The sequence below is a fragment of the Populus trichocarpa genome, chromosome 15 (assembly GCF_000002775.5).
Source record: "Populus trichocarpa isolate Nisqually-1 chromosome 15, P.trichocarpa_v4.1, whole genome shotgun sequence".
Lineage (NCBI taxonomy): Eukaryota > Viridiplantae > Streptophyta > Magnoliopsida > Malpighiales > Salicaceae > Populus > Populus trichocarpa.
The window spans coordinates 7,542,329-7,609,553 of record NC_037299.2 but is presented as its reverse complement, the minus strand read 5'-3'; the positions used below and the strand labels follow the sequence as shown (position 1 = coordinate 7,609,553).

At 35.0% G+C, this 67,225-nt stretch overlaps 2 protein-coding genes and 1 long non-coding RNA gene across 8 annotated transcripts; 2 read left to right on the top strand and 1 right to left on the bottom strand.

Moving 5' to 3' along the window:
• Positions 1 to 7,915: 7,915 nt before the first annotated feature.
• Positions 7,916 to 14,221, bottom strand: LOC18105715 (ASC1-like protein). 5 transcript variants are annotated; one of them, XM_024586025.2, is made up of 7 exons: positions 13,877 to 14,212; positions 13,272 to 13,501; positions 12,942 to 13,097; positions 12,464 to 12,649; positions 10,941 to 11,125; positions 8,266 to 8,328; positions 7,916 to 8,180 (listed from the first exon to the last, which is right to left on the bottom strand). In XM_024586025.2, the coding sequence occupies exons 1-6, from the start codon at positions 14,012 to 14,014 to the stop codon at positions 8,297 to 8,299; spliced, it is 927 nt and encodes a 308-aa protein (XP_024441793.1). In that variant the 5' UTR covers positions 14,015 to 14,212; the 3' UTR covers positions 7,916 to 8,180; positions 8,266 to 8,296. The 5 variants fall into 5 exon arrangements, with proteins under 5 accessions (XP_024441793.1, XP_024441791.1, XP_024441794.1 ...); XM_024586026.2 differs by lacking the exons at positions 7,916 to 8,180; positions 8,266 to 8,328 and adding exons at positions 9,000 to 9,577; positions 13,588 to 13,636 and having other exon boundaries at positions 13,877 to 14,221; XM_024586023.2 differs by having other exon boundaries at positions 7,916 to 8,328; positions 13,877 to 14,211.
• Positions 14,222 to 37,258: 23,037 nt separating this feature from the next.
• On the top strand, positions 37,259 to 40,018 carry LOC127904396 (uncharacterized). Its single transcript, XR_008057525.1, has 3 exons — positions 37,259 to 37,569; positions 38,853 to 38,909; positions 39,755 to 40,018. It is a non-coding gene; the product is annotated as an uncharacterized LOC127904396 (long non-coding RNA).
• Positions 40,019 to 52,136: 12,118 nt separating this feature from the next.
• LOC7456619 (protein SOB FIVE-LIKE 3) lies at positions 52,137 to 53,543 on the top strand. Of its 2 annotated transcripts, none has more exons than XM_002321688.4 (2): positions 52,137 to 52,307; positions 52,774 to 53,543. In XM_002321688.4, the coding sequence occupies exon 2, from the start codon at positions 52,895 to 52,897 to the stop codon at positions 53,330 to 53,332; it is 438 nt and encodes a 145-aa protein (XP_002321724.3). In that variant the 5' UTR covers positions 52,137 to 52,307; positions 52,774 to 52,894; the 3' UTR covers positions 53,333 to 53,543. The 2 variants fall into 2 exon arrangements, with proteins under 2 accessions (XP_002321724.3, XP_024441646.1); XM_024585878.2 differs by lacking the exon at positions 52,137 to 52,307 and adding an exon at positions 52,352 to 52,634.
• Positions 53,544 to 67,225: the final 13,682 nt, after the last annotated feature.

Below are 67,225 nucleotides of genomic sequence, written 5' to 3'. Positions count from 1 at the left end.
AACGGCCGCACGCGCCGTCACGCTCCGGCGGGGTGGCTGGCCACGCGCACAGACGCGCGCCACGCATCACACGCGTCTTCTTCGCCCGGATGGGCTGACCCGACCCGACCCACGTGCCAAACCCGAATAAGGATGACGTCATCATGATGTAAACATGACGCCAGCATGCACAGTTGGCATGCCATGTCAGCGTCCAGTCATCTGACACGTCAGCATAGTGGGACCCACCTGCCACGTCATCAGACTCGAGCCGAGCCGCGCCGCGCCGAGCTGAGTTGAGCCGAGCTGTGTTGGAGCCAAGCTGAGCCAAGCCGCGAGCCGAGGGATAAGATTTTGTGCAGCGGAGTCTACGTGCAACCGGATCTGAGATTGAATCTGGGCCGTTCATCAGGCCAGAATTGTTTTGATCAAAACGTAGCCGCCTGAAATGCGATTTGAACGATTTCAGACTTGTTTCCAGCTAATTTGATCGTTCCGGATGCAATGGTACGGTCCAATCATTGAGATTTGAGACCAAAAATGATGGTGGTGAATTAACAAAAGAGATTGCCCGATCAGGAGGCATCTGAAGGTCATCATGGTGGTTAATGGAGATGAAGAAGAAGATGTCACACATGTTTGCCCAATTACATGTGCTGAACTGCTAAGTGGGAGATTTGAATTGCCTTGATCGAAGGCAAAATTGGGACACTCTGGACACCCGATCAAGTGGACAATTAGAGGTGTAGAGTGAAAATTGATGAAGACCAATCTTAACGAATTAAGCATTGGTAGTCTTGCCAGATATTGAGAAATGATGTATTAAACCAGTATATTCCAGATCACTTGTAAAGGAAAGCCGCAACAAAGCTAGCAAATGGTTGTATAAATGAAAAGACAGTACGATGGATAGATATGGCCTAAGAAGTTCTGTCTAGGAGATTGGGTTTTAAGCGGGACCAGTGTGACCCCTCCAATCTTTCCTGGGAACTTGCTTAGTGGAAGGATTATCCATACGGTACTATTTTCGTATATATAGCAGTTTGTAATGAAACGGTTGAAGACTAGTAAGATGACGGCACAAGGGAACAATTGGGTTCCATATGATCAAGGATCTGATGGAGTGGTGATTTCTCCAAAGAAAGATTTGGTGACTGTGATTTCTCAAGGGAAGAATTGATGAAGACCCTGATAATGGAAGAGAAATACAACGAGGGGATAAAGATTGGCACCCTATTTTGACTTGAACAGGTGTTATGACAGGATGAGCTGCTGTCAAACATAAGCAAGGAATAGGGAGAAATTTGGAGAACAGAAATTGCACGAGGGCACACGGAGATTGTGCAGGAGTACCCGTAGGAGGTACTGTAATGAGACAACAAGTGCAAGGAGAAGAAGAGTTCCCAGATGAAGCTCAGAGCAGAGACTATGTAGAAGTTGTACAACAGGAAGTCTCTTGTGCTCTTGATGAAGACAACAGGCGAAGACCTTTCCAATGCATGTAAGGATGGAAAGAGAGCTGTTGTAGAAGCACCTAATTGAGGGGGTGCAAACGCTTGTGATAAAAGATGACCGCCTATGATGAAAGGCGAAGACACCAAAGAGAGTTGGTGTAGGTGGAGCTGTTAAGCAGAAAGGCACAGAAGCTCCAAACATAGAAATCGAGATGGAGGATTGCGAAGAGTATACCACAACTTTCTCTTTCTATGTAATTAGTGGCAGTGATCTCCCATAGTGCACATGGTGGTAGATATTTTTGGAGCCATTTTGAAGCATCCCAGCTGAAGGAGGATGCGACCGCCTATGAAAGGCAAAGACACCTTAGATGGAAGGTATGTGAGGGCCTTGATATGAGCCCAAGATTAGACCGCCTTATGACAACAGGCGAAGACACCTTAGAGAAGGTGTGAGGGCCATGATAGGAGCCCAAGTTCAAAACGCCCCAGAGCCAATGTGATGGCTAGATATGAGTGGACAGGTGTATAGCCAATGAAGTGGCTATGATGAGTATGAAGACAAATGCAAGATTGACTTTCATGGATATTGCCCCCATGCTATAGATCAATGAGCTAGAAGACATTTGCCTTGGACAATAAGTGGATGACTTGTGGAGCATTAAGACGCGACTGCTATAAAGGAACAGAGGGCATGCGCAGGTTCCGGGAACAAGTTGACTCTTGTCAAGGTGGTGAGCTCAGTAATGGCATTGTAATACTCAGAGTATGAAGACAGATATGAATCAACCTTTAATGGGCTGCCCCCATGGTTAAAGGTGGAGAGCTACCTGGACTCTTAAGACTCAGAGCGAGAGACTCACGGAGAAGTAAGGCGTGGTTCCTAGGGTGGAACAGAGGGCAGGCGCAACTCCTGGATGAGTAGACTCTTGGAAGAGTGGTGAGCTTGTGATCACATTGAAATACTCAATGACTGTCGCACTTGGGAATATTCGTTTGAGGGGGTGTTGGAAGCCTTGGTGTAAGGCTTGAAAAATCATTCCAGACCGAGCATGGTTGATACGCTCGAAGGGGAATGTTGTGTTGAAGACGCTCTCGGAATGGAAGCTTGGAAGAGCTGCAGAATGCAAGCTTATGCTGAAGAAGCAAGAGGACAATTGCCCACACAAATGGCAAAGGGGGTGATTGTTAGGATATTGCCATTTGTGGCAATACCCCACCACCAAGCAAGTGGAGGCACCATTAGTGCCACATTTGGTGGCATGGTTTAAGGCTTTATTGGCCCCTTCATGTTAACAAATGTGCTGGAGGGGCTCACCATGTTTGCCTATAAAAGAGGCATGTTTTTTAGAGCAAAGTGAGAGTGTGTGAGAGTGAAGTGACGAGAAGAAGAGAGAAAGAGGAGCCTGCTGCCATATGCAGCAGAGTGTGTGAGCTGGAAGTTGAGTTTGAGTGGATGTGATCCTCCTCCTTCATGTATTTATTGTATCCTTTCTCTATCTCTAATAAAATGAACCTCTCCCATGAATGTAGGTAATTTGCCGAACCACGTAAAATATTGTGTCAGTGTGCTTAGCCTCCAATGGGCAACTATCAGAACACCACCGGTCCGACTAAGGGGGAGTCGGAATCTCCCAACATTGCTATCATCAAGAACAAGACAACAAAAAGATATATTGTCTCACTTGTTTTCTCGAATCGAGACTTCAATAAATGAGTTAATGGATTTTGTTGTTATTAAATTATTGTTATTTTCTTAGAATATTGTTTGATTTACTCAATTAAACAAAAAAATACATAAAATTAGGATTAATGTGGAACTCATAGATCCTTAAGCTTAAAAATTGAAAATCTCAAAGTTATTTTTTGTTCTAACTTTGATGTTAAAAATCTTAAAGAGGTTTAGAAAAGGACACATGCAAGCATAGATAAACGCTAGCTTAGGAGCTCATATAACAAAAGGACAAATCATGACTTTCATACTCATATATAGAAATTACCAACTTAAAAAGAACAAATATTAGCTACATGAGCAAATTCAAGAACATGAAACTTGACATAAGCCAATTCAAGAAAGAGTGAATTTGATATAGAACATTAATTACCCATTGAATACTTGAAGTATTGTTGATGAAAACAGCTTTAGAAGCTTCATGTTCCCGGTTGAAGTAGAGTTGCTCCTGTTATTGCTATTTTTGATGTTGTTTGTGATGCAAGCTAAAGCTATATAAGATAACAATTATATGAAAATCACAAGAGAAAGATAGAATATTTAATGAATGAAGAGGGTTGTGGATATGAACCTTGAATTTATAATTTTATTCTTTGAAAAATAAAGAATATGGTGGTCGTCTCTTTAAATAGATTAAAAAATCTTACCTCTACTAGAAAACAATTAGGAATCCAAAAACATAAAGGAAATAAATAAAATATCCAAATTAAAACATAGATCCTGAAAAAACATAGAAAATGATAAAAACTATCGTATCAAGAGCATCAATGCTTAAAATATGATTTTGAAAGATCTGACGATCTATTCGGCGATATAGTGGTTGCCCTAAATAAAATTGCTTGTAGAATCACCTGTAAATATTTGAGCTCAATCCAATGATCATATCCCTTGTTATTATAATTTTAAGAAGTTAACCAGTCCTAGCTATTGCAGATATTTTCTTAGACCTAGACTTATCCCACTAGTTTATAAAGATATCTGTTAAGCCATTTATATAGTTTGTTTGGGCTAGATTCTCATCTAGTAATGTCAGATCATCACCCGAATGCTTAGAACTGCTCGTGTCTACAAGCCCGACTACATCATTCTTCTTGGGTTGGAAAGAACTTGTCCTCAAGTTCTATTCTTCTTTTAGATAGGGTGTCAAGTGTTTAACATTAAAGACATCGAAAGTCTTTAGATGGATAGGGAGACGAAGTCTATAAACATTATCATTTATTTTTTGCAACACCTTATAGGACCTAATTTTCCTCTCCTTAAACTTGTTATACCCACCTACTGGAAACCTATCACGGGTAAGAATTGCTCATACCTGATCGCCAACATCAAACACTATTATTTTATGATGAGTATTAGCCAAGGTCTTATACCAGGCATTGTTATCTATGATTGTCTTATTGATCAACTCATGGATACCATGTAAATAATCAGTCATACCATCATCTTGAACACTTAGTTGTCTGATACAAGGAATATGCATCGACTTTAGCTCTTTAGAGGGGTTCTATCTATAAATAATCTCGAGTGGATTCAGTTGGGTAGTCTAATTTTAAGACCTGTTATAAGCAAACTTTGTCTATGACAAAGCTATATTCTAATGTTTTGGCATGTCTTCCACTAAACTCCGGTTCACCACTTCAATTTGCTTATTTATTTAATTTGCTTATTTATTCGAAAATGATATGACACTACTAAAATTTAGTTGAATTTCCATCTTAAATCACAAACTCTCCCAAAGTTACTCATGAAATTCACATCTCTATACAATGAGAGAATGAAAATCACATTCAAGCCACAGAAAATGAGCTAGTGACATGAGAGCTAGCAAGTTAACTGACATAGACTACTTCTGAGATTAAGCAATTAGTGGTAAACGAGAATAAAACTTGGTCCTATCTTTCATAATTAAAATCTTTTTGTACTTCCCATTATGCTTTCTATATACGTTGAAGATGAATACCACCGGAGCTAATTTCTCAATTGGTTTTAGGAGTATTGTGGTCAAATGTTATATTTCTAGTTTGATGTTGGTTCTTTCATGCACCCTACCTAACCCCTTCCCCCATAAGAGAAAGAAAAAAGACTAGCAGCATCGTTACATATTCTGAAGCTCGAGGTCAACAACAAGAATCCAGCCTTGTTGCTGATCTTTAATAAAAGCTGATTGCACTTTTATGCCTTAGATAGTGTGATAGGAAGGGTCCACAAAGCAGAAAAAGGAACTGAACCTCGTATAAAGAAACCTAGACTCAGTTCTGACAAGGAGCTACGATAGGAGGAGAGTAAATCACAGTTGCATCTCAAGCGCCAGCCACTATTGAATTTATTACTCGAGGGTTCATATGAGTTTTCCACCTTTCTCTTTGGATCTTAGTTGGCCCTCAGTCTCATCCTATTCATCCTGACTGAGTATCCTTTCCTGCACAGCCATTGGATAGCTTTCACAGGATGTTTTTTTTACACTATGCACCCAACAAGAGTTGTCGGTTCTTCCAGTTTCTAATCAGTGTAGCCAAGTGTAATGTCCAATGATTCCAAATTTCAAAACAACTTTAAGGCCTAGAATAATATCCAAGGATGCCAATTTCTGTACTAACCACAGCATAACCTAACTACATCACAGTGTTACATTTTGTATCACACTTGGGAAGGCTTAAGTAGAGCTATGGATACAGTTGATGGATGAGAATGTGATGCAAAAGGACCTGATTCTGACACCTCATTGTCATGTGTGAACATCAGATATCTCGTTACTCTCATGCCTTCCAGCTGACTCATCTTAATGTAATGAAGAAATGATAGTTTGTCAAGAAAAAGGTTTAATTGCAGGGAGCTTTAGAGAGGAGAAACGCGCTTTCCATCTTTCTGGTGGGAAAGATATCCCACATAAACCAAAGCAAGCCCAACCACGCGGAAAGAATCGGGGAAGGAGAGATGATGCGTCCAAACTTTTCAGGTTCCTTTTTATCCAAAGTGAAAGCTACGGATTTTTGGTCCCATCCTTCAGGCTATGGAAGGGTCACACCTCGTTATTGGACCTCACTCTCTATCCGAGGTATCTACTCATCAATCTTATTGGCTGCTCTGCTCTTTCTTCTTTTTTTCCACTCACAAAAGCACTCATCATCAGATTCTTATTTTTACTGTGATGATGGCTGTTACAACTGAAGCCACCAAAATGACTGCATTAAGAACAGTATCCATTCTATCAAGAAAGGTTGATAAGTAGCCATTTAGGCGGTGGTCCAGTGATAAGAATTTGAGATTAAGAGATTTGCTTTCTCTGTGATCTCAGGTTCGAGCTCTGTAGTTGCTCATATGATGGCCACTGGAGGCTTACATGATTGTTAACTTCAGGACCCGTGAGATTAGTGCCACATGTACTCTCCCCAGTGAGTTTCTAACCTCACTTCTTTTCTTCTTTACGGGAACGTTTTAAACCTTTTTGTTTTGTTTTTTTTTAGTTTCAAATAATGGCGAGAACTTTTGCTTACACGAGAAAAGAAAATGAAGAAGACGGGGAGAGACGAGTTCCCAAAAAAAAAAAAAAACCAAGGAAGAGAGAGCAAGAAGAAGAGAAAATCATTATAACACCGAAGAGGCAAGAAAGCGTTTGCGTTATGATTGATTGACTGCACTAGCAAACAGTGAATGCTTCCTACTTTTTCCAGTCTTGAGAACTCTCTTTTCCTCCGCATTGCATTTCTTTAGTAATCTCTCTCGTTTCTTGTAAAACAAAATGCATCATAAATTCTCCAAAGGACATCAAAAGAATCCATATATATTGTCTCCAAGGACACTGCTCCATCTTTACTTTTCACCAAAGATTCCTCTATACAAGCACCAACTCAACTCATCAACAACGCCTTCATCCTAAACTAGTAGGGGCCAACTACATGAATCCTTTTCATTGACTGAAATTTCTGGAGTTCAAGCCATGCTTGCTCATTCAATTGAAGATTCCAGAATAGACTCCCTCAGAAAAGTCTCCACATGTTAGTTGTTACCAGGCAGACAGATTGAATCGAAGATGCCACATAATTAAATTGACTTTCCTATCCTAAGAGATCATGCAGTATGATTAGCTGAAACTGCTCCAATGAAATCAACACTCTTCCTGGGATTTTAGGAACAGATTGAAATGTATAAACCAGGATGACCAAACTTCAGAGACTACAATGCTCCAATGAGATCATGCAGTATTTTTTTTTTAGAAAGAGAGACTAGAATGCATTTGCATATGAAGTAATGAACTGCCACTAACTCACATAAAAAAATTTAAATCTCCTATCTCTACACATCTTGGGTGTTAAGGAAAAAAGTCACTAATTATTTAGAATTACGACTAATTCACCAAAAAAATAAACACCTGAATTCCTAAAGATATTTCAGACGGTCAAATGATACGAATGAAGATAATGGTGTTTTCATAAAAATAGGTGAAGAAAAGATCCATCCCATTCCAGGATTTTTGTCTTGGAAATGTCCCTTTTACTATCCTGAAAGGACATTCTCCAAAGGAAAACAGACTTCCTGCAAGCAGATGCTATACTAACAAGGATATATGTCAATTCCCATGGTAAACAAGAAAAGTGAGCATAAAAGGGAGTAATTCCCATGGCTAAACTATCATTGAATTTAGGCATCTTGATTGTTAGGCATGAAAAAGAAAAGAAAAGCAGCATGTTCACCTTCTTCAATCCATAAAAAAAGGGAACAATTGCAAGTAGCAGAACAAATAACAGAATCATGCAGTTAAAAGTTTCCACTAACAAATTTCCTATGCTCAGTGAGGTGAGAAACCATGAAAATGTTTTATATTCACCAAATCATGAACCACAAATCAACTATATCTGCCAGTGTATATTTCTAACCAACCCCTCATGTGTCCCCAATATAGTATACAAATTCCTTCAATGAATGTACTTGTTTATCGCCAAAACTAACTCAGAATACCTACTTACAAATGGAAACAGAGTATTGACAAAGTTGATGTGTCTTTTCTTGATGTCCATCTGCATTAAGGCGGAACCGAGACATTGTTAATGCCATCAAAGAGAGCAGACGATTTAAGTGATGAAGATATGGTTTCTGGATCACCTGGCTACATGTGCATGTTTCATGCTTTCTATTAATCATCATGGTCATCCTCACCTTCAGAATCTGTGTAAGAGCAAAAAATTCACTATTAAAAAGTTACAACAACAAAAATTTAGGATATTCTGAACATATAGTTTTCTTCAAGGTGAGGAAAATTAAAAAAAGATTGCCGCAGATCTCACATAAATTTAAGGCCTCCCCTAATGATTGAAATGCCTGGCCAACGATTGAGTGATTTATGAGCATCAACCATGGCTAAAATATATTGTTTGACTATAAGTAATTTGGCATAACATCAGAATGTACCTCTTATATACTAGAAAGTACTGTAAGCATCAAACTTCTGTGTTGTTTCATTTGTAACCTAATATGATAGGTCATGGAAACAGAAAAACTTGAAATATGATACGTACTGTATTTTTCAAATAAGATAATGTATCTCCACCTTTTCATTTGCTGCACTCATCTTTATACTTTTTTAAGGAACCTTAAATAACTCTGTTGTAGTTGTAATCACAACAATTCAATTTGTCTTAGAATCTCTACAAACATGAACATAATTTAATTTTCCATTAAACGTTGAAAAATGACCTCCACACATTAACATTAACAAAATAGTAAAAGAGTGAGGTAAAACACCCTTCATTCCAGTGTAACCCCATGCTCAATTACATTGTGGATTCACATAGTGCAATTTTATTTTTATTTTTTTGCTTTTATTTTAGTCATGCAGGTTTTTTTTTTCAATTTGGTCATTTCACATTTATTTTATTGGAAATCAGCCTTAATAATTTGTTTCGATGAACTCCCTGTGGGTCTTTCACAGAATATAAAAAAATCCTGCCAATTTATTGCACTTGATTTTACAAAAAATAGTTCGGAATTTTTTTTAGAAGATTGAAAATAAAAGGACTACAATTGAAGATGAGAAAAAAATGAAGCCCTCTTGTCCTTGAAAGGAATAAGAGAAGAAATCATGCATGAAAACCGAGGTTATGAGAGAGAAAATAGAGGAAAAGAAAGAAAGAAAAAAGGATCATCAGAATCACACCGGAGCTACATCGTCACCACATGCCAATGTGAAAGGAAGCTCCAGTCGAGATGATTCCAACAATACCAAGAAAGGATCCATCACAGTTCAGAAGAGGCTTGCATGTGCCTCCACTATTTGACGAAGGCTTTCCTCGTGTGTTTGTATGTGTTGCATGCACAATCCATTTTTTAACTCTTCGTTCAATTTCGTCCCTATTTATCTAATAACTCTTTTAATTCAGTCCCAAATTTTGTCCCACCCAAGCTTGATGAAGGCCAACTGAGGAGAAAAGAAAAGGGAAAAGAAAGAGACAAAATGGCCCAACCAGGTTAGTTCATTATGGTCATGTTCATGACTTGGATTGCGGGATAGTCTGGGTTGATTCAGGTCGATCCAATATGTCGACATCTCATTATTAAAAAATAATGTCACATTGAAATTTTTTTAAAGCAAAACCACCTTTTGATCGGTCGTCTAGGTTATTTTTAGACCCTATAAGTAGACTAGATGACATCAAGACAAACTCTCACATGGTTTAATTTGTAGCCTAGCCTAGGCAATGAGTCGAGCCAAAAGGTTTCAAGGTTAACTCATTACGCCGAGTTTAATAACATTGTCAAAGAGTTCTTTGTAGCTTGGACATTCCTTTTTTTTTTTTATGTTCAAATAACCATCACTTCAATTTTTTAAAAAAAAGTTCAACTAGCATCGTCTTTAAATTATATTTTTAATCAGATCAGGTTTCAACAACTTCATCTTGGTCATGTTATGAGTTTACGCCTATTGTTTTCTTTAAAAATATGCTCGCAAGAACATTGCTAACACTTTGAATCCATACCCGCGGCGTTACGCGAGCAACTCAATTTGTAAGTACTGTTTGTGAATTTTCCAGAATGTGTTAATGGTTAGCAATATAGAATATTATTGGGCATGTTCAGAAGAAGTTTATATGTATTGGAAAGTAATCAAGGAGTATCAGTCTCCAATAAGGTTAAGATAAGGATAAATCACTTTTCCAGGTGTAAACATAGTTAATAGGTTAAAGCTAATGTTCAACAAATCATAAAACTTTTCAATGACATGAATAAAAAAGCAATGTATTAGAGGCTCTCTACCCACAAAATGTTTAAAATGTAGTTAAAAATAAATAAATAAATAATGAGAAATACAATTTTTTTCATTGAACAATAAGTTTTCTTGAACCTAGAATATTCAAAAGGCATTTAGGTTATCATTCACAGGAACCTTAAATGCTTGAGCATGGTGGCTTCTACTTGCAATAAGAATTCCTATCGCATTCCTATCACATCATAGAATTCTAACAAATCAATGTAGAGTACTGTTAACAATGCAGGCGTATTCCAATCTTCAGTCATCTTTTGTTTCCCCCAAGCTTTCCTTGGGTAAAACACCAACAAATCCCAAACATTTTTACTATGTTCCACATACTACAAGAAACAGATGCTAAATGCAAGTCTTACTGTATAATATTAGTAAAGCAATGATAAGGTTAGTTGTTTTTTTCATGAAAATTTCACCCTGCATATACATCAATTGAGTTTTGTTTTCTTTGATTGTGTTTATGCTTGTGCTTGTGTATAGAAAAAGCTGCAAATTTGTGTTTGGAAATCATGCTCCTTACCTGAACGAACATCATCACTAACTTGGCCTCCCGCTTGGATTTGTGCCATGACCATCCCAACCATCAAGATCCACCAATAAATATGAAGAACAAGCAAGGAAAACAGAAGAGTGTTGAAGAGATAATAATAGATAGATCCATCCACCATTTGCTTTTCCTTGTTGAGGGCCGAAACAATTTCATAGCTGTGATGAAGTATGCAAAAACTTAATACCAGAAAAAATAAATAACAGGCAGGCATTATGTTTCTTCTCAGAAAAATAAGAAAAGATAAAATGAATAATAAGGAGTTAAAAAATGAACTGCCACTGTTTAATACTCTATTTACACCTAGAGTTCTACTCTTTTTTCTTTCTTTTTTTCTCCTTCTTTTCTGTCTATTGGATTTAAATGCTTACTAGAGTAAATATTATCTCTCAACTGCAATCCTTAACAGTGCTATAATAGTTCAAAATCCACTACTAAGACATATTTATACAAAAAGAATGTTCAGAGTTGGAGGCTGTATCTGTATCTCTAATAAATTATAGTTAAAAAAGCTCAACTCTTTTGCCGGTGAATATATGGAAAGTTCAAATTATGGCCCAAAAATACATGTTTTATATTGCTGGAATGGAAAGAATATTGAGATTGGAGGGTATTGGACTGTACTGAAACAGAAGCAGTGAGTGAAGGGAATTAGAAGAAGCAAACTGAAAAGATTAGACATGAGATTCATGATGTCCTGGCCATGAATGCCTCCATTAACAACACAAGGAAAGAGCTGTTGTGGTAATTGGTTCATGATCATAGGGCCAGAAGATAACTATAGTTGCAAGATTGTGGGCTGAATAAGAAAAGACTGTCTTGACATGTGTCAGAAATTAGCACAATTACAAATTTTCCTAATTCAGCAGGATTGTTTTGGCGGCTTCTATTTAGAGTATTTAATAAGTCCCACAGGTACTGAAAGTGAAACCAATCACGTAATAGCAAAAACACTTGGCCAACCAGAATGTGAGAGGGCCTACGTTGCAAGGTCACAAAGAAAAAAACTGTGTAGAGTTCATACATCATTGCACTGTCTCACCAAAAACTCCGACATTATATCATATTAGAAATAGCCAGGCAATGCTGAAATGGCAAATAACTGAATCTACCTATTTTTCCTGCTAACTCAGTTCTCGCAGGGAAAAATTCTAATGAAGCATATTTATTTATCCACCTGAAGAGTCTTACAAAATAATTGGAGTGATGCAGAGGATGATAGTGTTCTCAGGGTAGATTGTAGAAATGTCAGATATACTTCGATATCTAATCAAAAAGAAATTTAGATCCAAACTTTCAATTTTTTAATTTGGACTTATTTATAAAAATGGCTTGAGAAAATTATAGAGGTCCTCTCATTTGAGGTTATCTTTATAAATTCTCAAATTAGACCTCCTGCATCATAAGAATCTCATGGTTTCTCAAGTTCTGTGTCATTTCAAGGAAAAGAGGAAACCAATGACTATTGATAAATTATTGCCTTGCCCGATACTCACCTTGTGCTCCTAAGTATCCAAAATGGGTAGTAAATGATGCGGAGTATGGTCCAGAAGAGAACAAAGAGAAGGAAAAAAACACTAGCCATCAATTCGTAGCCACTATATTTTGACATCTTTGCTATTTCCATGAACACATCAGTTGCATCATGCAGGGCTAAAACAACAGCACCAACACGACCAAACCTGCAAGAGGAAGCAGATTGTAAAGACAACGTGCAGGCATCTTTAGCACAAAAGTATGACAGTATGATGGATGTATTGTGTTAAATTTGTTTATACATTTTCTCTGTTCTTATCCGGGATAAAAATGTATTTGAGTTTGCATGGAGTGATCCTCTTATACTGTAGCTGTTGATAATCAGTATTACATTATTGTTGGGTTGTTTTTATTTTTTGGGATAAATAATCAGTATCAATGCTCTTAAAACATAGGAAGTGGTAAACAAATTTGAAGTTGAAGCCCTTTGAAACATACCTAAGTATGTAGGACAGAACAATGAGAAAGACAGTTACAATGTGATGGCCCATGGATACACCAAAGTCTGAACGCCTGGTTTCCCAAAAAACCAAAGCAAATATAGAGTATGTATAGAACCCACCAGCATACATGTACAATACCTTCAATTCGAATCTGTGCACGAAGAGAATAATCAGTCAGCTAAGCATGATCATATGAAACTATGAAATTGTATACTTATAAACCTAACAAAATCGGTGGAAGGAAAAATCTAATGCTAAAACTAGCTTAATTCAGCTATCTATAGTAATAATAGGAAAGATGTTTTTAAATAGTTGGAGAGCTCACTTAAGTTTCTGATCAGGCCAAACTTGATCACCAGGTCCTACCCAAAAATATTTAGTATTAGTGAACCAAGGCTCATCATATGAAACATAAAGAGCCAAAATCTCAGCACAAAGAAAATAAACACATTTCCATGCGGACTCTTTGAATTTATTAACTTTCTTCCGGTTTCCATGTTTCCCAACATCCACTGTAACATGCCCCTTCCCAAAAATAAATCTTCTGGCTGAACACTGCAACAGAAATAAACAGCTGTTTGTTGTCACGCTTCTGATTTACCATGGAATAACTAACTGGCAAGATAAATATTTTCACATACAATGAAAAACTTGAAAAAGCAATATTGCTCCATCCAAGGTGAATTTGCCCTAAAATAAAAAAGGCAAAGGATGAAAGAAACAAAAAGGTTGATTCTCCCAAAGCACTTTCAACATCAAAAGCAGAACTAACAGCCAACAGCAGGTAAATAAATGGTAATAATTAACAACAACAATTTGATATGGCGCCAACCATTAGTATAACTACTCAACCCCAGAATATTACATGCATGAAAAAACATAGTCCACCATTACAAGCAGTAAGAACGTAAGGGAGTAGTAAGATGATACCTCAAAGACATATTTGTCAAGAACAAATCTAACTGAAAAGAAGAAGACAGCAAATAATGGAATGGCAATGAAGTCAGTGGCCACTGGGTATGACTCTGACTCCCAATCGATCAAGTTGTTGATTCCCAGAACACCCATTTGAATGTTTTGATGGAATTTAGAGAGACAGCGAGATAATAAATAGAGAAATAGTGAGGATTGGAATCTTGGATTGTTGCTTGAAACTTTAGCCAATATCTGCCAGTGGCTGGCTGGTGATGTTTTCCTGGAAAGAAGCACAAAAAATAATTGACTTCGGAATTTGACTCTGGCTCCTCAACTTTGACTCGTAGCGAATTTGACTGTGGCTGTGGGTGATGCAATTGGACCTGACCCAAAATTGAAAAACCTGTTTTATTTTTCCATTATTAAACTATATCATTGGGCACTACTCCGCGTATTATAACTCCTTTTTACCCCCAACATGTATTTTTTTTTACATAGCAAAAACAATAAAATCCAAAAATTATTTTTAGGTTTGATTGATCAAAATTTCTCATGTTTTGACGAGACAAACTTTTAAAAAGCACATCGAGTTCTGGAGAAATTAAAAGAATAAAGATTAAATTGATAAAATTTAAGAAGTTTTATTAATTTAATCAAGGATTTAATTGAAATATTTTTTATTTTTATAATTGATTATAACTTCAATTGATAAGATTTGAAAATGGAACCATTTTAAGAAAGTGAAGAAGTAAAGGGTTTCATTTAAATATGGCAAAGGACCCAGTTGAGAATTTTTATTGATTTGGCTTCAACTTTAGGCCATATTACACAATTGAAACTTTGAGGATATTAAAACCAAAAAGATGCTGGCATTCAATGACCAACTTGAATTTTATCAGGGTCGAACGACGCCATTTCAAAGCCTTGATATAAAAGGCTTACATGACTTTTGTCTTCTTCTTCAAGAGCGATTAGAAAACCTAGCCCTCAAGATCAAAAACCCTAATTGTGCTCCTTCTCATCTTCTCTCGACCTAACCTTGTTGTTGTCATTGTTTGGCCTAATTTGGGCATCGCTTTGATCAACTTGAATGTCGTTCTTTCACATGTTTGGCGTCATTTGATGTGTTTTGCTAGCCTTCATGTAGAAATAGAAAGTGGTTATCCTTGTTGTCTTCAACAATTATTCTATTGATTTTTATAAAAAGCATTTTGGCTTTCATACTGGCTTATCAGTTTTTTTTAGTTCGTAGTCCTTAACGATGTTAATGCTAGCCTTGTGATCCTAATTAGAAAAAATTAGGGTTTTGGGTTTCCCCAAGACTCTAGATAAGCAAATGTAAGGTCTCATTCTAGCATTTAAATATAAGGCTTAGGGTTTCCGAAAAACTTGATTGATTATACCTATGTCTAGTCAACCTTCAAGTTTAAGTATATTTATACTTTTTTGTTTATTATGATTTTATTTTTAAGTTTAAATGCTTGTGAATGCATGTTATGGCTATATGTTTGTGAATATCGATGCTGGGTAAAACTGATATGATCACATGAGGAATATATAGATAATTAAATTTATATTGATATGCTCTAAATGTGAGGATTTTGTTATGAATGGCTTGTGATTGAGGAGGTTCACCCTTTCTGATCCAATTTGAAAAAATACATATTGAATTTAGATAGAAAGAGCTTATTTGCTCACCTTTCATAAGCTACTTTGAGAGTTTACTATTTCCTGAATGTGTGTATGTTAGGTAGTTTGAGTCCCTTTTTTTATGATAAGAATGTGTATGCAAGTATGGTACTAGTGATGAATTCCTTCTGTGGTTGTTAGTTTTTTGGTGTTTTGAGATTGTATTGCTCATATTTTTATCATTGTTTACTAAGTTTGGAATATGCCATTTTTAGGATAGTTTAAGTAGAGTCAAACATAACACCAAGGTAGGTCTTTTAAAAGACCTATACATTATCAAGTTTAAATGTTTTTGGCGTATATGACCAAGATCAATACCTGATCTCATCTTGTGTTCTTGACATGTCCTAGATCATTCTTGAACAAGCTTGTCCACTTACAATCACAAATATGTACAAACACTAATAAAGGGTAATAAACTAAAATTGGATTATAAAAGGTGATTGTTAATAACACACCACAAGGAAAAATGAACCCTAAAAAGCTCATTGTAAAAACATTTCCAAAAAGATAACTTAATGTCACTAGACCCTACTTTTAAGTAAATGAACATGTAAAAAGGTCAGTATTTATATATCTAAGGCAGTGATGTAAGACCTCATTAAATAAAAATATGAGTAAACCTTGGTACCATAGAATAAATAAACCTTAACCAATCATTATCCATGGGCCACTATTGTATAAACAACAAGTTTAGTAACAACTCTTCCTAGAATTTGGGTTGGATTCAATAAACTTAATAAAAACTCATCCAATTATTCACTATCATGGTTTGATAGACCACTATGGGTCACATGTTATGATCACAAATAAATTTTAATAGATATATGTCAATTCACTAAGTATTTGGGAGTAGAAAACATAACTTGGACCTTAGATTGGATAGGTTTAACCTCGAGATTCACCAAGGGTTTAACTCATTACAGTAGACTCGATATCATTTATGTAGATAGACTATTAACAAATTAAGCACAACAAATCATTAGAAATAAAAGGTAAGTATTAATGCAGCTTACCTTAGATAACATGTTTTAGGGTGATAATATCTTTCTTTTAGCATAATCAATTATTTACCTCAAAACTCTGAAAACCAGTTAGGATTCATAATGATCATAATACTAGGTAGTGACTCATTTTTATAAGTTTCAAACATTTCCCCCTCTAAACACCAAATAATACTTCCATTTTAAGAAGATGGTAGGTCACTGTGATGTTAGATGTGACATCGTGGGTCAGATTAATTTGTTTTTTTTTAAACTAAAAAAATAGGTTTAGGCATTGCTAATATGTTTTCTAAAAGAAAAAAATTAATCATGAATTTAAAATCTAACACATCTCAGATGATTTTTGTTAAAAATATTAAGATAATAATATATTGGACTATACTTAAAAAAACTATTAAGACGACAACATATTGGATCAATCTAGGTCAGCCTAAGTTAACTTGCCAAACTTGCGACACCAATAATGAAACTGTGATAACTTCATAAAAAACAAACCAAAATAATTTAAGATGTCCAATTCTCAATCAACTCAATGTTGAAGGACAACACTAGAAATAAAAATATTTAATTTAAAAAGGATAAAAAATAAACACCCAAGTAGACTTGGATTAACCCGCTAAACTCGCAATCTAGATCGTACACCTTATCTAAATCTTTTTCATCTAATTATACGTCAATCAGGTGTGCGAGACTTTTTTTTATATCAAACAACAAAAATATTTTTTTATTAAAAAAAGGTGGTGTGTAGAGCTAAAATAAAAAACAAATATGTGTGTTTTTTAAAGTTAAATACCTCATTTTTTTTTTTAAAGTCAAGTAACAAAAAGAGACTTTTAAATAACAAACAAAATGATTTCTTAAGCTTGGATGAAAGCGTATTAGGTAAAAAAATAATAAAAAGCTAGGCGTGTTGGCCTACCCACGCACTTGGCCATGAAAAGAGGCCTTGTCTAAGTGCCTCTATGCTATAATTCTTTTTTATTTTCAAAAACAAAACAGACAACTTTTGGCCTGTACCACGCCGCTAGTCAAGTATGGGCCAACCTACCTAACTAGTGATTCCAAGTCATGAGACAACAATAACCATATAATAACATATCACAAAACAATTAAAAATTAATTAAATCCTAAACAAAATTGCAATGCGGTGGAGACTAATGGTATCAGTCGGTACTGATACCAGTAATTGTTATGATTAGTCTGCCACGCGGTAGAGACTAGTGGTATTAGTTGGTATTGATATCGAGAATTGTTATAATGTCTACCACATAGTAGAGACTGATGGTATTAGTTGATACTGATATGAAGAATTGTTATGATTAATTTGTCATATAATAGAGACTAATGATATTATTTAATACTAATGCCATGATTTATTATGATTAGTTTGCCGTGTGGTGGAGGCTAATGATATTAATTTAGTTTGCCTCGAGATGGTGACTAATGATACCAGGCGTACTGATATCAGGATTGAATGGTTGGCTATATGTAAAGGTGGAAGATTACAAGCTTATTGTCAGGGAAATATTTGGAATGGAATCTTAGTTATACATATTTAAAATAAAATTTTTAATGAGATATAAATGTTTATTTATGTTAATGTATATTCTGTTTTAGGTACCTCGTATACCAGACATAAGTAATAAATTATTTGTTTATGTTTATAGATTAGGTATCTACTTTGTACGCAAATGTTTTAAAAATTCCTTTTTGGTTATGTAACGAATAATATAAACTAAATGCATATGTAATTTGGAACTAGATTTATCAAGTATGTAATTTTAACTAAATAATTACTTTTATTTTGTGTATTGAAAATTGTAATGTATACTCAAATGGTTTTATTATTGTTATTGCTATATATTATGTTGATGATCGGTTATCATATGGATTGATAAAAGATGATGTGGTGAAAGGGTGGGCTTAAGGTTGCCTGACGTATTGAGATTGATATGGTGATCCAAAAGGGTTGGATCTAATGTGTATAAAGTGTTGATGTGTCAATTGCAGGATGTGATATTTTAGAGAAACTCTACCAAAATTTTATTAGAATTATTTCTAACATTAAAAGATTGCATGAAATTAATCAAGTGGCTAAACGTTATTGAATAACCAAAGAAAAACAATTCTTGGTATTTTTCATGTAAAGTTTTGTTATGAAATGTACAACATGGTTGAAAAATTTAGGGTTACAAGTATTGTTTTCTCAGGAACCAAATCTACATTCACAACCTCAAAGGTATGAAGATCTCCTTCTTAACTTCTTTCAACTTTTATATAAGGTAGTGGTATAATCTTTATCATAGAAAGCACCTCTTCCACTTTTATGGTCACTAGTCTTCCATTGAGCACATATTTGAGCCTTTGATGGAAAGATAATGTCACTGCTTCCACAACATAGATCCAAGGTCATCCAACAATATATTACTAGAAGTTTGAATATTAATAACTTATAAAGTGACCTAAAACTGTTATGGTTCAATGACACCTATAAAAATATTCTATGTCAATATCACTGATCACTTGCCTTAGTAAACCACCATAATCCCTTGTCATTATATTGCTTGTATGCATATATGATGTATCAACCAAAAAATGGTCTAAAATGTGCCTTAGAAGCACATTAAGTGTTAAGCCATTATTTATTAGTTGTGATGTAATCTTTACACTCAATCATGACATGCAACAACTTGTTGTGTCTAGTGCCTTTCAAACCTAGTTCATTTTCAGAGAAAACAGGTAGTTGGTAGCCTAAATGCTTTCCACCATATGTTTAATGGTATCAGATATGATATCCTCAAGAACATATGTTTCAATTAAAACCTTATAAAATGCCTTTTTATATAGTTTTAAACACAAAATAAGAGAGAGTAGGGATATCTGACATGAGGTTTTCTTTAGTTGGTCAACCATGCTATAATTATTATATTATATCAATTTGATAAGTTCAATGGCTTCTTCATTGCTTATTGGCTTATTGACTTTATCATCCTTTACAGGTTTTTCTACTACATTTCATTTTGCCTTCATTTATCTTTCCAACTCTTCTAAAGTAAAACACCTTTCACTTCTCCTCTAACCTTGATCTGCATGATTGGGTATGACTCCTCATTAAGAAAGACATATCCATAATTATAGGGAAAAACATAATAGTTACTGGTGGTTGTGTAGGTTGGCATATATAGAATCATTATTGAAGGACCATTCCATATTGATTGGTACTTATATACCTTTACTTTGTCATGTCTCTAGCCAAGCATACAACATGCCCTAGGAACGAGACTGAATGTAAGCACTACTTTCCACCCACGGACTGATGGTCAATCCGAAAGAGTTATTCAAATTCTGGAAGATTTATTAAGAGCATGTGCCTTGGAATTTAGAGGGGGGGACTATGAGAAACACATATCTGTAGTGGAATTTACATATAATAACAACTATCAGGCAACAATAGGGATGACCCTATATGAAGCCCTATATGGTAGAAAGTGCAGAACATTGATATGTTGAGAGGAAATAGGGGACCAAAATTTGTATGAAGCATAACTAATCCAAGTTACCACCGAAAAGGTAAGGATTATTAAAGATCAAATGAAGGCAGCCTAGGATAGGCAAAAGAAGTATGGAGACACATAAAGAAGTCCTCTTGAATTTTGTATGAAAGACAAAGTGTTTTTTAAGATGGCCCCATAGAAACATATGTTGAGATTTTATATGAAAGAAAAACTAGCCTCGAGGTTCATTGGGCCATTTGAAATATAGAGATGAATCAGACTTATGACATATGAGTTGGACTTACCTTTGCAATTAGCCAAATTCACAATGTATTCTATGTCTTCTTAGTGTGAAAATCCAAAATGGACCCTATATAAATATTGTCGCAAGTACCAGTATAAGTGATATAAGATTTAATACTCGAAGTGAAAATGGTAAAAATACTCAAGTGTGATGAAAAGGAACTTCAAAGTAAGAAGATTCTCATCTTAAGAGTCATGTGGCGAAGTTCACAAATTAAAGAAGAAACATGGAAGAGGGAATCTAAAATATGGAAGAAATATCCCAACTTATTTTTAGACCCAAGTATGACACCTAAATTTTAAGGATGAAATTTCTTACTAGGTGAAGAATGTAAAATCTGAAAAGAGAGAGAGAGAGGGAGAGAGAGAGAGAGAGAGAGAGAGAGAGAAGAAATGGATAAGAAAGCAAAGTTGAATAAATGACTATGAATCTAGAGAAAATAAAAATGAATAAACTCATATGAACAATTTTGATTGTTATGGGTTAGGAATAAAAAAACTAGTGACCTAACTAAGGACCACATTAAATAATATGAGAGAAAGGAGGCTAAATATCTTAAACATTATAAGGTAAATGACTAAAAAAAGTAGAAGTCAACCCTCTCTTGAAGAAAACGATCGATGGCTGGAAGGGGGAGAAAAGCCCATATCATCTTCAACTTCTCTTAGAACTACCCTCACCAAATCAGTCATGCATGCCACTTTTCCACCTCTAAAAAGAGAAAACAATAAGAGAAAAGAGTTAAAAGCCTTAAAATAAATACTTGAGCTGACACCAAAAGAAGAGAAAAGACTTGTTGGTGTATAATAGGAGAAGAACAAGAGAAGTGGAAGAGAAATGAAGAAGAAAAACATGAAGAGGTGTCCAAGGGAGATAAAAATGCAAGTTAGAGTTATACTAGGCATCTTCTAAATGGAAATTGTAAGTAATTTTCAGAAATTTTAGATTTCTTTAGTTATGGTTCTTGAATCATTTTAGGGGAAATGAAGAATTTGCATGATTAGAAAAAATAGAGAGAGAGTAACCTAGAAAAATAACATTATTATCCATAAGATTTGAGGGTGAAATCAAACCTCACCCATTCGGCTAAAAACAAAAGAAAATGAAGAAGAAAGTTGTTCCATGTGTGTCTAGGCATATTATTGATGATTTAACTCCTTACCCATTATTTTGATGATATTAATAGTCAAGAAACTCTCCATGATCTTAAATTTCTATTGCTTATTTTTATGTGTGGCTATGTTGCTTGAATTGAAAAGTGTGAAATATATTGTGTTATTTTGATGTGAATGAGGATTTGGCACTATTAAATTAAAAAAAAAAAATAGATGTTGCATCAAGATTGAGTTTTAGCCACTCTTAGAGAACATTAGAAGAAAATGGATTTTGTGTATGTATTGATAGCTATGTGTTATATAAACAGATAGCTTAAACAAAAGTTAATAATAATAATAATGAAAAATGACTTGAACAATTAGAGGAATTTAATTGGTGATTGATAATTATACATGGTTAAGAATATATAAAAGATAAAACTTTGTTTAATAATTGCTTATATTTCGACCAAGATAAAGAAATATGAAAGAAAATGGTTCTTATAGGCGTTTATGAATATATTCAATGATGATGAATATCCTTTGTTAAAAAATATTTTTCTTGGAACAAAGCTTAAGAGATTAGAGAATTTTGTTGATGATAATAATGTACATGTTATAATTCACTAAGAGATATGTAATGGAAAAGTATAAGGCATGCTAAGTGTAAGAAAGAAGACATGATGAAGAATCATTAATTGAAGTCCATGCTTGGACTTGGAAAAGAGAGACATTAATGGTGACATCAAATACACCTTGACATTTTAAAATCAATTAATGATGCTAATAATAATTAAAGGATGATGGTGTAAAAGATCACACTAACATAAATATATGACAATGAATGTGAAAAGCAAGTACATCATGTCCATATTAAGAGACATGGGGTACGACCAAAAAGGAGAAAATTAGGGGAAAGAATCCAATGTGTGATTTTTTTATATATTAGCCTTTGTATAAGCTACTATTATAAATGTGGGAATCATTGGATTGTATACATTATATATGTGCCACTTATAGAAACACAGACTAATGTTATGAATAAAGAAATAGTTGAGCATTAATACACTAACCTTGAAAATGTACCTTGTATATGTGTGTATACTGTGACAAAGCAAATTGACATGTATGGGGAAAAAAATAGATGCACAAGAAGTGAAAACAAATTTATTGTAGAAAATGACTTTAACAAAACATAAACTAAAAGCTTCATTATAAATCAGGAGGAAGGACATGTATTGGACCTTCTATTAAAAGAGACTGCAATATCGGAGGAGCAGGTAGGTGACTTTCCTCTTATTTAAATTGACAAAATTATGATGTTTTATTTTTGAAAGCAATGTAATTCTAAGAAGTAATTTAGTATTAAATAAGATTAGTTTCGGCTAATGACTAGGGGTGATCATTTTCGGTTTAGTTCGGTTTTTACCAAAAAAGTAACCAAACCAGTTTTTTTTTTAAATCGAAATCGGTTCAAATCAAACGGTTTCGATTCGGTTATTTTAGAACAAAAATCGGTTCAAACCGACCGGTTTCGGTTCACTTCGGTTTGGCTCGATTGTTTTTTGTATTTTTTATTTTTTTTGGTTCAGTTTTTTTGGTTTTAGGCTTATAAAACCGAAACCGAACCGGTTAATTTTTTTTTAATTCTAATCTGTTTTTTTCACAGTTCGGTTATTTTTTTCTAGTTTTCTCGGTTTTTTGGTTTCTTTGCTCGCTCCTACTAATGACATCTATATTATGGTGACTGAGAATATTTGACAAGATTAGCTTGGCCAGTGATATCCATATTAGGATGTCCAGGAATATTTGACAAGATTAGCTTAACTAATGACATCCATATAAGGATGACCGAGAATATTTAACAAGATTAGCTTTGACTAATGACATTCAAGTTGGGATGACCGGGAATATTTAATAGGATTAGCTTCGGCTAATGGAATCCAAGTTGGGATGGTCGGGAATGTTTGATAAAATTAGCTTCAACCAATAATGTCCAAGTTGGGATGATTAGGAAAATTCGATAATATTAGCGAAGGCTAATGACATCCAAATTAGGATGGCCAAGAGTTTTTACATAAAAATAATGAAAGTCAATGGTATTTGAAAGAAAAATTAAGTCATAATCGTGTAGAAAATTTAACTGATATTAATAATATCCAAATATGGATAGTCAAGAATATCTAACAAGATTAAAGAAGATTAAAGGAATTCGTATTAAACGATAGATAACTTGTAAAAAAAGTATGAGACATAGTATATAAGTTAATTATATGGATTGTACTATGATCTCAATTTTATTTCATTATATATATATATATATATATATATATATATATGTGTGTGTGTGTGTGTGTGTGTGTGTGTGTGTGTGTGCGAGCGCGCGCGAGCACTCTCACGCACGCGCTCTTATATAAATTTAATATTGTGACAGACCTTTTTACATCTAAGATGTTTAGTTTCTTTATGGATTTTTTTATAAATGTAAATTGCATCAAAGAGAATAATTGAACAAAATATAAGGGGCATACCCTATGAAAAATACAAAGGTCCATTACTAAGAGTCAAAGGACCTAAGGGCACAAAAAAGAGAGAGCAAAAGCTAAAGAAATACTCAAAAGTTAAAAGAGTAAAAAACTAAAAAAACAACATTGGAACCATAGTTGAACTGGTTCACTGATATTTGGAAACCCTAAAATCAATTGATTGGTTGTTCTAAAGAGTCCAGGAAATGGTAAACTGATTCCTGGAAACTCCAGAACCTGTTGACCGGTTCTGCAAATAACAACAAACCTGTTATGTAGAACTCGAACAATAGCTAAAACAAAAAATCATATGACCCTGAAAGATGCCAAATGGATTCCAAATCTACTAAGCAGGACTAGACAAGCTAAAAGATCTCCTCACTAACATTATAGTGAGGTTAATAAATCTGATAAAAGACTCGGTTTTTCCTCTCATACTAGATGAAGTAAATCATGGTTGAGAGGACTAACTAGGCAAGTAAATATAAGAATTTATTCTTTTTCCTGAGGTACAAAGATATCCATTGAAGCAAACATTGACATGTCATAGTAGGCCACCCGAAAATGATCCTGTTCATAATAGCACCCCATACCAAAGCTGAGAAAATACACTAGAAGAACATATGGTCATGTGTCTCAACATGGAACCTGTAAAAGATACATACCGAGGAGGTGATGATTTGATAAACATGTACTCTATCTATGGTATAAAGATGACCCAAAGTAGTAAGCCATAGAATAAGTGAATGTCTCTAGATGTGACATGGAAATTAGATGAGATAATGCATAGAGCCTGTATGTCTCAAATCTATAAAAAAAATCTCTCCATGATAAATGACTCTTTCAGATATAGTGATCTGGTAAGGCATAATAGGGTGGAAAAGAACATAGTCCCAAATAGGCTAAAGGTCCTAATTACTCGAAGGAAAAGCTCAGGTACCATTCTCAATGATGTTCGAAACTTTTGCATCCCAAGGCAACCTTATGAAAAAGAGAACCCTAAAAGGCGAAATGTCACATATCTGCTAACTATCCAACAACCAATAATCCAACCAAAGAAAAGTAGTTGTTCCATCACCAATGTAATAGATAAACATTCTTTTACACTAATCCCAACTAAGGAGAATCTTCCTCTAGGATCTATTAAAGAAGAGTCTTCATAAATGTTTTAGAATAGCTATTTATTCCATGGTTTGATCCCTTTAATCCCCAGACCACCCTCTTTAGGAGAATTACAAAATGAGGCCCAAGTAACTTTGACTCTAAGTGGGATAAGGATGAACCATTCCAAAGAAATGCAACTAAGATACCTCCAATCCTCCAGATGATTGAGCTTGGCAGAATAAACATGGTAGACCAATATAACTTAATGGAGAATAAAACTATTTTATCAATTTGAGACAACAAATATAAGTAAGAGATGTCAAGGTCCATAGTTTGATCCTTGAGATAATCCGCTCAACAAAAAGCAAACAGTCATTATGTTTCAAATGAGTGGTGATCAGAGGAACACTGAGATACCTGATTGGTAGGGAACCTAGTCTAAAAACCAAAAGAGCTTACAAAGAAGTCCTCATCTCATTATCAATACCCATCAATAAAATATGGCTCTTTTCTGAATTAGTGACCAATCCCGACAATCTTAAACGATCATTTAAGGCCCCTATCACAATACCAACTAAGTCCATATTCACCTAACAGAAAATCATAAGGTCATCAGTAAAGCAAATGTGAATGATCATATTTTGTTGACACCTTTAGTAGAACTAGAATCTAGAACCCTATGAGGCCTATCTATGAATGCCATTAAGAACCTATATAACCAAGACAAAATGATACGGGGATAAAAGGTCACCCTATTAAATACTCTGGTAAGATGGGTTAAAACCATCTAATTCTCCATTTATTGCCTCAAAGAAATACGTTGTAGATATGCAGACCTTAATCCATTTAACCATGGAACTAGGAACCCCAATGGCTCTCAAACCTAAAAAGATATACTCTTAACTAACAATATCAAAAACTTTCCTTATGTCTATCTTCAAGGATCATCTAGGCATAGGACCTGCTAAATGATAATTGTGCATAAGTCTTGGGTTAATAAAATGGCATATGATATTTAGCGACTGGACACAAAAGAAGTTTGAGATGGGCCTATGACATGTAGTAGGATCATCTTCAACCTACTGATAATGACTTTAAATATGCATTTATACATAACATTGCAGTAAGAGACAAGCCTAAAATCATTCATACTAACAAGATTCTCAATTTTAGAAATTAAAGCTATACTGGTAGCACTAACACATCTAAAAGAGTCATATATCAAAGAAAAACCTCACTACTGCAATGAAGTCACTACCAATAATCTCCTAACATTTTTTAATAACAATGAAGTATATTCATCCAGACCAGGAGCCTTGTTATCCAGAATAGAGAGTAAGGCAACCCTAATCTCATCATCTGTGATAAAAGACTCCAAAGAAAAAAATCATGTCAGGAGGAATATGGCCTGCATCATCAGTGTAGGAAGTTGAAGGAGCTGAAAGAAGTATCTAAAAGTATCCAACTACTAACTAACCTAAATTTTTCTACTCAGTTAACTGAGTCCCTATCTTATCAATTAAACCATGTATCATATTCCTAACCTACCTATGAAAGAGAGATACGTGGGAATAATTTAATGTTTATGTCACCTAAAGTGAGCCACTACTTACGTGATCCTTGCTTAAAAAGGTTTCCTCATCCTCACACTATTGAAGGAACTCAGTAAGCTCCTTTACAGATGCCATATAGCCCACAAATTCATATAGCCCAAATATCTTTCAGAGTGTGAAGAGACATCAAGGAGAACCTCTACTACAGTCCATTAGCCTTTTTCCTTAACAACATGACTAAAGATGTGGTTAGTGTTGTGTCGATGTAAGCTTTTTAACTTAGGTTTAAGCATACCCAAAAGCTTAATGAACTTAACCATTAGGTTACCATCAATAGGAACCTGCCAAACATCTATAACTATAGCTGGAAAATCATCCCTATAACCCACAAATTCAACTTAAAAAGAGCTTTTACCTAAGAAAAGGTATAACCAAATTGAACAAACATGGCACTATGATCAAGGAAGTCCCTAGACACAAACTCAGAGCAAGTAGTTAGCCAGTTAGAGAGCTAACATAAGCTACCAAATATCCAATCTAGCTTCTCAAAGATAGTGTCCCTAGCTTGTCGGCTATTATGCCAAATGAACCTCAAACCAAAATAAGGAACTTTAACCAGTTTTGTTACTTGCACACAACTACCAAAATCATTCATGTAACCATGCCAGGTAGAACCACCCCTATATTTATTAGAAGAGCTTAAAATAGCATTAAAGTCTTCCAAAATAAGTCACGTTCTAGACTAAAATGCAATAAAGTTACATTTAAAATAATCCTATAGATCTTGAAACCCAGCAAGTGTATTAAGGCCATCCATAAAAGTGACCACAAAAAAGCACCCATCAACCAAACTAGACATCTCATAGGTTATCCATTTAAGTAAAGAAAGTAGATAATTATACACCTTTGAATCCCAACTAACAAGAATATAACAATTAATAGAATTTGAAACATTAGAAAGAAATATCATGATGAAGGATTAATAGTTATATCAACTCTCCCTATTTGGCTATAAGCAATCTTAGTTTTAAGATGACCAATTAAGGTAAGTCTGTATTTATTTATCCAAACCTTTACTGCTATATATATATATTTTGCCATTAAGACCCCAAATATTCCAACAACCAAACATAAAAATAGGAAGTGGAGACACAATAAAATAGCATAATCAATGGTCCTTAGACACTTTTCCCCTTCCTTTTTTTTTTGCCTTTTCTAGTAGCAAGAGGAGAGGAGAAGTCTTTGAAAACCTTGTTTTATCATATGAAGCCGAGCTTTTACACTGAGCATTTGTAAGCAAATTTAGTTAGTCCTTTTTTACATGTGAGATGTTAGTATTCAAGTTATAAATTGACCCACATTCATCATCTAATATGTCCTTCCCAACAACAAGGTTCAAGTTAGTAGGTTTAACAACTTCTAGAATTGCTTTCTGAGAAGACTGATCAATTGACTCCTAGTCTAGTCGATCAATTCCTAGGGCATTGGCAATCGAGGTTACTATATGTATAACTGGTTGGCTGGTTCCTAGTATTCTTCAACCACTTAACTAGTTCATAGGGTAATGGTATCTAAGGCTACTGTCTTAGGAATAATTACAGTCCTTGGCAAAGTTGAAGCAACTACTATAATATTAATTTGTGAGTTACATGTCATTAAATAATCATTTCTATTCATGATCTTAAGCATATCATTAACATGTAATTTTATAATCTCAATCAAAGTCTTGCATGAGTGTCCAAATACTTTGTAAGATTTATAAACTCTCAGTTTCCACTCATAGTTAACCAAAATCATGATGGCTTCTGAAGACAACCTACATCTCAGTTGGAGACTATGAACCAATGGCAAAAACGCATCTAGCTCAATACAAACTCAAGCATAATTGAGATAAGTGTTGTTAAAGGTTTGCTCATCACATGACAATGGTCACCCCACTATACTCGCAGCCATTACAAGCCCTGTTTCATTCCATATAGGAAACGATAATCCCTAAAGGTGAATCCAAACTAGAACCTTAGAGATTTTGTTCTTATCTAAGATAAAATAAGGGTGTCATGGTTGAAAGACAATGTTTCTCCCCTCAAACATCCACAAGCCTTTCTTTATAACCAGATGAATTTCATCTTCACTCTTAAACTGAAAAATCATAAAGCCTTGTTAGGTTGTCATGACACTCTCAAGGCTGAAGTCAGAAAGAATCCCACCATACAACGATTCCATCATGATGTGCTCTCATCAACTATAAGGTTTAAGATTTTAAAATTATGCCAATGGCTTGTATTGGGAATGATGCAATCTTAGATTGAGTTGTTGAGTTTGATACTATTACTTTATCAACCCAAGAGCCTTTTGGTTGGTTAATGGTGTTAGGGGTGGGGTTGTTTGTGTTGGTGGTTTTAGGCACCGAGGTGGTGTTATAGGTTTTTTTATGGGGGTAATGGGGTTTTAATTTCAAGTTGTTTTGGGTGGTTTGGGGAGGGTGTGGGGGTTGCCCTAGAAGATGTTTTATCCAAATCCAACGGCTGATTGTAGAGAGATGGCCTTTACGATATCAGACAACATTAATGTAGACAACCTATGTTCAAGAAGAAAGGAGTTTCAATCAAAACTTTAAATCTGATTTCCACCATTCAACAACAAGAAATAGAGCAATAAGACCACAATAGAAATCTTGGCCAAATCCAACAATTATATTATATAAAAAAGCCAATGACCAAATTTTTTTAACTAGAAAAATCTCCCCTAATAACCTAAAATGTCACAAGAGCAATAACCCCCTACTAAAAAATCAGAATTGAGATCCATCTGATTAGATTGTAGTGCATAGTGAGATGAATAACATATATGAAAATGAGCTAAATCTAACAATGGTTGGAGGCATTATGGCTCCAATAACATTGTCGCAAGGGGCGCGACGGTGGAGGCTTTCTGCCATGCCTCCTGTTGTGAGGTGTTGTGTATTGAGAAGGGTTTTTGGATTTAATTATAAAATTATAATTAATGTTTAGGAGTTGCCACCTAGTATTATGGTCACTAGGAACCTATGGTCTGCGAGAGTCTGAGTAAGGGACTAGTTGTGCAAGAGGAAGACGCATCACTCCCAATGCACCCTACCTAAGGTAAGCTGCATTGTTGTTTGATTGTTTTTTCTAAGTCGAGTTTCTATTCATTGGTCTTTTCTATTCGTCGGTCTTTTAAGCATGAATGTCCCCCTTTTATGCAAATATGTATGTTATTTACAATGGATGGATGGATATGTGTGGATGCAAATGTATGCACATTGGGTATGAATAGAAAAAACCCATGCAGAATGAATATGTAGGGACTTCATGCTTAAAGGAAGGTTCTAGGTCATTACATGATAGGTAGGCTTTCTACCTGGTCTCGAAAAGGTCTATGAACTGCCTAGTGACCACCTTGCGTGAAGGCAGTATAGGGGTTTACATGAAATGGTTGGGGCATAGTGTGACTGCTATTACCGAGTAAACACTCAGCTCATAGTTGGATGTTTCACGAATCTGAACCCCGACTGAAAGTCATGAGGCAGACCGCTACTCCCCACCTAACCTAGAATTAGGTTTATTAAAATGCATGCTAAAACAATAAAAATGCGAGCTAAAAGTAAAGACCAACAAAAAGGCAAACAATCAAACAAGTAAAGCTTAGTCCGACCAAACAAGGTGGTCACCAGTGGAGTCGTCATCCTGTCGCGAGGCGACGTCGTCTGGCGACGGCGGAGGCTCTTGTCGTGCCTCCTGTGTGAGGTGTTGTGTATTGGGAAGGGTTTTTGGATTTAATCATAAAATTATAATTAATGTTTAGGAGTCGCCACCTAGTATTATGGTCACTAGGAACCTATGGTCTGCGAGAGTCTGAGTAAGGGACTAGTTGTGCAAGGGGAAGACGCATCACCCCCAGTGCACCCTACCTAAGGTAAGCTGCATTGTTGTTTGATTGTTTTTTCTAAGTCGAGTTTCTATTCGTTGGTCTTTTCTAAGGCTCTAGGCAGATCTCTCTTCATGAGAGTCTCTACCTTATCAGGTTAAATCCTAACCATTCTAAAGTCTGAATTTTAGCATCGCATTTTTACACCTTGTATCTTTAATACTTGAGGGTGTACTTTATCGTGTAATTTTACACCTCACAAATATTAAAGTCTATATTTGGATCCTAAAAAAAAGATTGGAAAAAGATTTTTGACATGTTGGCCAAATCCTAATGGATAATCATAAACTGGTTACGATATCCATTTTTATTTTTTAAACATGAAAAAGATGCAATTTTTGTTTTTTTTATGAAAAATATGCTTGGAAAAATTTTAGGATTTGGCCGTATGCATGAAAACAAAATATTTTTTTTTGTTTTTGAAAAGGGAAATTGATTTAAAAGTTTTTGACATTTTTTTAAAATGTTTTGATTTTTTTTTGAAATATTTCGGAGAAAACCAGGTATTTTAATACCGGATTTGTATTTTACAGTGTAAATATACAACCCGATGTTATGCAAAATTGATAAAAAAATATTCGAGAAAATCACATTTTTTAAAAATGATTTTTGAAATTTTTTGATTTTTTTTTAAAAATAAGGGCCAGGCCGGATCCAGCCCAGCCATTTGGGCTGGGCCAAAACTGGCCCGGCCCAAAGCTAAGTTAATTATTTTGGTCGCTGCATGCAGAATGAATTCTGCATGCAGCGACAGCAGCAGTGAGCAACAGGGACGGTTGATGCAAGGCAGGGATGGAGAACCACCTGAGGCGGTGAGGGCCTATGGTCGTGCTGGTGGAGAGGTTGGTGGCGGCGTTGATGGAGAGCTTGGTTGCCGGAGTTGCTACTGCGTAGGATGAAGAAGTTTGCAGAGGAGAGAGAAAGGCCGGAAGGAGAAGAGAGAGAGAGTCGTGGTGGCTGCTTGGTGGTTGTGCTGGCTTCCAGTGGTGGAGCTGGTGTTCGTGGTGGTGTATAGGTCGGGTTTGTTGGTATTCTCGCCGGAGAAGGCAGCTGGGGAAGAGGTGGAGAGAGTTGTAGAAGACTGACGAGGAAAGAAGGAGAATGAAAACAGGGGGAAGGCTGGTTTTTTGTGATTTTTGGACCTGATTTTCTCCTCCTCCAGGTCACCAATGGAGCCTTTATTTATAGGAAGTGGAAGAGGGTAATCTCGTCTATACCGGGGTAAACTTTTAGCCCTTGATTCTGTTGGGAATGATCCCATCCGTTGGCTCTAAGTAGGCATGGTGCACTGTCAAATCTGCAGAAAAAGCTGCCTGAGTTGGCATGTTTAGGCCGACGCCGGCGCCGATTAATTGTCATTCACACTGAACTATTGACATGGAGCTGTAGAGGAACTGCAGAGGATCATTTTAGTGCACCTTTGGTTAAATTTGGTGGACTTTAGGTGCATTAAATGCACCTGCAAAGTAGGTAACCTGAGCAGTTATTTCATAGATTTAAAGAAGAAGATGAGCAGTACCAAAGTTCTGATTTTGGCCAAAGTTCATTTCAGTCCTCCCTCTTTAAATTGCTTTCAATTGAACCTCTAATTGACTCTAAACTTTTGCAATTAAGCCCCTGATGAACTTCAATTGGAGCCCCGAAGTTATGCGCCTATTGCGATATGGTCCTTGGTCTCGGATTTCTTCAATTAAGCCCTAATTGACCCAAAAACATCAATTTTCTTGCAATTTGGCCTCTAATTTCAATAAATTAACTTGGGAAAAAAATTAAATTTGGTCTCTTAAAATTTCAATCTCCTCAATTAAGCCCAAATTAGGCTCTTAAACTTAATTTTTCACCAATTAAGCCTCAAATAAAATTTATTTGACCTATTTAAAGTATAATTAAGTCATTACACTTAATTAAATCCTTCAAGTGGACCCAAATTAATTCTCAAACATAATTAAAATTCAATTTGGCCCATGATTAAATCAAATTGGCCTATTAAAAATTTAATTATGTCATCGGACTTAATTTTTATGCAAACTCGTCCAATAATCATTTAATTTAACCTTGAATTTGCATTTGTTCTCCATTTTTTGGCACAATAGGGTACAATTAGGCCTTGAATTTCCTCCAAAAATTGCAACTTGATTTCCCGGCCTGCTTTCTTAATGTTGCCAGCCTTTATTTTATATTTTTTATTTTGATTTTGAAAAAAGGTGATTTTTGGGGAATAACCCAAAATTGGGTTATGACAAACATCATTCTCTCTTTAGACCTTCTCTCTCTAAAAATTCCCGGGTCTAATGGGATAGCTTTAGAGATCAATTCTTCTACGATTTTTTAATATAAAAAAGTGTCATCATCATCCATAAGGTCATTTTCTATTTAAAGTTATGTATCTTCATTTATGAAGATACTAATTAAACCTTATTTAGGTTGTGAAAGGTTAGTTTAGATAGTGTTGTTGTTTTGTTTAATTTTCACCATAATTGCAACAACTTGATGTTTTCTTCTTAATTGGGGTAACTTTCTTGATTTTTTAAGCATGAATGTCCCCCTTTTATTCTCTTTAAATGATCAAGGATATATTTTGAGCATGTTACTTGAGTGGCACAATTTTAGACTATCATTGTATTGCTCATCTTTTTAGCTCTAAATCTTTAGCTATTGTTTTTTGAATGACTTTTTCATGTTTCTATTTTTTCCTATGATTAACCATTATCTTAGATTTTTTTTTCTTGTGTTGATTGGCTTATTTAGATTTCCTTATTATTTTTGTGATAGCCTTTTTCCACTTTTCTAAAAGATTCTTTAAAATCTGCCTCTTGAGTTGTTGAATGGATGAAGATGGTGTTTGACTTGGAACCTTCACCACCCTTTCTATCAAGGTATTTATTTTTATATAGAATTGGTATGTCCTTACCTAAATCAACTATTAGGTAGTGTTGTATAACTATTTTCGTGTTGGATTTACCTTAATCCAATATAGCATTAATCATATGTGTGGTAGATCATTAATATCACATGTTAGTAATCTAACAAATGTTTGTTGCTATTTATAATTAACTAGTCTTTTCTAATTACAAAACCTATTCATTTGGTATATTGTATGATTTAACATAATCCTTTCACATTTGTATGTTCGAAGAATATGTCCTTTTAAATCGAGTTTTGGTTAGCTGACTTTGTTTTCACCATTTTTCAATGTTTAGGAGATGCTGGTGATCACTGCCTAATTTTTCATGCTCTAAGTTTGGATGACTAATGTTGTGGTTAAAGTTTATTTCATTCATTGTCAATTGGCCTTAATTTTTTTTTTACTTTTGATATGTGCCAATATATTCAATTTTGTTTTCAAATATTTCTCTCTTATGTATGACCAAATGATAAGTAGAGCACCTATATATTTTATAAAGTGATTTTACATGATCTTTTAGTGCCAATCATTTAGTCTTATCATGATCGATATATCTCTTACTTGTGGTAACATTAGTGACCAACTCCAACCTTTATTATGGTCGATCAAACTTTGTCTATTATATTTCTCCTTTACCAATAAGTCCATTTGATTTAGGAGTAGTTATTACTATTATTACTTTAAGTAAGGGGTTGTAACCTAACTTAATTATCTTATCCAATAAGCGAATGCGACTTGCTTTCAATGCCTTTTTAGATTTGATTTTTGAAGATGACATAATTATTAATATCATGTATTCATAATTTATATCACTTATAATATTTCTTCTCCTTTATTTTTTTAGCAACAATGTGATTTCCCATGAGATTTATTTGTCCTCGTATCAAATGATCATATATCTCTTTTTAGCTCTTTTAATGTTGAATATGTATTTTTTTATTTCCATTAGTTTTTTCTGACCACTTTTATTTCTTTATCAATAGTCTTGTTAGCCTCCTTTTGTCCTTCTTAATATAGCGATGACTTTTTGAGTTTGGGGATTGATATTAGTTATTTTTAAACTTTAAAATCCTTCTCAAAGTTTAAATCAGCCATTAAATGGACCATTGCTACCTTGTTTAAGTAGCAAACTAGGTATATTCCCTTAAGTGGATTTTTTTTGTTTGTCTTGCTAGTGTCTTGTCATATCGAGCAACATCACTTATAAGAATATAGATATCTTAATATTTAGTTTCTACAAACCTTTATATATATATATATATATATATATATATATATATATAATGTATTGCATTCTTTCTAAAATTAATTTAATGCATTCCCGCTCCATTATGATTGGAGTGCACTTGGTTTTTAAACTTCTGAAATGAAGGGCATAACTTTATATGGATTGTTCTTGATATTGGAATATCCTATCTAAGTAAACCAGTGTTATCGATAGTTCACATCTATAAAAATACTTATGAAAATAAGTCTTGAATTCTTCCTAATTAGGTGGCAATATAAAGAACTAATGAAAGGTAGTCTTAGTTAGTTATGAACCAAGTAATTTTATTTCACAGAGGTATTAGCAACATCATCATTACAATGATCAGTAAACTTAGTAATGTGTTCCCTTGTTGATTGGTTATCCTCTTCAAAAAATTATTTAGAGTTAGCTATCTTGATTTCTTCAGGAATTGGATGTAGGTTATCAATCCATTTAAGGTATAGATGATTATATATAAGTTTGGTTATATGTCTTGATATACGATCCAAATTACACCAAAAGATCTATTGAGAGTTACAATTGGGTCAATTACAAGATCAATTGCAAATAAGCTCAAAGATGCATTTAATATGTTTATTTAAAATATTTGGGTCAAAATGGATTTCAAGGAGGTAACATCAACAAGTGAATATCAGACCTTATTCAATTTAATTCAAGCACAAGAGGGGCATAATCTAGCTACTTCATGGGCTAATTAATTTTCGTAGTTGGATGTTTATTTTTTTTAATACACAGTTTTACTCTAACAAGCATAATATTTTATCTGGGCATTGGATTGAGCTGGAATTTTACCAAAGGTTTCTATAGGTCTATTGGGTTAAGATTTTAGGGCAATCAACATAGGAAATGATTTGGAATAAGGTCCAGAAGCTACTATGGAAGAATTGCATTAGTTTCCTAGTTGCTTTATGATTGGTTGTTTCAAAGCTATAAAACACTAACATACTCATTAGACTTTAGTGGAGACTGTGTTGTTGGAAGAGATGGAAGAGTTTATGGATTGTATGTGAAAATTACTATTATCTCCTAATGCAATTCTATATTGATGTGAGGAATTAGATGATGAAAAGTCATCTAATGGCATGTCTGATGGAGGCTACTCCATAGACCTCTATATTTGTGAGTTATTTTTGGCCTCCTCGTGGCTAGGGGATGACCTCAATCAGTTGGGTTAATGACTGATCACTAGTCACTAGCTATTCTATTGTTTTTTAAACAAATTAATCCCACCAGACATGATAATTTGTTGATTTGTCAGTTAATAATTTGTTGATCGATCATTGATTCTTCAATCAATATACTACATATTATTTGGTTCTTCCTCCCAACAAGGAGAAACATAATTAAGAACTTAATTTCGAGCGGAGACAAGTATAGTAACCTTGTGACTTTAACAAGTAAATAGAAAGAAAGATGAGGGTAATGCCAAAAGCAATAAAGTAAATAAAAACGCAAAGAAATGAAGCAATAAAAGTAAAAAACAAATTGTAAAGAGATATAAATAAAAAAAATGATAAATAAACAAAAGCTTGTAAATTGCATAAAGCACTACCAGAAATTCGCTAAATACCAACGGATTTACCGACGGAATATTTCTGTCGGTATTTTGAGGTCGAAATTACCGACGGAAAATTTCCGTCTGTAATTCAGTCTGTAATTACCGACGGAAACTTTTCCGTTCGTAATGCAGTAGGTAACTACCGATGGAAAATTTCCGTCGGTAGTTACCGACTGCATTACGGACGGAAAAGTTTCCGAATTTAAAAAAAAGGCGGGTCGCTGACGTGGAGGTTTTGGCGGGTTATTGTTTTCCGACGGAATCACCGACGGATTCAAAACCACAGCCCGTACAGTGCCCGTACAGTGATGTGACCAGTTTGCCGTTTAAATTGCCGACGGAATCACCGAGGGATTTGAAATGGCAGATCCGTACGGTGACGTGTCTATGTTTTCGTCAGAATCACCGACGTAATAACCGACGGAGTTTCCGTCGGTGAAACCGTTGGAAAAAGTTAATATATATGTAAACACCCAAAGGAAAATATATATATATTTAGAGAGAGAGAGATGATGATGAATGCAGTTTTCGCTGCCGATGCAGAAATCGGCAGCGACGCAGTTTTCGCTGCCGATGCAGAAATCGGCAGCGATGCAGTATTCGCTGCCGATTCTGGACTGGGCAGCGATGCAGTTTTCGCTGCCGATTCTGGACTTGGCAGCGACGCAGTTTTCGCTGCCGATGCAGAAATCGGCAGCGATGCAGTTTTCGCTGCCGATTCTGGACTTGGCAGCGACGCAGCCTTCACTACCGATACAGAAATCGGTAGCGACACATTTTTCGCTGCCCATTTCTTGATCGGCAGCGACGCAGTTTTCGCTGTCGATGCAGAAATCGGCAGCGATGCAGTTTTCGCTGCCGATTTCTCAATGAACAGTGACGCAGAGCTGGGAGGGAGGGGTAAAACTGATTTTAGATAAACCAAACAAGGATAAGGACACACCTAAACCAACCCCCAAACAACCCATTTCATTGGATGGGTAGTATAAATACAAAGAGGGGAGAGAGAATGACCCATCTTCTTCCAAATCCAGCAGCTGCATGCCGTTCTTCCCTTCCCCTTTCACAACAGAAACGTGAATCAGACCAGTAGAGATTACTTTGTGAACTTGTGAGGGAGAGATGAGACCTTGAGAGAGGAGTGGGCAGCTGCATAGAGGAGAGGAAAAAGAGAGCTGGAAAACGTGAGAGGAAGAAGAAGGAGGAGAACCAGCAGCTGAATAGTGTCAAACCTTCCTCAAACTTAGTTAAATTCAGAAGGTATGGGTCATGAAACTCTCTTCCTCTCCCCCGTAAGATCAAAAACGAAAATGAAGAAGAAAAACCCTAAGAAAAGAATTGATCTAAGACCTAAGCCAGCTGTGAAGGAAGCTGAAATTAACCAAGAGAACAAGCAAACAAAAGTGAAATAAAGTCAATTTCAGAACATCTAACAAATCATGGTAGAGGGCTGGCTTTAACTAGGGGGTAATTAATGTGTTCTGCTGTGATGTTGTTGCTGGACTTAATGTGTTCTGCTGTGATAATTGTTGCTGGAATTAATGTGTTCTGCTGTGATGTTTGTTGCTGGAATTAATGTGTTCTACTGTGATGATTGTGCTGAAATTGATGCTGCCGATTTGTGTGTTGCGCAGCGAAATTCTGTTTCGCTGCCGCAACTGAACATGCTGCAGCGAATTAATATTCGCTGCCGATTTGTGTGTTGCGCTGCGAAATTCTGTTTCGCTGACGCAACTGAACCTCCTGCAGCGATTTGATATTCGCTGCCGATTTGTGTGTTGCGCAGCGAAATTCTGTTTCGCTGCCACAACTGAACCTGTTGCAGCGATTTGATATTCGCTGCCGATTTGTGTGTTGCGCAGCGAAATTCTGTTTCGCTGCCGCAACTGAACCTGCTGCAGCGATTTGATATTCGCTGCCGATTTGTGTGTTGCGCAGCGAAATTCTGTTTCGCTGACGCAACTGAACCTCCTGCAGCGATTTGATATTCGCTGCCGATTTGTGTAGTTGCGCAGCGAAATTCTGTTTCGCTGCCGCAACTGAACCTGCTGCAGCGAATTAATATTCGCTGCCGATTTGTGAGTTGCGCAGCGAAATTCTGTTTCGCTGACGCAACTGAACCTGCCTGCAGCGATTTGATATTCGCTGCCGATTTGTGTGTTGCGCAGCGAAATTCTGTTTCGCTACCGCAGCTGAACCTCCTAGCAGCGAAGTGATATTCGCTGCCGAGTTGTGCGTTGTGCAGCGAAACTGTGGCGCCAACAGCGGTGAAGTTCTCCCTGCCGAACTGGCAGCCTGCGGCGAACCAGTTCTCGCTGCCGAATTGGGCAGCCCGCAGCGAACCAGTTCTCGCTGCCGATTCCTACAATAAGCCTCCTAGGCAGGAATGACTTAAATGCTAATAACAATTTCATGATATGATGGTGTAAAATAGGGAACACTTGAATGTGAACATATGAACTATTGAAATAAGTGTGATGATGAATGTGATTCAAAAATAAAATAAATACAACTGTGCTGATTTGTGACCATTGATGTCTTAGGTGGTGCGGTCGGGATTGGACCATCATCAAGACAGGAACGACCCACAGGTGGAGCAGGTAGGTGACTCGCACCTTTTTTTTTTTATACGTTGAATCTTGGAATATTTTAACTTGAGTACTACCATATTGTTAGAACCGATATTAAATTGTCGAACGCTTAATTGTTGATGAAAGAGTGATTAGCTTCGGCTAATGGCATCCGAATGGATGGCCGGGACAAAAGACTGATTAGCTTCGGCTAATGGCATCCAAACGGATGGCCGGGACAAAGAATGATTAGCTTTGGCTAATGGCGTCCGAATGGATGGTCGGGATGAAGGACTGATTAGCTTCGGCTAATGGCATCCAAACGGATGGCCGAGACAAAGAGTGATTAGCTTCGGCTAATGGCATCCGAATGGATGGCCGGGACAAAGAATGATTAGCTTTGGCTAATGGCGTCCGAATGGATGGCCGGGTTAAAAAGGGATGATTTCGCTGCCGATTGTGGATCGGCAGCGACGCAGTTCCGCTGCCGATTCTGGATCGGCAGCGACAGCAGTATTCGCTGCCGATTCTGGATCGGCAGCGATGCAGTCTTCGCTGCCGATACAGACATCGGCAGCGACCCAGTTTCGCTGCCGATTCCTTGATCGACAGCGATGTAGTTTCGGCTGCCGATTTTAGGATTGGCAGCGACGCAGCTATCGCTATGGAATCCGAATGGATAGCCGGGACAAATAAACGACTAGTTTCGGCGAATGGCATTTGAAAACTTGTGTATCTATATGTACTACTAATTGTTACATCAAATACATGAAGAAATTATAAATGTTAATGCTTATTTAATTGCTAGGCCGTTAGTTACCATTATTATTATTATTAAGTATTTGTTTTCTCTTAAATGTTTTGTACTGCTGCAGGGACGTCACACCAACGAGATGTCTAGGATACCCGATACACGGGAACCTACTTTTGCAAGGAATTAAGTAGATGCATTCTAAATCACAATGTATTTTGTAGGGATCAATGTACTGAATGTATAACTTTTATTAGATCCTTTTTGTTTAAAAATTGTGATGGCTATTAGAAGTATAAGAGTGCAAACTCATGTCCATGTATATATATTTTTAATATGAACTTCAAATCATGCAACCTTAATATTATGTGTTTGTGTAAGATTCGCTTTTGAATGAACTGTTGATTGTATGGATTGTATTTTGATGATGTGAGGATTCAAGTTCTTTGATTACCGGCACCATGTGTATTAAATATATATATATATAAAAAAAAATTACTATTGTTTTGGGCTTAGAAAGCCGGGTTGTTACAATATAACAGCTCTGCCGACCCTCTCCTCCCCTATTTCTCCTTCTTCTTCCTCATCCCAACTCTCCCCATCTGCAAACAACCAGCCCCCCCTCCCCCCCAAAAAAAATCTTCCTCATATCAACACAACAAGTTATATTTCTTGAAGTTTTGTGGTCACAGCATCCGTGTTCTGATTTACCGACGGATTTTATCAATTTTTGTAAGTAATTCTATCTTTTTAAATTTTAACATTTAATTAAATGTCAATTTTATTGTTTTTTTAGTATATGTATTTTGTTAGTAGATGTACATGTTTTATTGTTATTTCTGAAACAAACTTGTAGTATATGAATATATAATTTTGTACCTGTTATGGTTTGTTTTAGATTTTGTAAGATTGTATTTGTTTGTAAATTGTTATTTCTTTATGGAATTACCGAATTACATGTGCTATTTTGAAATAATTAATAGCTTGCTTAATGGGCCCGTTTAAAGTTTTATCAATGGTACTATTGCGAAGTGGTAATTTCTGTAAATTTATATATTTTAATTCGTATGGACGTTAATAAATGATAATGAATATTTAATATTTATGAGAAGTTGTGATTGGTTTGTTGGATAATCTCGAGGTAAAGTAATATTTTTGCAAGTTTATTTACCTAACTTAGTTAATTAATACATGATGTCATCATAATTTTATAGAGGTTCGATATAAGTCATGGATGATCGTTCATGGATGTATCAAGATTCACCCCAAGGATTGCGGAGGATGGATTATTGTAATGGGGTTCAGGGTTTTATTAATTTCACAACATCTATTCCCAGAAATTTTACTGGAGGCTGTATTAGGTGTCCATGCAGGAAGTGTGAAAATAAAAAGTATCTGCATCCAGATGTTGTAATGATGCATCTTCTACACAAACGGTTTATGGAGAATTACCAGTGTTGGTATGCACATGGAGAAGTATTTGTTAGCGAAGAGTGAGAGGAGAATGGAAGAAACGGTGGTTGGGTCTACTTCTAGTGCTAGCAACGTGCATGAAACGGACAAATGACAACACTAATCCTTACAGAAATATGGTTATGGATGCAATGAGAATGAATCAAGGTAATGGCAGTCAATGTCCAATCGTAGAAGAAGAACCTAATGTAGATGCAGCTAGGTTTTTTGATTTGTTGAAAGATTCTGACGAACCATTATGGGATGGCTGCACAAACCACAGTAAATTATCGGCCGTAGCACAGGTGTTCACCATCAAGTCAGATCACGGGTTGAGTGAGGCCGGGTATGACAAGATTATTGAATGGGCAAGAAGCATTTTACCTGAAGGGAACTAGGATGAAAGAGAACTTCTATGCTGCGAAGTCCATGATGAAACCCCTCGGTTTAGGATACCAAAAAATTGACATGTGCCCTAACTTCTGCATGTTATACTACCTTGAAAATGCTGAGATGACCGAGTGCATGACATGCGGGCATTCCCGTTACAAACCTAGAACTGGCAGGGGAAAGACTCTAGTGGCATATAAAAAACTTAGATACTTCCCGATCACACCTAGACTGCAGAAGTTATTCATGTCACCAAGGACTGCTGAGCACATGACATGGCACCAAGCACACCATGCGGTTGATGGAGTGATGGTTCATCCTTCTGACGGCGAAGCGTAGAAACGCTTTAACAGTGTTCATCCTCACTTTTCAGCTGAATCAAGAAATGTGCGTCTTGGGTTGTGTACAGACGGATTCAACCCATTTAGGTCATTTGTTGCTCCTTATTCTTGTTGGCCGGTCATACTCACAGTTTATAACTTGCCACCGGGAATGTGTATGAGGCCGGAGTTCATGTTTTTATCTACTGTCATACCCGGTCCAAGAAGCCCGGGGCGGAATATAGATGTTTGTCTTCGACTGTTGATTGATGAGTTGGCGCAGTTGTGGTCCTCCGGAGCTCTGACTTATGATATATCGAGGAAACAAAATTTCCTTATGAGGGCGGCATTGATGTGGACTATCAATGATTTTCCAGCTTATGGAATGCTTTCTGGTTGGAGCACGCATGGGAAACTCGCATGTCCATACTGCATGGAAAACAACAAGGCATTCACGCTAGCAAATGGAGGTGAAGCTTCTTTTTTTGACTGTCACCGTCGCTTCTTGCCACTTCATCACAGGTACAGAAAGAACAGAAAAGATTTCTTTGTTGGCAGAGTTGAAAAAGATGTTGCATCCCCGCGTCTTTCTGGTGAAGAATTGCATGATGTTGTCTCAGAGTACGGTGACATTGTGTTTGGCCTTCAATCAGGTAAGCAAAAGTTTCCTGGTTTTGGTTTGACCCATAATTGGGTAAAGCGAAGTATCTTTTTTGAGCTTTCTTATTGGAAGACCAATCTACTCCGCCATAACCTTGACATCATGCACATCGAAAAGAACATGTTTGAGAATATTTTCAACACCGTCATGGATGTGAAGGGGAAGACAAAGGACAACATCAAGGCTAGATTGGAATATAGCTTTATACTGTAACCGTAAAAATATGGAGTTGGTTTATGATGAGTCACGGGTCGCAAAACCAAGAGCAAGCTTTGTGTTAGAGAAAAACGCACAACTGCTAGTCTACAAATGGCTTAAGAGTCTGCGTTTTCCGGATGGACATGCATCGAACATATCAAGGCTGGTTAATATAGAGGACTGCAGATTGTATGGAATGAAGAGTCATGACTGCCACGTGTTTATGCAAACACTAATCCCATTAGCTTTTCGTGATTTGTTGCCAAAGGGAATATGGGATGCACTCACGGAGATCAGTCATTTCTTCAGAGATATATGCTCCAGCAAGTTGAATGTTGATCACATTGAGAGGCTTCAGACGAATATCGTCGAGACACTATGCAAACTTGAGATGATATTCCCTCCATCATTTTTTGACTCAATGGAGTATCTCCCTATACATCTACCGTTCGAGGCAAAAGCTGGAGGACCGGTCCAATATAGATGGATGTACCCATTCGAACGGTTAGATATTACAGTTGCAATGTAATTCATATATAAAAGTATTTTATATGTTTTTCTTAATTGAAAATACTTGATTAATATTTCAATGCAGGTACTTGTTTAATCTCAAGAAAAAGGTTAAGAACAAGGCGCATGTTGAGGCTTCGATATGTGAGGCCTATATTGTTGAGGAGATCTCAACATTTACCTCGTACTATTTCGAATCTCATCTGAGAACGAGAATCAATCGCGTTCCACGGCATGATGATGGCGGTGAAGTGCCTTCCAGTGGGAACTTGTCAATATTCTCCAATACTGGACGACCCACACCTAAAAATGCCGTAAGAGGAAGATATTTGTTGGAAATAGAGTTCAAACAAGCACACAACTATGTTCTATTTAACTGTGATGAGCTGAGACCTTTTATTCAGTAAGTTTATACTAATTAAACTTTGTTAGTAATATACTGTTAATTATATATTGTAATATCATACACTCATTATCACTTGCAGGCAACATCGTCAATATTTGTTCTCCAATAACTCACAGCTGATCGAATCCCAGATCTTTCAATTACAATATGAGCAGTTTGCCACGTGGTTCAGAACACATGTAAGCACTGTCACAAACTCATTCTAACTTGCAAAATTACTGTACTGTATGCATGTCATTACGAGATTCTCGTTCATTTACTGTTTATTGATGTACATTACATACAAGGTTTATCAAATGGGAAGGAGTGCACCTAAGTCATTGTCTTCACTAAGCCTGGGGCCTGAAAGAAAATGTAAGTGCTACAACGGGTATTTTGTCAATGGATATGTTTTCCATACTGAAGAATACGGGCAAGGAAGAAAGACATACAACAACGGTGTTTGTGTTAAGGGATCCACTAGTAGTGAGTTAGAAGTTGACTACTATGGTAGATTAGAAGAGGTCGTCGAACTGCAATATCATAACGAGCAGAATATAGTGTTTTTATTCAAATGCTATTGGTATGACACGACTGACAGAGGAATCAGAGTTGATCCGCACTATGGTCTGGTCGAAATCAACTCAAAAGCTAGACTCCGCAACATAAACGATGTCTTTGTTTTCGCAAAGCAATGTCAACAAGTTTATTACACATACACCCCTTCATTTAGAAAGGATCGATCAAGAGTGGATTGGTTGTCCGTTTTAAAAACGAAACCCCGGGGTCGTGTCGAGGTTGTTCAGGATGAGAACGAAGACACAAGTGTGCGAGATGAAGTCTTTCAAGTTAGTGAGGTGGTTGAACCATATCGAGTTGCTCCTTCGATTGAATTGGAAGAAAATTCAAATTTTCGTGTTTTCGATGATAGTCTTGTTGATGTTGACGCAGAGGAGTTAAATTTTGTTTTGAGCTCTAGCGGACAACCAAATATCGATAAAGAAGATGATATTCATATTGAAGATTGCGATGAAGGTGATGACAATTCAATTGATGACGAAGAAGAAGAAAATTCTGACTAACTACCAAAATGAAGCCCTATGTAAAACCCTTTTTTTCATGTAATTTAGATTATGAATGATATATATATTTTGAAACACAAAATATATATTACTTGAAATAATTAGTTGAAATGCCACAATTATGAGATAATTACTTAAAATAATTATTGATCATGGATGATATATTTTGTGACATGAAATAATTACTTGAAATGCCACAACATCACCGACGGCCACACCAACGGACTTAGTCCGTCGGCATTTCACAGAGAGTTCGAAAATAATTACTTGAAATGCCACCCAATCACCGACGGCCTTAAGTCCGTCGGCATTTCACAGAGAGTTCGAAAATAATTACTTGAAATGTCACCCGATCACCGACGGCCTTAAATTCGTCGACATTTCACAGAGAGTTCAAAAATAATTACTTGAAATGCCACCCTATCACCGACGGCCACACCGACGAATTTAAATCCATCGGTAAGTTGTCGGCGAGTCAATTTTACCGACAAAATTACCGACGGACCGCGGGAATTTCAAAGGGTTGAGCATTAAATGCGCCTCTGACCACGTCATCTTGCCGACGGAATTACCGACGGACCACGAAAAATATGGAGGGTCATTAAAAATTTTGGTGCGAAATTCAAAATTTACCGACGGATTTTTAACACATCACCGACGGAATAAATTAAAATAATAATTAATCTTATATCCGTCGGTGAATCCGTCGGTAAAACTGCCATATAAGTTCAAGTGACCGCCCGTTCAGTTCATTTTTTCTTCTTCTTCGTTTCTCACCTTAAGAATTTGATTTTTTTCCTCTCCATTCTTCAAAGCTTTCACCTCCAATCTTTAGCAAGTTTTCTTCATCATCTTCATCAGTTTAAAAGGTTAGTGTTTTCCTCTATTTCATTTTACTTTAATAGTTTTTTTTTGCTATTTTTTTGGTATTTTTTTTGTTTTGATGTATTTTTTGTAATGTAGATAAAGTCTATAGTTTTTTTTGCATAATTCATTGCTAAAGTCTATAGTTTTTTTTTTTTGAATTTATTGAATATTTTTTATTGTTGTATTGGCATAATTATTATTAGTTAATTTGTTGAATATTTATTGTTAATGTTGAATTTACCATAGAATTAGTAATTGAATATGTTGGAATAATTATTAATTTTACTTTATTATTGCATGATTTGTGTTTAATTTTTTCCATTTATTTTGATTGTTATTCTAGAGTTTTTTTTTAATTTATTATTTTGTTGTATTGGCATAATTATTGAATAATTACTTGAATTGTAATTGTTAATGTTGAATTTACCGTAGAATTAGTAATTGAATATGTTGGAATAATTATTAGTTTTACTCTATTATTGCATTCTTTGTGTTTAATTTTTTCCATTTATTTTGATTGTTATTCTAGAGTTTTTTATTTATTTATTGTTTTGTTGTATTGGCATAATTATTGAATAATTACTTGAATTGTAATTGTTAATGTTGAATTTACCGTAGAATTAGTAATTGAATATGTTGGAATAATTATTAGTTTTACTCTATTATTGCATGCTTTGTGTTTAATTTTTTCCATTTATTTTGATTGTTATTCTAGAGTTTTTTATTTATTTATTGTTTGTTGTATTGGCATAATTATTGAATAATTACTTGAATTGTAATTCTTAATATTGAATTTACCTTAGGATTAGTAATTGAATATGTTGGAATAATTAGTATAGATTGGGTAAATTGGTTGTGGCTATTGTTAATATGTGCAGGTTTGTGGATTTGGGTAGTATCCGGTATAGGGGAGGTGCTGTTGAATTTTTTTTTTACATTTGAATTTAATTATATAATTATTTGTATCAAATTGTGTAGATGCGTAGAACGAAAACCAGAGTTGGTCGCTCAGGTGCGGTCGCAGCTAGTTCGTCTAGCAGCGAGGATGATATTTCCTTAGGTGCCTCTCAAGAAGAGGCACCTACACCACCTGCGCCGTCAACCGATGCTGCCTCTTCCAGCGGTACTTCACAGCGCAGAGGCGGCGTGCCTTCGCAGCGGAATCAATTTACCCTGCAAGTACGAGGCACAGTGGAAGGACGACCTTTCAATGTAAGTTTGTTAAGGTTTTAGTTTTTTTAAAAAAAATTACAACATAATTTATGAAGTAATCACTATTGAATTTATTTCATTTATTTTCAGGTTCACAAACATTGAAGCCGTCCGAGTAATAATCATCGGCGTTTAAATCGTCGATGGAGATTCCATTGTTTCAATGGAGTCAGATATCCAAGCATCCTGAATGGATGCCTCAAATCAATGCATGGTTTAACAGGTTTGAGGTTGGTATTAATTTATAATTTTCAGCTTATTAATATAATTATAAATAAATTATTATTTTTATTTAAACTTATTTATTTATACACAGCACAAATTCTGCTGGGACATTGAGCATAACACTGTTGTGAGGAGGGTGTGGGAAAATCACGCGGCAACTAGGTAAGATCGAAAACAATACAGGATTTTTTTTAGACAAAAATTTATGTTTCGAAATGTAATTTTTGGTTGCGTGAAGTAGGTTGTGTGATTTTTGGTATGAAGCACATAAAAAGACAAAAAAAAACCGCGAGGGATAGGGGTTTCCAAGGCTGGAACGATGTTGCGGTTTGGAGGGATTTCAAACCGATATACATCCCGGAAGATATATGGCCGCACTATCTTGAGCACTGTGACGTCTGAGCGGTTCACACGACGCTCACAGTCCGATGCTGGCAACCGGAATCGGCCAATTCATGGCGGGGTGACAACGCACACTAGCGGCTCCGTTCCGTTTGCTGCACATGCGAAACGGATGGTAAGATTAATTTAAATGAAATATATCGTTAAATTCAGTTGTTGTTAATATATCTTTTTTCATTATAGGCTGCGTCTCTTGGACGTGAGCCGAGCCCGATGGAGCTGTTTGTGGAGACGCACATGCGGAGTCAAGACCGCCAGAAGGGGGCGCAACAGTTCGTTGATAACCGTGCTCAGCATTTCGTGGTATGTTTGTTCAACCATTTTATTTTGTAAGTTATTATGTAAGTTATTATGTTTATTGTATTGAATATGATGATTACTTTTTTTATTTATTTTCAGGAGACCTATAATAATCGGTTGAGGGAGAGATACGAGGATGATACTTTGACCCATCCGGAATTCGATCCGGATTTGTGAATGGAGGTTGGCTCGTTAGATGGACCCGATAAAAATCGGGTTTACGGGCTCTCCAACACTACGACCGACAACTTGCGGTCGACCCGTAGTGTTTCAACCGTTGGGAGCTCCCAATCAATATCGAGCTCCCAATCTAAGGAGTTTGTGGCTTTGCAGCAACTCACCGAGAAATACGATAACCTAAAAGCGGAGTACGCACAACTCAAAGTGTCTCATGCACAACAAAGAGCGGAACAAAGAGCAGAGTCTAAGCAACTCAAAGCGTCTCAAGCACAACAAAAAGCGGAGTATGAAGCGGCTTATGAACAGCTTCACGAAATGATTATGAAATTGTCAAATAGCGGAACATGTGCGCCTAATCTTTTTTGGCCGTATAACCACCAGCCTCCGCCAGGATCTCCTCCTCCTCCTCCAGCTCCATCATCTTTATATTAATTTGTAATCAACATTATTTACCTTTAAAACTTCATTTAATATTTTTCTTGAAACATATTCAATTTGTAATGAATATTATTTAACTTTGTTTTTTTTTATGTTTAATATAAATTTTATTTGCATAATTGGTTTGTATTACAATTAATTTATATAGTTTTATATTATATATCCTAAATAATTTTTTAAAAACAAATTAAGAAAAAAACTATTACCAAGGATTTTACCGACGGATGAATTCGGTCGGTATTTTAAACACTCACCGACAGACTTACCGACAGAATTAATCCGTCGGCATTTAACAGTAGCTTCCACAATTACCGACGAATTTACAGACGGACATATTCTGTCGGTATTTCATACACTCACCGACAGATTTACCGACGGTTATTTTCCGTCGGTCAATCACAATATACCGACGGACTAAAAATCCAGTCGGTATATTTCAAGCGGGAATCTTTTTTTTTTTGGCGCGCAAATTCTGTCTGTAAAACCATCAGCAAATGGTTTTTTTTGTTTTTCTGACCGATATAGCGACGGAATGGGGAATCACCGACGAAGGAAAAGCCGATGGACGTAATCCGTCGGTGATGACGTCGGTAAAAAAATCACCGATGAACTTCTAATCACACACCGACAGAATTTTTCTGTCGGTAAAACTGTGAAATCTTGTAGTGAAGTTTGTGAATAAATTATAGGTACATAGTTGGTCATGATCTCCATCTATTGGATAACCTCTTTATAACGTTATATAGATAAAATTGCACATAACTTAAAATTCAAATCCAATATAAGTTGGATGTGGTAAATAAGGACTTTACAATGTGAATACTAATACAATTGATACTTTTTTAATTTTTATTTAAGTATTGTTAATTATACTAATACAACATCTACTGCAATAAAATATTAATTAGTTATTTTAGCCAAGAAAGTAGCGCCTTGAAGCACTCTATAGTTGTGGATTTCAAGTCCAATGAAACCTCGTATATTCATTCCATAATAATAGCAAATTATCTTAGAAAAAACTTTTAATTATATTTTTGCATATAATTTATGTGTGTGTGTGTGTGTATGTGTACGTGTGTATGGTAATTGGACAATTATTGTAACCATTTTGTTCTAAAGATGAGGTTGGCGGCTTTTCTTTTTCTTTTTGAAGATTTTAAACTTTTTCCCTGTATTATGTGCAATATTTATTTTCAAATCTATTTAATTAAATAAGTTTGATTAGTTAAAAAAAACCTCAAAATCATCCATGCATTTGCTTCAATTCAACAAATATGCTTCTATATAAAAGATTTGGTCAGATTTTAATGTATTTGAAAACTTTAGTCAATTCAGTTACATTAAACTAAAATATATTACATTGTAACAAGATTACAAATTAGGGTTTTTGAAAAGTGTATTTTTTAAGTTATATTTTTGAAAATGTTGAGGATTAAAAAGTTTTTTTTAAAAAAATAAATTCTCAAAACTTTAAAAAATAAAAAATTCTAACAATACCCGGGCACTAAACTTTTTAAATTTCTAATGATTAAAAAAAGTTCAAATTGCTCAAAAAATCACAAAAATTGTCAGACAATAATTTTTTAAATTTTAATTATTTATTTTTCTTAAAAAACATATAATTTAGAAAATGTTAAATTGTGAAAGAGTCAAAATGTTAAAAATATTTAACAAAACAATTAGAAAATAATGGACCATAACTTTTTTTTTAACCTTTTTTTAAGAATTGAACAAATATAATATTAGTCAAAAGATTGATTTATCGAACAATTAAAAATTTTCGAAACATCTCAACAATTAAGATTTAAAGAAAAAAAAAATTACAAGTTCCAAAAGTAAAAGAAACTATCAAACTTTCTCAACAATTATTTTTTCAATGTTGAAGAGTTAAAAATAAAAATTTATAGGAAATAAAAAAACTGGGTCGTTATAATTTTTTTTTCTTAAACATCATGGGAAATTTTGATTTTTAAGAGAAATTATTTTGTTTTGTTTCTTAGGCATATTTGACAATTGGTAGTCAACTTACAAGTGAGTGCAATTTCGCCGGATTCAGGCAGTCGATGAAGTTATATAATAGATCGAGAGCCCACAATAGGATAAAAGTCACATAATTTACCAATCGGAGAAAGTGCGACCGGCCACCCCCTTCAAATCCCACAACCTTTCTCTGAGGACGGATGGAGTGTTTGAAAATTACAAGCTTTGTACTTGTCTAATTAAGCATGCGGGTGCTTTGATGCCGGCTGAGTTTCTGGGAATAATAAATTAGCCAAGCACATGCATATATATTTTTTTATTTTAAAATATATTAAAATAATATTTTTATATTTTTTAAAATCTATTTTTAATAATATATTACACCTAAACGATCTAAAAAGATTAATTTAAAAAAAATAATAAAATAAAAATTTAATTCTTTTTCAAAACACTTTTAAAATACAGCAACATTCGAGTTTTTGAACAGAAAGTGGGAATAAACAGCATCTTTCTCTTTTTCTTTTTTAATGCACACGCTCGTCTTCATGGTAAAAACTAAAAGTAATGAGAATTATAAGATCTCCATCCTAGAAAGGATTTCCCCATTCGTAATAAACCATGCATATTTTCAATCCTCACGTGGGGGCCAGAGAGATGAGCAGCTGAAGGTGCGAATTCGAAAAGATCAGGACAAGCAGCAAGAATAATTCATGGGCCAAAGCTGTCTGGTAATACCATATAATAAGTCACAGATTAATTATAAGTGGGGAACCATCAAAATCATGCTTTCGAGTATGGGGACATGGGGTGCCCAGACCTACTGGATTTGAACTCTTCGAGTTCTTTTTGTTTCTTTAACCTCCAAAACATGGAGGACCCATCGACGGGCTAGTCAATCATCAATGCCAATTAACCACATTTGTTTCCTTGTTTTTATCTAGGGTTAGCAGTGACAAACAGGTAGTTCTAGTAGTAACCAGATGTTCTTCATCTTACTTGGTGTTCGGTCATCAAATCCACGAGTGCCCAAGGAGCGCAGCATGTGCTCCTTGCAAAACGAGACCCTTTTTTTTATGTATTTTCCTGGTAGGTATGGCTTTGCCTGGTAGAATTGCACGGCCATATATATAATTTTAGTAAAAAGGGATGGAAAAGTGGGCATCAGATTATCACTTTGTTGAATTTTACTTGATTTGCATTACAATGATCATTAAAGAAGCAAGAGTCAAATCGTTAATGATGAAGCTATGAAGACTATACGATCATGGCAAGGAGTAATTTTACATTGCAGTAAATAAAATATATCATGGGTCTCTCACAATGAATATGCTGTACAGCAAGAGTATAAACTGAACCCACCCCAGTAAGGAGGACAGATTTCCTTACCAAACCCATGAAAGCTCAGTAAATACACCATGACCATTCAAAGGGTCATTCCAATCTTACAAAATTCATTTTCAGAAATGAATTAATGCAGAAGTAAATTCTGGAAGTTATCTGTCTGATCACTGTTATTTTATACAAAGCAGTACTTTCCAGGGAAAAAAGAAATTGAAACATTAATGTACAAGGGAATGACCATTCAAATTGAGCCCAAAGATTTCGTTAACTTCCCAGCAGAAATATTAATGGATCTCCTTGAGTTTCTACCAATCTAGTCCGATATTGTTTCATTAGATATCACTTCTAACAAGCTGAAAAACATATTCCATTGACGCGGGGAGAGATACAAGTTACTGATACCAAATTGTAATTAACTCATAAGACAGAGTTAGAAATGTGTCTATCGAGGAGCTAATAACTGGATTATATATATATATATGCACGCAGTACCTCTCATACCAAAGACATAATCCTGCTTTGCGTAGGGGACAGGCGCCAGCATATTGGAGGACAGGATTGTAGAAGCAGAAAGCTATTTTAACAAGTTCCTCTCATATAGCTTTATCTAAAACCTAACTCACAGTTGGCTTGTTCGCAATTTTTACACAGGTAAAAGCCTGTTCATTTTTTAATGACAGGACAAAATTATAAAGGAGTGAGAGTTAAATGAGCTGGTAGTGAAGACTGAAGAGGTACTCCTCTAGCTATTTAGCTTTTAAAACATTGAGTCTTGCAGATATATATATATATATATTCTCTCTAGTTTTGTGGACTGAGCCAATCTGCCCTTTGCATTTAAAGCATCCTTTTTTATTAATGACAAACGCAGAGGAGTAAAGATGGATTGTATCTTCACTTGTGCAACCCAATGACCAAGTGAACAACTCATGTCCTTTCAAATTCAAGAAACTTTGATATTTATGCCTTTTGTAAAGATGCATTTCACTTTCCTTGACAGCTTCTAGCTGTCTTCAGCTGATTCAAGTCAGAGAATTAATGGGTTGTGTTTAGATTTCCAGGTGGTGATATTTATCCTAGCCATTAAAGAAAAGTGGATTTGTGTAGCTTTCAAAATATATATGAGAAGAGTATATCTGTTCTTTGTATTGAAAAACAGTTCTTGGTCAGAGAGATAAAAGGCTTAAGTGGCTTTTTCAGGTGTCTACATACACAGGTCCTCAAGTTCCTATATAAGAACACACGATTCTCCTGTCTGTTAATTCTCACCAAGGCCAAACCCTTCACAAACATCCTGTTCTTCAACTTCTTGCTCGCAGTAATGGAGTCTTCCCAAATCTTTGTCGCGGAAGAGTGTCACAGTAGTGAATCTGGGTGGACCATGTATCTTGGCTCCCCAACACAGGATGATGATGGTGGTGATGACGATGAGCACAGTGACGATGGAGATAGTTCTGATGGTGGTGGAAGTGACAATAAAAGTTACAATGATGACAGTGATGATTCTATGGCTTCTGATGCTTCTTCTGGCCCAAGCCATCATGGCATAGCTCATTTGAAGCAGGAAGAAGATAAGCATGTTGGCAAGTATCAAATGGATCAGATGAAAGCTAACAAACCGAAGGAAAACAAAAAAGCTGAAAGTGGGAGAAAGGAAGAGAAAGAGGCAATGGCGTTTATGGAAAAAAGAGCTAATAATGCTTCAGCTCAAAGTGGTTCCAAGGTAAGGAAAACCTTTTTGATGAGCAAAAGGAAATAGCTTGCTAGCTAGCTAGATATGTGTTGGTTCTCTTTTGGTTGATTTTGCAGGATGGCAGCATGCAAGGGCTCAAAATGTAGATCAGTGAGGAAAAAAAAATACATCTGATGAACTCCTACTTATGATTATGTTATGTGTTCTGAATCTTTCGGTGTAAGAGTACTTGATCCTTTAAGAAATATAATATTAACTAGCTTATTCTACTGCTACAGACATGATTGTGTATGTGCTTTGCATGAGCTGCTATACCAGTGATGCTCATACTACTACATTTTGCTGGTAAATATTGATGCCATACCAGTGATTGGTGTATTAGAATGTGCTTTTGGTTATTAAAAGTTTGGTGGGTGTGTTTTGCTGTCCATACACGTAAATGATATCATCTCCAGATAACTTAGATATTCTGTAGATGATCATAGTCTATAATTCTCAAGTACTAGTCAAGTTTTAAAATCAATAAAAGGGAATTAAATCAACTAATCTCAAAACCAATTAAGAGTAAAGGAAAATAATCCCAGATGCTTCAAGATACCCTCAGAGAAGTGAAAGAAACAAGCCAAATTTGCCCTAGATAAAGGAGATCTTGCAAGTAGTAACCATATGATGTCAGGCCTCCAAGGCTACCATGCATTCTAACGAAAGTTCAAGCTGGGAAAATGAATTAATGTGTACTATCGAAGTCAGATTGCGAGCGTTCGAGTATTCTTTAGGGTAGAGATTGGTTACTCTCTCCGGATACAAGAAACAGAAACAATGAAGATATAGAAAGAAAACAGAAAAAGAGACGGACAATCCTGTATTTGATAGTAATGATTTTTATTGTATCTTATTTGATTAGAAAACAGAATAAAATATAAAAAAGTTTATTTTATTCTAAATATACATTGATATCAAACTTGTATATTTAAAAAATAATAATTAGATTTTTTTTAATTTAGTTTATATTGAATGTTAAAATTAATAATAATATAATAATCATAGTTATAAAACCAGGATTAACTTAACGGGTTGACCCAAAGCTTGGACTGGTCCAAGTTTAAGAAATAAATATAGGAAGGATTGACTCGATCTGAACCAGACAAAAAAAAAACAAGTTAACCTAAGATAAAACTTGGGTCAAGAACCTTTTGCTTTTGTTTTTTTAATTTTTTCGGTCAAAACAAAGTTGCTTTGGTTTTTAAAGAAATTTTAAGTCATCTAGGTTGACCCTCCCGACCAATGACCTGAACCTTGCCTTAGGTCGACTTCCGAGTTAGGTTTTAAAACTATGATAATAATATTTTTTTATTCATAAGTTGACTAGGGTCAAAAGGTGTTGACCCTCCGGACCTGTGACCTAGGCCTTGCCCCGTCGACCCCTAAGTTAGGTTTTAAAACTATAATAATAATAACTTTTATCCTTACATTGACTCAGGTCAACCCGAGTTGATCCTCCTGATTCATGACTCTGGACTTGTCATAGGTTGACCCCCGAATTAAGTTTTAAAATTATGATAATAACTATTTTTATTTTATGTTGATCTTAATCAACCCTAGGTAACCCTCCTGACACGTGACCCATGCCTTATATAGGGTCAATCCCTAAATCGGGTTTTAAAATTATGATAATAATTATTTTTATCCTTACACTGACCTAGGTCAACGGGGTCAACGATCAACCTGATTTGTGACCCAGACCTTGCCTCAGATTACCCCTGAATTGGGTTTTAAAACTATGATAATAATAAATTTTATCCTTATGCTGATTTGGGTCAACCCGACCCGTGACCAGGGATTTTTCTTGGATCGACCTTCAAGTTGGGTTTTAAAACTCTGATAATAATCATTTTTATTCTAACATATCTTAATTGAGAGATTTTAAATTTGAGAGTTTTTACAAGGATATTTCAAGAATAAAAAAAATATTGTCTGTGAAAACCTGTTTTCACTGTACCTCTTGTTTTAAAAATACAGAAATTTACTCCAAAATTGTCCTAAAAATAAATTTATTTTTATTTCTCCATCTTTATCTTGTCAACCAAACATATTTTTGTCTTTATTATTTTTGTCTAAAGATGATAGATCTATTACCAAGTTAATTAATTAAGAGACATGGAAATTTGAAGTTACTTGTATGTTCTAAAAATTAGTTTAAAAAATAAATAGCCTATTCAAATCATGTGATTAAGGGAGATGACCAATTAGGTTAGGTTATAGGTGGCAAAATTGTTTGGCATTTGCTATCCAACATGTATATATAGAAAACTAATATATTATTATTTATGATTTTCAATGAATTTGTCAAATGTTGAGATAACTAATTAAATGAGTGAGAAGAGTATAAGTATATATTAGGGAATAAAGCTATTTTGTTTTCGACTAATACCCTAGACTTCCAATAAATCAAATATATGTGATGATGTCCAAAAAATACAAGTGGTTTAGGAACATGGCTCTCATATTAGGTAATCAGTTAATCAATTGGTTCTAACAATCTCATATATTCTTTTTAGTCAAAGTGATTGATAGTTTGTACTTGGTGCTTGGTAGGCTAAGATGACTTATGATTAGTACCTGCAAAAAATTCCTTTTAGTGGATGTGTGGATTCTCAAATGCTTAAGTAAGTGTTTTTTTAGAGAGAAAATATACAATAATATTCTAGAAAGAGATGCTCTTAAATATACATGCAGTAGAAAATAAAAATTATAAACTTTTATTTGGAAGGTTTTATAGTGTATTTATAATCCATGAGTCTTGTTCTTTTGTGAAGAGGAATGGATTAAGTGTAATTTCACATTTGTGATATTTTAAGTTGTATTATGAGTTGTATTCCACTCAATTTATCTAGCTAAAAGATGGAGACACAGGAAGTCATGAGATACTTTAATACACCTAATGGTGTTGGTGGAGTGAAGACTTATTTAATTAAGCTTATTTGTTAAGAAATAATTCCTCTAAATTTGAAGTAAAAATCTATAGACTTTGATGGCATTAGATTCAGGTATTATATTTGAATCCATGGGTGTAATGAATCTGACCATGCTTGAGGCACGATGATAGAAAATCATCGGGCTCGACATCCTCGAAAGTCGCGTGCCATACCCAGCTCGTTAGTCTGGCAATGTCAGGTCAAGCTGATGGACCTAGCAGTAGCTGCTAGTCTAGCAGCATTTATATCTGGCAACTCCAGACCTAGGGCACCTTCATTGGAGTGCATTTAGTGCTGATGCGTGCCAGTCCAACACGCCCAAAAATGCAATAAATTATACCTTTATGTTTTTTTTATCCAGTATTTTTTTGAAAAAATATATAAAAATATACTGATAAAATCTTGGTTCATCAATAGCCTCCAGTCTTTGCAATATCATTTCGGGTAAGGAGGTGAGTTTTGCTCGTATAAAATCTAAACCGAAAGAAATTCTTTCAAATAAAAAATATCAAGAATCTATATTTAGAAAAATTCTAAGAGATTGAGGGTACCATGCCTATCATTTATAAAAATTTCTAAGTTGTTGTATGGAACCCAAATAGGGTAGACCTATACTTAGAAAATTCTAAGTGATTATAGGTTCTTTAGAGAGTGGGAGCCCATTGTTTTCCCAGCATTTCCATGGGGCTGAAGAACCCTCCACTGAAGAGTGGTCATCATGATCATTTTTTTTTTTTGGCATGAGAGCCCCGAGTGGTGATTGGATGGTGTTGCTATTGTATCAGGGAGATATTTAATACATCCCTTGGAGAGTGAGATTGTTGTCCTAGGGAGACCATGCCCATCACTTGAAGAGTGGTACGTATAGTACTAGGGAGACCAAGTATGTCCCTTAGAGAGGGGTGTATATAGCACTGGAGAGACCATGTTCATCCCTTGAAAAGTGGTGCAAATAGCACTAGGAAGACCAAGTCCATCCTTTCCTAGGAGAATTGCACTTTCATAGGATAAGTGTTGATGGACCTTCATCCATCAACTCAAAAAAATAAAAATTCATTTTTAATATGTCATTCATATTCAAGAAACTTCTATTCTTTTCAAGAATTATACATCCTAAGGTGATTTGAGTGATAGGTATAGGAGAGGTTCTTTGGAGGAAACATATCTTGGAAGTGGCACTAAGATGTTTTCTTTGACTACTCTGATTACTTTACTTTGAAGGTCATTCACGTCGGTTGTCCTTATAAATATAAGAAGATCCATATTGTAGCAAACTAGCATCTTCAACCCGTATGCGATTTTTCATAAATTGCTTCAATTTGGAAAAGCTTATGTCTGGTAAGGCATAAAAGTTTTTCTAAAGGGTGTGTTCCTTTACTCTTCCTATCAAAGCTTCTAAGGCTATTAACTCAAGCAATTCTTTCACATTGAGCATCTTCTCATTAAATCTCCTTAAATATGCTTGTGAAGACTCGCCCTCTTGTTACGAAACACTAAAAAGCTTATGGAGATTTTATTGGCAAGTATATTAGTGCTAAAGCGTGTCACTAACTTAGCATAGAGGTCATTGAATCCTTCAATAGAGTTTAGTTTCAAGTTGTTATATTAGGCACGTGCAGACCCTCTGAAGGTTGTAAGGAATATCTTGTACATCGAGTCACATTCTTAGATGACCAACTCTAAGCTATCTTGGATTGATTAAGCCATCATAGTTATCCAAACTCATTTTTATACAAATGTAGTCCTCAAGGAGTCAAGTGTTCAATATACGTTTAGACAAGAAAAAACCTCTTCACTGATGGGGGATATAGACATTTTCGCTCATACACATACTGTCTTTTAATCATTTGTCTGTTGGGCTCTTAGGATCTTGGCGTAGAATGACGATTATGGTGACTAATGTTCATCCCATAGTAGATAGGGGGAGTATGTTTAAAGTATTTGCTCTATGCATGGATTTTACAATGGCACTAGTGACCCCTTGAGGAACTCCTATAACTGTTATTTTGCATAGTGTACTCTAGGTAGTGTAATCGTCTACGGGCTCCTAGTGCAGCCGGTGGCCATGGCGCTAAGGCATTGTGTATTGTTAAGGGTGTTAAGACTTGTTAGAGTGGCAAAGTCTGATTTTTCCATCGAGTTGCCAACACGTTATAGGTAAAGAGTTGTGCATAACTAGTGAAATGTTGAAACTCTGATTGGTTAGGAGTGTCCACGGCAATGAGTAGACTTGTCTTGCATCCTATCCCAGGTGGGAATTGGTTGTGTGTCATGGATTGACCTAGAAATGCCAAAAGAAAGTTTTAGAAAGAAACCAATGGTGTTTTTTATCAGTCCCCACAAACAGCGCCACTTATGATGTCTTAAAAATCCAAGTAGTTTAGGAACAGGACTCCTGGGTTGGATAATCATTTAATCAAATGGTCTTAGCAATCTTATCAATTCTCTTTAGCTAAGATGGTTGATAGCTTATACTTGGTGCTTGGTAAGTCAAGGTGACTTGTGGTTGGCTTGTGGTCAATACCTGCAAAAGATCTCATTTGGTAGTTGTGAGGACTTTTAAATACTAAAGTAAATATTTTTTTTGAGAGAGAAAGTACAATAATATTCTAGAGAGAGATTATCTCAAATATGTTTGCAGTAGAGAATGAAGATTGTGATTTATTTAGAAAGATTCGTGATGTATTTATAGCCCATAAATTTTGTCCTTTTGTGTAGAGGACAAGCTAGAGTGTAATTTCACCTTTGTGATATTTTAAGTTGTATTGCAAGCTATATTCCACTCATTTTATCTAGCTAAAAGATGGAGACATAGTAGGCCATGAGAGAATTTAATACACCTAATGATATTGGTGGAGTGTAGACTTGTTTAATTAAGCCTATTTATTGAGAAATAATTCCTCTAAGATTTTATATAAAAATCTATAGAATTTGATAGTGTTAGATTCAAATATTATGTTTGAATCCATAGGTATAGCAGATCCAACCATGATCGGACCATGGTGGTAGAAAATTCCCTGGCTCAACATCCTCGAGAGCGGCGTGCTAGAACCAGCTCGTTGACCTATCAACGTCAAGCCAAGCTACTAGACCTAGCAATTGCTGCTAGTCCAACAACGTCTAGGTCTGGCAGCACCAAACTCATCAAGAGATAGGTCTGGTGATGGCCAAACCCAACAATACTTGAATCTGGCCAATACCAAACCCATCAATCTTTGGGTCTCGCCAACACCATATCTAGATGATTCTTTTAATTTTTATTTTAATTTTTTGAACTTTCCTTTTTATTTCTTATATGTTTTTTTTTCTTTTTCAACCTGGTCCAAATAAAAATGCATTAATTACTCCATAATTTGTTTTCCGTGTGAGCGAAGAAATTTTCTCTTTATAATAATTATGGCTTCACCACTTAAATATGTGGGGTTATAATTATTTTGTTGAAGAATACCTTAAGATAAAATTAACATAAATTGATAGGTAATATTTTTTTCAATCAGAAGAAGCGTAGACCAACATGAATTATTTATTATATCTAAGATTGTGTATGAAATGATATCTCCTTATTTAAATATGTAATGACAATCATTATGTGTATATATAAAAAGCATAACGTTTTGAATAATTATAGAATAGTTAGGGGAAAAATTAGATACGGATGAAATTTTATTATTACATAATCCAAAGATAATATCCTTTCATAAAATCTATATTATGTCCTAACAAGAAAATTATTTAATTCAAAAAACAATTGTATTTATTTGGACGCATCTAAAATTGTGATTGAATCTTTTTAGTGTGATAGTAAAAATAATTCTCAGTACATAGAGTTAAAACAAGGCCTAAGTTTAGTTTTTTTTTTCAAAAAAAAAAAAAAACTTCCTATTCTAGTGGGCCAAGTATAAGGTATTTTCTAAATTAACATTACGTCTTTTTTTGTATATTTTTCCTTTCTCAAAGAATTTCTTATATTACCTACAAAAATCCAAAGCATTTGTTAACATTCTATATTCTAAAAAAAACATTTTTTTTAGTTTTACACTAGAGTAATTGGTGCACATTTCAAAGTAGGTCATATAATTTTTTTAAACATAAAAAACTGCATGCATTGTTAATATATTTTTTTATTTGTAAGTAAATTTTTCATTATAAACTACAAATTCAATGTATATGAAATATTTGTTTTCAACTATTGATTTGTAGATCAACTCAGGTTAATCTAAACTAATTTGTTAAATCAGTGACTTGAGTAATGAATCCAATTAGACTTGGGTAATTTCTTTTTTTCAAAAATAATAATAGGTTGTAAAAAAAACTTACTAATATTATAAAAAGACTATTAAACTCTTATTCAAAAACAAAATAAAAATTGGATAGTATTTAATAAAATAACATCTAAAGTATATTCTTAATTAATTTAAGAATTTAATAAATTCATATATTATTAATCTTTTAAATTAATTATTTTTAGAAAACTAAATTAATGAAAAAAAAAACAAACAAACTAGGCAGGCACACCCATGTTAGGGCTTCTTTTTTTTTTTTTGAAAGAGGAGCAAACAATTGCTCTTATTTTTTAATCTATAGCCTGTTAGTCTCAAAATCTGAGCACCATTATAGTAGCTGAAAAATCAGGAGAAGGATTTTTTTTAAAAAAAATCTATTTTCAAGTAATTTTCACCTAAAAATACCATAAAAGGCAATACAAACCATCTAACAACACCTAAACACCCCAAATTCACCCAAAAAAATCAATCAAATCAAATCAAAACAAAAATCAATCCCTTTCTTGAAGAGTCTAAAAAATTGGAAGAAAAAAAGTCAAAAAAATAAAGAAAAAAAATTAAGTTGCTTCACTGTTCATATAAATAGTGAAGCAGTTAGGGTTATACCTTAGTTCTTTTACTACATACTAGTTTCATTCCATATGTTATGTTGTGGAGTGAAGCGAGCTTTTTTCAATCAAATTTTTAATTACAAACTAAAAAGTTGATATGTGCATTCAATTAAAAAAAAGAATTATAGGTGCTAATAAATGATAATAAATATGTTTATTAAAAAAATAAGTTAGGAATCTAAGATAAAAATACATATTAAGATATCTAATCTCATGTTACGAGGGTGTCTTTAGTTGTTTCTTATTAGAACATAAATAATTAATACTTCATTGAAAGAAAATTATAGTATAATTCCTGCTTTTTTTATTGATATTTTTTTTTTCAAAAAAGAAAAACATATATTTTTTTCTTAAGTTCTTAATTTGATTAAAAACAAAATGAATTGGAATAATTTTTTTTTCTCATTGAATATTAATTAGAAAATTATCATCAAAATTTTGCATATCATGCTAATACATGAGTATCTATAAAGCAATCAATAATATGTAAAAAAAAAATTATTCTTCTTAAAAACAATGACATTGTTTTTTTTTTTACTAGCTACATTGTTTTTCTGGATTTTCTGGATTTTTATATTTTTATCTATCTTTTCTTCACGTTTTAGAATTTTGATTTTTCCTAACTTGTTAAAGTTGGTTTCAAACCTATATAAAGAAGTGTAAATCTCCTAGAAAGACAAAACTTATCAAATTAATATTTTAGAAATAAAAAAAGATTTTTGGTTTCTTTGTATTTTAACCCTATTTTGACCAATTATTTATCTTTCTATATTTGTTGTTATCCTTGTTATGCTTTCGCGTTAGATCCTATATCACGTTTGTTTTCTTCCTTTTTCTTCTTCACTTCTCTTCTCTCCTATAATCTTTCTTAGATCCTATCTTATTTAGTTTATTGAGTTCATTGGTTGTTATTTATCGAGGGGTGTTTTAACCTTTTTTGTACATCGTTATTTTTCTTTCCTTAATTCTTTCTTCTCTTCCTTGTTTTTTTTTTTTCTAAATGAGAACTTCTAAGGATTGTCTCATGGTATAATGGATCTAGATTTAGACCTATTTTTCATAAACCTTTTGTCTCTAACCTATTGTAGAAACAAGTGTAGGGATGATAATTCAATCCAAATTTGATGGATACCAACGCCAACTGACCAAAATGGTTAAGTTCTTTTAGATAGTTTCCTTATTCGATAAGCAATGGATATTGTTAATTTTGATATGAAACCCAATACGACATATATACATTTGTATCATATACCTATAAGTATAGAATATTTATATTTTTTTTAATACAATTATAGGATATTATTTTTTTAGATCCAATATAATATATACATGCTCAATATTAATATTAGACAAACAATATATATATATATATATATATATATATATATATATATATATATATATCTGTGTGTGTGTGTCAGTCAAAACAAAAGTCTCAACATCGATAGAAGAAAATAAAGATGTCAAATTTCCAGTTGGCTAGCCTTATAGCCCTTACCTCTGCATTTTTTGTTCTCGCTCTAACCAGTACCCCCATGTCACCCTTTTTATTATCGAAGAACAATCAATTAGTTTCCCTAAATTGTTGCTTTTGTATCAATTAATGGATACCTAAAATTCAATGTATAAGAAATAAATATTTAATTTTTTTTAACTAATAAATATATAGTAAGTAGGTTATTTGTTGGGAAAAAATAGCATTATAAACATGTCTCAGGAAACTTATATCACTAGTCTACTTATAATCACTTTAAATAATATAGAATCATTTTTTTATTCATTGTCTAGGTGTATGTTGTTTACGGAAACAATTCTTTTAGGAATTAGCAAGGAGTTTTCTTTGAGAGTCTCTTTCCCATATTCTTTTCTTTCTTATATTTTTTTACTTTCTTTTACTTGTTTACTAGCAAACACAATTATAAGGATAAAAAGTTACAATCTTTGTAACTGAAAAGCCAGGATGTACCTGAAAATTCTTGATGTACTTGAACATCCTTCGAATACTCAAGCCTGAAGAGTAATGGTGTGCCTCAATATCTTTGGAAGAGTCTTAACTCTTATCCTTTTATCCTATTTATTAAATAATACTATTATGGATTGGGTTGACACTATTGCGATTAATTTTGAATTCAAAGTATTCTTTTAGTTCTCCTATGTATCTCCTAGTATAACTATTAAAGATATATTTTTGCCTTTTTAAGTCTTTTAAATTATCCTAGACGAGTATAAATATATGTGTTTAGTATTGTATTCAAGTCCAAGTCTATAAGGACTTCCTCTCATTTAAGAGTAACGTAATATAAGAGTTCATTTCCTACATACTTCTCTAGTTATTTTTAATACGGTATCAGAGTTAGTTCGATCTAGTAAGGCATTTGAGAAATTAAATATGTCTTCTTCCATTTCTTCTCCCAGTTCCTCGAATGTTGACCAAGCTTTAAAGCTTCCCCATGTTAGAGTACTTATGACTTAATTTCCTCCCTTTTATTCAACTTATTGATCTCTGACCAATCATTTTGAACTGTGTTTAAGGGCTTTGTTTTAAATGCTCAATGGATTCCAATGGATAGTCTGGTCCTTATCATAACTTTCTTCAAAAGTTTAGAGATTGATAAGTATCCTTGTATAAAGAGACTTTAAAGGGGCTGGCCTATGTTTTCCTCTTCATCCTTTAGCAATCTTCTTCATAAGCCAGTATTACCTAACTTTTGCTTCGTTGGCTCCAAACTTCTAACATCTCTCTCTCTCTCACTTAAAGGAAACCATGTTCGCTTAGGGTAATTTACTGTTTATATAAGTTTATTTTTCTAAATTTTAGTCCTAACATAAGAGGGTGAGATGTGTGAGACCTATTTCGTATTTCATGAAAATAAAAACATAACAGTTGTAATAAAGAACAAGTAGGAGAACAATAGGCCACATGGAACACACAGAAGATCAAGAAATAAGAAAAAGATCAATAGAACCATCTAGGTGGTAGCCCAGTGGTAAGAGCTTGGGACCAAGAGATTTGCTCTCTCTGTGGTCTCAGGTTTGAGCCATGTGGTTGCTCATACGATGGCCACTGGAGGCTTACATGCTCATTAACTTCAGGGCCCGTGGGATTAGTCGAGGTGCGCGCAAGCTGGCCCGGACACCCACGTTAAACTAAAAAAAAAAGATCAATAGTAAAAGTTAATTCTAAATTAATGGACCTATCTAAATTAATGGCTCATAATTGTATCTAACCCAACTTCTAATATTTTATAAATTATAAATCCAAGTACCTATTCAATTTTGTTTTGGATCTGAGAGGGTTTGATATATCGAGTTGGAGTAATTTTTTATGGATATTATATATATTCACGGTTGGGTTTTTATTACTATTTTTCATGGGTTCACTTTTAAAAGCGGGCCTACAACATGGATTCTAGATACCGTAACACCCCTCAATAGTAAGTCTAATTTTTATATCTTACACTTTCTAAATACCTCTACCTTCCTTTTAGCAAACAGATTGTATAGACAAAGCGACATACACGGTGGGCCTAAGGGACCCCTTGCCATGCACGTGGATGACGATGATTTGTAGTCATTTAACCAAAGATTTTGACAATGCTCGAAAGGCTGTGGCCAACTTCACAATATAAATTAATTATGCCTCTTAATTTTGCATGGCACTATGGCTGTATGGCAGATCGATCCTCATAAGAGGGAAACAGCAAATCGTGTAGCTTTCAGCCCTACAGGTTATAATTGTAGCTTTCTAGCCAGGGCGGGAGAGAATGTGTGTGCATATGTACAGAGATAGAGAGGGGCATAGCGTGAAAAAAGAAATCGAAATGTACAGCAATATCGAGAAAATGAAATAGAAATCCTAAAATAATCTTGAGCTGAAAAGGACTGGCATTATTAATGAAGATGATCATGGCATGGGATAGATAGGCGTGAAAACAGCTGTTGATGGCATCACTTGCTCGCTTGCTTGCTTGCAGTAGATCCGCGGGGGCGCATACATAGGTCAGTCTAGAGCAAGGAAAACAGACCAGCAGTACACAGAGGCATGTGACCACTTGTCCAGCCAGCATATATCCTTTTCAAGCCTCAAGCTGCCAATTTCGTCTGTGGGGGACATCGCTCATCACATCCCCATGTGTGTTACCATTCAAGTCACTTTCCAATGAAGATGACTTGATGCACACAAGAATCATATAAACTGGAATTTGTACTGAACTAGCTGGCTTTCTGGCGTTTCTCTATGGAACCGTTATCGAGTCGAGAAAATTCTTCATGGAGACGAAGCTCCATTGTGGGACTAGCTAGCTACATGTCAAAAGTCCTTGCAAACTATCAACCTAACCAAATCCAGCGACCTCTGCCACTGTATTAACTACCTCCTTCCTCATTTCTGCGCATAATATATTGATTTCTGCTCCTCGTCGCAATGTCTGGTGTCCATGCTAGCTATGATCTTTTCATTAAGAGAAAAAAATGGCATCTTTAATCATATATTAAGATCCAATTAGTCCCGACTTGAGAAGAGATTAATTATACATCAACTCTTCGAGACTTTCAGAAGAGAACACATACGCCCGCGTGGAGGGAAATGGAGGAGGGGAGATTAAGGTCACATCCACTGTGGGACTCAAATGCATATGACGATGCTCATTTCTTGACACGGTATATCGGCTTCACTAGCTACAGCTCCATTTTCCCAAGCAAAATGGACAAAAGAAAAGACATCCCTTCTTCAAAGGACTGGGGGCGAGGAAACTTGAGGTCCCAAACCTTAACTACACTTGTCCGCTGGCATGTGCTCCGACCATTCCAAATTATGTTAAAAGCAAGCTTTTTCTTTAACCTTCATGCTTGAGAAAGCTCCCGGAAAATTCAGCAAGATGGGATGGATAGAGCTTCCCTGCAATCTCTCAAGGAAACATATGGAACGGAATTTGGATAAAGTAAACCCAAAATATTTTTGCCAGAATTTGGATAAGAACTTAAAATTCGAGCAAGATAAAATTTATTTTGTGTTTTAAAATAGTATAAGGTATACTAGTTATTTAGATCACAACAGAATGTAATTGACAATCTTAGTCTAGCATTCGTAATTATATTGTCCTTTTTTATTTTGTGATAGCAAAGGCTAACTATTTTACTTGTGCGGGTAAGATAATATTTTTTTAGCAAAAAAAAATAAAAATATGGACTTTTCCAATGTATTTTTTGAAAGGAAAAAACCACTACACCATTAAACAGTTTTACCGACGGACTAATTCCGTCGGTGACAGGAATGAAATCTGTCTGTGAAATAATTACCGACGGCCTCACCGACGGAACACGTTCGTCGGTATATCAGTTGTCGGTAACTCCCATTTTCGTCGCTAAGTCTGTCGCAAATAAAAAAAACACCCACCGACGGAACACCGACGGTCTTACAGACGGATACGCGCGCGCCAAAAAAAAAGTTTCCCGCGGGAACATTACCGACGGAATAAATCCGTCGGCAATTTCAACGGTATGTACCGATGGACTTACCGACGTATAGTCCGTCGGTAATTATGGCATGGCTGGTAATTGTTTGGCAACTCTCTGTGAAATACCGACGGACAGTATCCGTCGGTAAATCCATCTGTATTTAATCACCGACGGATAGATTCCATCGGTAATTATGGCATGGCTGGTAATTGTTTGGCAACTCTCTGTGAAATACCGACGGATATTATCCGTCAGTATGTATTTAAAATATATAAAAAAATAATTTATTAATAGTAAAAAACCTTAATAAACAAATAAAAATGGATTAAACATTAAAAATATAAAAGTAATGTTAAATAATATTCATTACAAATTTAATGTGTTTAAAAAACAAAATTAAACTAGAATAGCGGCGGGGCTGGAGGAGGAGGAGGAGGCTGGTTGTTCCCGGGACCATACGGCCAAAAAGAAGCTGCACAAATATCGTCACCCATCTTTGATCTCATCTCCATGACTATTTGACGGAGCTCATCATAATTCATCGAGAGTTGTTGATATTGTTGTTTCAACGCAATGAACTCCTCAGACTAGGTGTTCGATACTGATGGAGAGCTTCCAACAGTTGAGACACTA

Bases quoted from the DNA above. Each gene is read 5' to 3' on its own strand.
- LOC18105715 (XM_006374309.3), bottom strand. From the start codon at position 14,014: ATGGGTGTTCTGGGAATCAACAACTTGATCGATTGGGAGTCAGAGTCA. The intron at 11,126-12,463 runs GTGAGTATCGGG...ACTTCATCACAG, and splicing joins TGGATACTTAGGAGCACAAG to CTATGAAATTGTTTCGGCCC. The intron at 9,578-10,940 runs GTAAGGAGCATG...TTTTCTCCTCAG, and splicing joins TAGTGATGATGTTCGTTCAG to TTGGCCTTCATCAAGCTTGG.
- LOC7456619 (XM_002321688.4), top strand. From the start codon at position 52,895: ATGGAGTCTTCCCAAATCTTTGTCGCGGAAGAGTGTCACAGTAGTGAA.